At 36.0% G+C, this 72,089-nt stretch overlaps 4 protein-coding genes and 2 long non-coding RNA genes across 6 annotated transcripts; 3 read left to right on the forward strand and 3 right to left on the reverse strand.

The window, feature by feature from the left end:
• Nucleotides 1-4,313: 4,313 nt before the first annotated feature.
• On the reverse strand, nucleotides 4,314-13,639 carry LOC114821549 (uncharacterized). The gene is made up of 9 exons (XM_070821930.1): nucleotides 13,524-13,639; nucleotides 13,136-13,344; nucleotides 9,079-9,140; nucleotides 7,882-7,943; nucleotides 7,626-7,661; nucleotides 7,434-7,505; nucleotides 7,116-7,180; nucleotides 5,881-5,943; nucleotides 4,314-4,801 (listed from the first exon to the last, which is right to left on the reverse strand). Exons 1-8 carry the CDS (start codon nucleotides 13,637-13,639, stop codon nucleotides 5,897-5,899), a joined length of 669 nt encoding a protein of 222 aa, XP_070678031.1. The 3' UTR covers nucleotides 4,314-4,801; nucleotides 5,881-5,896.
• Nucleotides 13,640-17,004: 3,365 nt separating this feature from the next.
• Nucleotides 17,005-18,250, forward strand: LOC139195973 (uncharacterized). The gene is made up of 2 exons (XR_011581062.1): nucleotides 17,005-17,185; nucleotides 17,845-18,250. It is a non-coding gene; the product is annotated as an uncharacterized lncRNA (long non-coding RNA).
• Nucleotides 18,251-21,076: 2,826 nt separating this feature from the next.
• On the reverse strand, nucleotides 21,077-22,851 carry LOC139196253 (zinc finger BED domain-containing protein RICESLEEPER 2-like). Its single transcript, XM_070821931.1, has 2 exons — nucleotides 22,152-22,851; nucleotides 21,077-22,029 (listed from the first exon to the last, which is right to left on the reverse strand). Exons 1-2 carry the CDS (start codon nucleotides 22,849-22,851, stop codon nucleotides 21,077-21,079), a joined length of 1,653 nt encoding a protein of 550 aa, XP_070678032.1.
• Nucleotides 22,852-24,903: 2,052 nt separating this feature from the next.
• On the forward strand, nucleotides 24,904-25,332 carry LOC114821332 (uncharacterized). Its single transcript, XM_029093393.1, has one exon. It carries the CDS (start codon nucleotides 24,904-24,906, stop codon nucleotides 25,330-25,332), a length of 429 nt encoding a protein of 142 aa, XP_028949226.1.
• Nucleotides 25,333-56,479: 31,147 nt separating this feature from the next.
• Nucleotides 56,480-66,598, forward strand: LOC103424626 (probable LRR receptor-like serine/threonine-protein kinase At1g56140). The gene is made up of 25 exons (XM_029094143.2): nucleotides 56,480-56,747; nucleotides 59,474-59,647; nucleotides 60,015-60,201; nucleotides 60,347-60,418; nucleotides 60,742-60,813; nucleotides 61,059-61,130; nucleotides 61,550-61,621; nucleotides 61,739-61,810; nucleotides 61,916-61,987; nucleotides 62,078-62,149; nucleotides 62,236-62,307; nucleotides 62,421-62,492; nucleotides 62,563-62,634; nucleotides 62,819-62,884; nucleotides 63,041-63,103; nucleotides 63,273-63,317; nucleotides 63,417-63,475; nucleotides 63,715-64,100; nucleotides 64,226-64,457; nucleotides 64,558-64,722; nucleotides 64,844-64,962; nucleotides 65,095-65,305; nucleotides 65,417-65,648; nucleotides 65,793-65,943; nucleotides 66,033-66,598. Exons 1-25 carry the CDS (start codon nucleotides 56,690-56,692, stop codon nucleotides 66,462-66,464), a joined length of 3,300 nt encoding a protein of 1,099 aa, XP_028949976.1. The 5' UTR covers nucleotides 56,480-56,689; the 3' UTR covers nucleotides 66,465-66,598.
• Nucleotides 66,599-67,678: 1,080 nt separating this feature from the next.
• LOC103415369 (uncharacterized) lies at nucleotides 67,679-68,334 on the reverse strand. Its single transcript, XR_011580744.1, has 2 exons — nucleotides 68,109-68,334; nucleotides 67,679-67,945 (listed from the first exon to the last, which is right to left on the reverse strand). It is a non-coding gene; the product is annotated as an uncharacterized lncRNA (long non-coding RNA).
• Nucleotides 68,335-72,089: the final 3,755 nt, after the last annotated feature.

A 72,089-nucleotide genomic window follows, 5' to 3' on the forward strand; every position in this document is an offset into this window, starting at 1 on the left:
CGAAGTTCTCTTCTTTAAGTCCCTATCGCCTCTTGGAAGCAGGAAAGTTTGATCAAGATAGCGTGATCTTTCTCTGGACTCGCCACACTGACTCCTAGAGTGAGTATGTTGGAATGTTTCCGAGTCCCTAGTACCTTCATATTCTTCTGGGACTTGTTGCCCATTCTCTAGATTGACGGCTAGCCTGGGTCGTGGAAGTGGACCGAGTCTTTCAAAAACCCTTGGGTCATTGATCTTCGAGCTTATGTGGATGGGATTCTCTCGACGTTGCTTTAGGAAGTCTCGACAATCGCGATAGACAGCTTTTGATCCTTCCACTCCCTATGTGAGGAGGTGTTTTCCTCTACTTCTCCTGCTTCGGGTTGAAGCAGCTGGGTTGAGAGAAGTCTCATGTTGATTATCACATTGATGTGTAGCTCGATCCCTATCAGGGATGTCCGTGTCGGATATCGGGGACCCTCCGTGTTGGGGGGCATTCAGTTGATTGTTAACCTCAACAGGGGCGACGAGCTTATGTGTTTGAGCCTGCCTAGCCTCATGAAGCATCTTGAAAAGTTTTTCATATTGTTCATGGAGGACTTCATTCTTCATCGCTATCTTGTTGTTCTGAAACTCTAGCTCATCGACTTTAGCTTGAAGAGTAACTCTATTTCCTTCCTGCTTTCGTTGCTTCATACTAGGTCAAGCAGGGGTGTCATTCTGTGTGCTGTGGCTTCTTTCGCTCCCCATGTCGGAGAGAGATGCTTGGCCAAAAGAAAGTGTACGAACGGTGGAAACCAGCTTGACAAAGCTGAAGAGAGTGGGAGTAAGTGTCCTTCCCACAGACGGCGCCAAATGTTGATGCACAAAATCAGCGAGGACTTTGGTACAACAGAAAGTGTCAGGTTTGTGACCTTCGCTTGGTCGCTTCGGTCACTAGTGAAGATAAGTACGTAAATGAATAGGGACAGGGAAGCAAACACAAGATGTACGTGGTTCACCCAGATTGGCTACGTCCACGGAGTAGAGGAGTTCTCATTAATTGTGAAGGGTTTACACAAATACATATGTTCAAGCTCTCCTTTTGTGAGTTCTAGTGAATAGTTTAGTACAAAATGACATTAGAGATTATTGTGGGAGAATGATCCCTATTTATAGAAGAGAGTTTCTAGTTTTGTTCTAACATGGACACGTGTCGTGTTGTGATTGGCTTATGAGGTTGACACGTGTCGCGCTGTGATTGACTTCTGATGTCGACACGTGTCGCATTGTGATTGGCCTTCTGGTTGAAGGGAACCTCTTCTAGGTCCTTGACGGTATAATGTTGACCGGTGCTCAGTAGTTTCGGGATTGGTCAAGTATGGTACAAACAAATAGCACCACCCTTTTCTATCTGATAGCCAAGTATGTATAATAAAACATAAGCAATCTTAGTAGATGCCTATAAATAAAAGCCACAAGTTGGCTCTAGATTAGTTATTGTCAATTGTTGATTGATTACGGTGTCACCCTAATGTGACTCTTTGGTAGGGTTTTTGCATAAGCCAACTCTTTTACATGAATGATTATTAATTGTTGGTCGATCAGTGTCACCTGAGAAAATCTTTGGTTAAATTGCTATGCAAATGTTGCCTTTCTCACATGAGTGGTCTCAAAGGTGGGGCCAGGTAAAACCAAAATGTAAGGAAGTTCATGCTCACCAAAGCAAGACCAACCCGTTTAAGGCTATGGTGCTCGTCTAGTTGTCTTTGTGCCTTTTTTCTTTACATTTGGAAGTACCAATGCCAGGTCACTTGAGGCAACAAGTCCAGCCCCACATTTTATTCGTTTCTATTACCTCCATTGAAAGTGACCGTTAGAATTTGATCGTTATAAGCCTACCGTTTCCAGTCCCACTTTTTTAGTTCTTGTCACTCATTTTGCTCCTCTACAAAAGTATTAATTACATGTATACACACACACACACACACACACACACTTATTAGCAGCACATATACACCTATATATATACTGTTTCTTAGTCTCATCAGAACTCAAAGAAAGAAGGAGAGCTTTGGAGAAGTGAAAGTACTAGCATAAACTAGAAGAACAAAGGGAGACATCTTAATCTCCCCCCAGAAGCTGAAGTTGTTGCCTGTCAAGAAGTGTTTGTATGTGGTCAAGGCAAGCACCTTCTTGACCATCTTATCTGGCTTCAAATTCTCATTCACTACCTCTTCTAGAATCACATCGAACACCTTCCCGAAATCAGTTGTCCAGTCCTGGCTTTTGATCAAAGTCTGCATATATTCGGCCCTCGAATTAAGATCCTCGCCTTGTATCAAATGCAGGTGAGGGTTTTTGCTTTAGGTGACCACATTTCCCTTCCATGGCTCGTCACTCAATTGAAGCAACAAAAGCCCCAAAGCCAAACTCGCCGACAAGGTGTTGTCGACATCACACAGCCAACCAATTCTTCTACTTCCGCTGCTTTGAGTAGACCTCCATCACTTTCTTCCACTTAACATCAGCCTCCTGCTCGAGCTCAAGTTACTTGATATAGCTTAATATGTCATGCGAAAGCAGCGCTGCATCGCCAGGATCAACCTCATTGGCTGCAGCCAGTTGCTCTCGCTTGTACTCCGCTCTATAACCCCACCGGTTGGCAGGTTCCCAGCCCTCTGATGCCATAGTTTTTCTTAAGGGCGACAAAACCTCCTTCTTCAGTCGGTCAATACAACAAAGACTACCATCCCCTTCTCAGAGGCATGATTCTGACGGGAAAACCTTCCTTGCAATGTTTTCGAATAGCATATGATGATCAGCGATGGTAAGCAAAAAGGTAGCCGCTTGGGTAATCTCCAAGCAGTAATCATCATGATGGTCATGGTCCTTGTGATGATGAATTTTTTCAATATCAGACTTAAGGCACGGCAAAAATATCCAAAACACAGTCGTGCAATAAGCGATAATCAGCGTCGCGCTCGTATCTCTGAGCCGCCTTGTTGGCCGTGTGGATCGCCTTCCTCCTTAACAACAATTCGCTTGCCTTTGAGTTGACGTCCTTTTCCTTGACCTTCACCATTCTGTTTGAATCCGCCTCCTCCCTCGTCCTCCCAGTAAATTTCAAGTGAGCTTCACCCCGTAAAACCTGCGAGAGAATGCAAGGAAGGTCTAGGATATGTCCAAAGGAGCCGGAAATTGGCACAAGATTGTAGGCAAGGGTTTTGGGGTGGTTCTGGTGGAGCCAAACTGCTACCGTGAAGAAAGCTTCGTCTTGGTTGCATTTTCCACCGTCGCTGCATTTGTCTATGAAGTTGCAAATGAGTTTATGGGTGGTTAGAGGATTGTGCCACCAGCCGAGGGAAACACTTGGTTCATCAGAGTTTTGTGAAATTCCACGGTCGACATGGCGTCCTTGGCGCAGTGGAAGTACAGATCAACGCATGGGTTGCTGATGTTGTGGAAGCCTAATTGGGGTTGTTTGAATTTGAACTGATCGGGCCGCAGTGAAGCAATTCTTGTGAATTGCGGTCAAACGACCTTGTTTCGGCATGCTTCCAGAATCGATATCACTAGCAGGAATGCTCACGCTTTGTTGCGGGTTTTCAAACCATGGATAATATTCGTAGAAAAATTAACTGAAAATGCTGCAAAAATACAATCACATTCTTAAATGTAGCAATTCAGACAACACACGTTTCACATGAGTAACGCTCACAAAACCACACATTTACACAATTATCTCCAAATGAAAGAAAAAGCAAGAGATAGGTGAATTGATCCATAAAATGAGTAGTTCAATTTACATTGCTACTATCTTGTAACTTATTAGAGCTTCTTTGCAGACCAATCATAATGATTTCTTCATTGCTTTCACCAAATATTTCTATAGTTCTACTCTAGTAGTCCAATTGACAGAACAAATAGCAAGTGCGATTTTATTCAATGCTTTGAATGTGTTGTAAAGATAATACCACCAACTATGGGTGGCAATTGATTCTTGTGATAACATACTATAAAGGTAAAGGTATGGATAAAAAAGAAAATGCGTCCTTTGAAAGATATAGAACAAACTTGAAATTCAATGAATTGTTCTTTTACAAAGCGCATCACCAAACTTGATTTCCCCAAGAAGCACCTAAAGAAGAACATCAAACATCACTGTGGTGATCATGACATGCAATACCCAAAGAAAAATAATTTAAGAAAAAATAAACCTATTCATCACACAATGCTAAAATACATATGCCTACATATCCATAATTTCTATGTTTACGGAACACCTTTCGATAAGTCACAACCTTCATTTTAAAATGGACTTTTGTATTTGTATTTTGCTTGTGAGTATGGTCTTGGTTAAAACTTCGCATTCTAGCATTTACTTATATGATATCATATAGCAAGAAAGCTATGAGACCCAAGTCACAATTTATTGTATTCTCATAGACCCTCAAAATACTAGAGCTAGACAAAGATAAACAACACGATAGAGAAACTTCTGCTTTACATGTACATTGACATTTGCATGTGCAAAGCTCTCTTTCCTCCTTTCCTTTCTTTTCTTCCTCACCTTTCGAATCTTTCTCCTAGATTAAGGAGATTGTTGTTTTGTTGTTAGTGGTTGCCATCATCATCACATTGAAATCAACTTTAGTTAATACTAGCCTCCTGCACGCGCTCACGGGCGTGCGGAAGGCCCTTTTGTAATTAAGGCATTCTACGTGCGACTTAAATAATTTAAATGATAACAAAAGAGCGGTTGCTCTCTGATCTAATTGCAGACACAATCTGCAGAACCGTCTTCTATGGGATTTGAACTTGTGAAGTGTGAGGTGGAGACCTGAATGTAACAAATTGGTGTTAAGTGAATAATTCCAAACATATAAAATTTAGATCATCACACCGAACGCAAACAGAACAATTAAATAAACAACTGAAGGCATACGCAATCTAATTAGACAAATAAGTGAACTTTCCCATGCCGAAATCTGAAAGGCCAACAGAAATATCTCATTACAGCACAGAAGACAAAACTTAGGACAAAACTTAAAACTAATCAAACTTAGGTGAACCAATTATAGAGAACATAACCCTTGTAACCAATCGGGAAAAGATGCTTTTAAATCCCAGAAAAAAAAATTAAGAGGAGTTTTTTAAAAAACCATCATTTCAATTATTTTCCAGTCTTACATTTGGATTAAACAGAAAATATAAGTAAAAATGCCAACTTTCTAAAAAAACTACAACTATTTTTACAAATTTCCATTACCCAATGCTGAAAAATGAGAATCACGAAGCAATGAAGAACGGAACACGCGAGAACCAAAAAGTTAAAAACAACACGTAACCATTTCAAAGACCCAAAATCCTGCAAGGACAAAAAAATCCCATAAAATCAGTACATCAGCACTCCCTGCAAAACCCCAAAATCAGAAAATTATAAAAAGAACCCAAAATCAGTGGCATGGTCCTCGTTTCTCCATCATTCAGTAGCTAATGACCTAATGGAAAAGAACCCAAAACATACAGCTTAAAATATGGAAAGTGCTTATAAAAGCTCATGAATAACGTTCAAAGCCTGCATAGAAATGGTATAGCGCAGATAACAACAAACAATAAAACTATGCACAGTATAACCTAAATCCGATATGTTGCATTCCCCACACACAGATTGTTCAAAATTAATTTCGTCTCCGTCTTTTTTCAAATCTGATAAAATCCCCAAAACACAAAAAATAGCAGCTAACTATTTTTTGAACTCTGTAAACAACGATATGCATCTTAACCCATTTAACATATTCATAAAATAACATCAAACACATTTATGCATGAGATAATATAGAAGTGAAGTCTCACAACTTTCATAAAAAATTATTACTTTGTTAGAGAAAGGCTTGAAAAAATATGTAAATTACTCACCTCTATTACAAAAATGTTACAACAGTAGACAAAAAAGGCCAAAAATACCAAAAGCCGCACCTCCTGAAATAAAAAACATAACCAAACGACACATTCTCAGTATCTAAACGATATCCAGAAAAAAAGAAATGAACAGACGAAACCCATGTAAATATACAGAACAAACCAAAAAAAAAAAAAAGAACTGAAGCCAGTAAGAAGATCACAAATCTGATAAAGCAAAAGGTAACATAATCTATATCGATTTAATTATCCATCCAAAAAGACATTTGAATGAAGAACATTTTTAAGGATCCAAACAACCATTAAACTAAACAATTAAAAGTAAAAACAGCAAAGCATTCATTGAAGAAATATATATATATATATATATTATAACGTATTTTGTTCTTTATACCTAAAAGAAAAACATTGGCTTTCTTGTATGCACTGAAGTATGCATGTGTCGGAAATTTACAATCTATAGAGACTCAATCTCAGACTCAAAAAGACATCTAAAGGAAAAGTAATAAGAAAAATAAGTAGTGGTTTTACCTATACTCCATGTGTGGACTCCAATTTTCAATCACAATTCAAAATTCAAGAGGCCTATAAATCAACCACATAGGAAATGATCAGTGGAAGAAAAAGAAAAACAACTGAAGCCAAAATAGCATCTAACAAATCATTTAGAACCATCACAGAAAACAATTTTTGCATATAAGTAATTTAAAGGAATACCATCAGGTCATGCATATATACAACGTACCCAATTAGATAAGTAGCACATCAACAATTGATGATCAAAAAGTTAGTCAGCCTCAATTGCTTGAATCTAATTAACTCAAAGATAATAAACAGTCCATTTAATGCACGGGCTGACTATCAATTTTATAAAGCTATAATTCTGTGCAGTTCAAAAACCAAGTGGAAGAATAGGCAAAAACTATCTCATCGCCTGTAAATGTAATTAACTAAATATTAAACTTCACAGCCACAAATAAACCTAAATTCCTCCTAAAACTATCTCATTTAAGCTTGATTTTACTATAATCTATAAGTGTGGTAAAAAATGGGAGGCCAAACGATTTGTTAACAAAAAAGGTAGACATAAAAGTAAAAGGAACAGGGCAGACATTAGTTGAGGAGAAGCTAATGTCACCTTGAATTGACGACAAACAGTTCTTATCTTCTCGAATTAACGAAGATAAGTACCATTTTTCTTTAATTCAAGGTAATATAAAAAGAAATTATACCTGTACAGTGTTCAGATGTAGCAATCCTATGCAATCGGCCAAATGATGTGTGTCCTCTCAAAGATCTGTATATCCATTACAGACTAATCTTCAGTCTTGCAGAAAATGATATGTTGACTACAATTTCCCATACTACTAAAAAACACAAATAATTCTATCTACAAACCAAATAATATGTGCAACTTTATGCTACAATGGTAGAATAAGATGGTTGTACAGGACGACACAAAGATTGAGACTTTTTTTTACTTCTAAAATTCTACACACTTTCGAGCCCTAAATTTTCCCGGAAACAAAAAAAAGTGAAAGAAGTCGTACCTGGTTTGAGAGAGTGGGACACCATCGGCGAGTTTGGTGTAGCAGTGATGGCGGAGATCTCTGGTGAGAAAGCTAATAAGATGGACAAAATCATTGAACAAAAAAAACCTCGCTTTTTAAAATTAAAGTCAACAAAAATTTGAACAAAGAAAAGAGAACTCAAACCCGAAACAAATAAGTCGGAGAACTCGCCAGGAAACCCAAAGTTTCTGCAGGATTGGCGATTTCCTGAAAACCAAGCTTTTGTAGGTTTAAAATTTCTTCCCTAAGGCAACAGATCCAACATTCCCAACTTTAGCTATTTCAGCTACATAATAGAAAGAAAAAAAAATTTATATAATTAACTAATCTGATTTAAGATTAATCGAAAAGCTTGGAAATTTCAGCTTTAAAATTACATGTCAGGCTGCAAATCTAATAAAAAGCGTAGAATTTTAAAAATGCTGACCTTAAATACAGAGGCCTTCGCAGGCTGCAAAGAAGCGTTAGAAACCCGAAAAACCGGATCTCCTGAAACCAAAAACAAAACCAAATTAACCATCATCACCCATAATTCGAAGCCACAAACATAATCCCCAAAATTACAACCCAAAAATTTAAACAAAAAAACCCATTTATAAATCCAAATTTACACTCCCAAGTGCAAGACTCTAAGCTCCAACTGTTCTTTCTCAACTTTAGCTATTTCAGCAACATAACATAAATAAAAAGGTCGTACCCAGTGCACAAGGCTCCCGCTTTACGCAGGGTCTGGGAGAGGTGAATGTCGGCTAGCCTTACCCCCATTTTATGGAGAGGCTGCTCCCAAGTCTCGAACCCGAGACCTACCGCTCATGGGCGAAGACACTTGCCATCGCACCAAGTGCGACCTCTAGCAACATAACATAAATAAAAAGATCGTACCCAGTGCACAAGGCTCCCGCTTTACGCAGGGTCTGGGAGAGGTGAACGTCGGCTAGCCTTACCCCCATTTTATGAAGAGGCTGGAACATAACATAAATAAATAAACAAAATTAATTTAACTATAATTAACTAATATGATTTAAGATTAATCAAAAAACTTGGAAATCTGCTTGAATCCAATCTCAAAATTGAAAACGAACACTTCACTTTTACAAAAGTTGTACAAAGCAAAAAAAAAAAAACAGACAAATCAAAGTCTCACAAAGGGCCACAACGACAGCAAAATTGCAACAGAAAGAGGAAAAATGTTCAATCAAACCATTGGATAACTCTTCTAAGGCAGCCAAAAAAAAACCCACAAATTCAAAACCACAAAAATCCAATCTAAAACATCGATTCACAGACTGAGATGCACAAAATGATATATTAACAAATCCAAAACGAAATACAAAAATTAAGAACCAACAAGCAAAAAAATACTGATTATCCCCTGCATACGTGAGCACACGTTCAAAAAGCCTCTCAAAGGCTGAGATTCAACTTTCAAACATAAAGACTTTAAGCCACAATTGTTCTTTCTTAACTTTAGCTACTTCAGTTACATAATCGGAAAAAAAAAATTATTTAATTATAGTTAACTAATCTGGGTTAAGATTAATAAAAAAGCTTGGAAATTTCAGATCTAAAATCACACCTCAGGCTGCAAGTAGAATCAAAACCATGGAATTTCAAAATCACTGACCTTAAACACACAGGTCTTCGCAGGCTTCAAAGAAAAGTCACAAACTCGAAAAACCCAATCTCCTGAAATCGAAAACAAAACCAAATTAACCATCATCACCTAGAATCCGAAGCTACAAAACAAAATTCCCAAAATCAAAACCAAAAAATTTGAACAAAAAACTCATTTAATATCCAAATTTACACTCCCAAGCACATAACATTCAAAGCAGACAATTACCCAAATCAAATCGACAGCAGGAGATGCAATCTTTTATGGGCTTCAAATTTTCTTCAAACCGAGACCAAATTCGCTAGTTTTCAGCAAGAGAGCGTTGCCGTTTGTAACCCCCGATGAAAAGATCCAAACAAATTTGACTAACAGTAGACAGAGAGAGAGAGAGATAGAGAGAGAGAGGTGAAAATTACTCGCTGGTGACGAAGCTAATGAATTCGGAGACGCATTCCTGGACGGTGTTCGACTGATCGGCACGAGTAGAGACACCAGATCAGAAAGACAGAAAAATTAGGGTTTGGGAGATAAAGAAACTGGGGCAGAGAGAGAGGGAAAGAGAAGCAGAAAAGAGGATAATTTTATGCATTTTTTTTAGCCGCTTTGAATTTTTTTTGGCCGACAGGCATTTGCGTCCGATTATTTTTGTCGAAGCCGGTGACACCAAAACCGGCCTCCGGCTTTCGGACCAGGATTGTCTGCCCCTTCATTTTCCCTGCCATGTCTGTGTGGTCACGGTTAAATCATGTTAATATTTTATATTATTATTTATTTTTATCTTATTATATCTATAAAAAAACAATATAAAATGTTGACGTGGCTTAACTATGACCACACAAAACAGAATGGCACAAGGAGGGCACCGGAAGTGAAGGGTAGACAATCCTTATCCTCGACTTTCTATATAAAAGATAATTAACTTTAATAATTGTAATAGGAAGTAATGATTATGTCCTTTGGGTCAACATTTGTAGGCTATATCTAAAAAAAATACTAAAAAAGTTTAAACACAAAACCCCCCAAAATTATAAAATCAAAATATAATGTACTACCCCTTTTCTCCCGTTTTTATCTCGCCCTCCATTTCTGCAAATCACCAACCTCCCTCTCTGCCCATATATACTCCCTACCTCTCTCATAATATCAAAACTCTCAAACCCAATTCATTGCCTCATTACCTAGTTGATAAAAGTCCCTATAACAGTATCAAAGCAACTATAATTACAAAGAAGTTGAGAGATTACTTTCTCATTATCAAAACCACTACTGGATTTATGCAGACACAAAGGATGCGTTTGTTGCACCGGACTATCTCGGACTTGACTAACTTTAGGGACTAAGCTGGACTGGCTTATACTAGACTAAGGGCTGGTTTGGTATTGTTGTGCTTTGAAAAAAAACTGCTGTGAGAATAAGCGGCTGTGCTGTGAGAATAAGCGACTGTGAAATAAATCAGCAGAGTGTTTGGTAAACTTTTTTGTAAAAGTGCTTTTGGAAAAAAAAAAACAGTCTGATAGTAGGTCTTTTCATTGAAGGAGCACTGTAGCTCTGTGTGCTTTGAAAAAAAAGCCAGTTTTCCAAAACTGCAAATAGATGCTTCAGCTTTTTCTTTGATTTCAGCTTATTCTCACAACAGCTTCCAAAATAAGCCTTTTTTTTTTAGTTTACCAAAAGCCTAAAACTCTCATAGCTTTTTTTCATGGATGCTTTTTTTTTAAGCACCTCACTCCCAAACCACCCCTAAGATGGACTGACTTAGTGAAGCGTTTGACGCAGTGCCGGATTAAGAAGCAGGACTCTAATATTATATTATTAAATCTATATATACAATATTTTATCATTGATTTAATCTAATCTACTAATTTTTTTATTATTATTTTATCATTTGGCTAGAATCATCTTCTTCCCTGATTCATTTTTATCTCCGCCCATAACTCTCAACCCTCTCCCTTTTTTCTGCCTTTTCTCCCTCTTTTTCTCAATACTACCGTCTTCCCCCAAAAAATCCCAACCCCTCCCTCTCAAGCTTAGCATCACTAATTTAATGGCAGCCATGGTGAGCTTTCCTATTCATCTTCCTCTCTCTCTTCCCTTTGTTTTTCCATTCAAATCCCTCTCTCTCTTCCCTTTGCCTCTTTTATTGTCCAACTTCACTTGTTCTTCCATGGGTGAGGATTGAAGTTGCAGACGGCATGGGTGGGTGGGGCTGGGTATGGGCATGGGCAGGGATTGGAGTTGCAGACGGCAAGGGGTGCAATTTGGTCGGGTCGCTGAGAATATCGTTGTAGTTCTCTCGAATTTGAAACGAGGGAATGGTCTTGGTGTGGTGTTGTGATCTCGTTGGAGAGAAGACGCAACGTAGATGAAGTAAGGTCTTCGCAGAGGGAGGATGCCAAGCGGCGCAAAGGAGACGAAGCAAGTCTTAGCAGTCCCGTGGTTTTCGGGGACCTTCACTAAGACGACCTAGCAAGGGAGATAGTCCACATGAGTCCGGGCTAGTCTCATTTAAGTTAGTCCCCAAGCTTACCAAACATGGGACAATAATCCTAGCCAGTCCAGCCCCACTTAAGAAGTGAAACAAACGCACCCAAAATCTCACAATATTATTACCACGACCTTATGCATAATAGGAACAACACTATAATCATCTGCCTACCAGAAATTAACTCTTCTACAGCAGCAAGTTTAACAACCAACCAACCTTTGAACAAAGAACACACGGACAGAAAGAAGCAGGATACATAAGAGGCAAAACAATTTTCTTACTTCTACATCAAAGCAAAAGAACAACCATTATATAGGTATGCCATTATCATCTGGGGAACAAATCCAATTGGCAACTTTTACGTACCTACAATTATAAGCAAAGTTTGGAATTCACAAAAAATACCGGGCAAATACCAAGGCTGCCATTTGAAAAAGCTAAACAATAACAAACTTTGACAAAATAACTACAACTAAATTCAGATGACATTCGATGTATAAAGACAATTTGAGAAATCAAAGGCTCTAAAATCAATACCATATTTCATGTGCCTTTTATTGATAGTGAACCCAGCAGTAGAACCAGGATAAAAATTTGATTTAGAACCTTGCTATCTTTGTCCTTGTAAATATGATATTTTGGCATCGGCAATATATCATAAAAAAACAAACAAATATATCTGAACTCAAAGAAAATATAGAACAAAAATAAAAAAGCAAATTATGAACGTTTAGAAGCTAATTTCATTAGCAATTAAAGCAACCAAGTTCTCTCAACATCAAGATTCAGAACCCCCATGAACCCAGAAATTTGATGAAAATTTTTCTAATCACTCAATTGGATTAGACAAAATCATGAATTTTTTTCTAAAGCCCAATTATATTAAATCACAGATTAGAAGCAGATTTTGACATGCAATAAGTCAACAAGATAAGAATCGCTTTAGACTAACCTCGATGGCAAGGCCTCCGGAATCGCCCGATATAAACCAACCAAAAAAAAATCTATTCACATGATCTTCAACCTAACTATAAAGAGGAGCTTTATAACATCAACATGCGAAAACAACCAAGCCCAACAAATTAACGAACTAATTCTTCTTAATAAATAATAGCATACATATTATCAAATTATCAATCAATAATTCACATATCGTTAAGGGTTAAACAAATATATGAAGACTGGAAATTTACTCACACATCTAATATATCCTTGCATTTCTATTTGAATTCAGAGTACGTGGAAATCACATCAATAAATCAAAGCCCTAAATTTTTATCATCATGAACTGGAAAAATCTGTAAAATCTAAAATTTTTGACTAAAAATGCCAACTTAGGAATATGAGGAAATTTGCAAATTAGCTAAACAAGGCTATTATTTATCCAATCAAAGGCAAATTGGAATGGTGCAGAACTAACACTACAAAATTCGTTAAACTAAACAATGGGTAGAATGTTTATAAGATTTATATTTTACACAAAAATTAATCTTCTGAAAAAGCAAAAAACATAAATTTTTTGTTAAGCAATCGCATGGATTATAAATGCCAAAGATTAGATGATGGTAGGCGTCAGATTACCTCTTTCGCCGAAGATGCGAAACCCCTCATTGCCGACGTGGCGGGGCGAATCCTCTGCCCGAAAATCTGAACCAACACAAAGATTAGGCAGAAAATCTGAAAGTTCATAAATTGCAGAAGTAGAGGGTGTATCATAGTTGATGAGCTTCCAGCTCCCACTTTTTGCCTTAAAATTCCCAACATCTTTGATTCTTTCACACAAAATCACACTGAACGCAAAAAAAAATCAGAAACAAAATATGATCTAAGAACTGAAAATTTCAGTGAAAGCACTGAGAGAGATGAGGAGGAATAACAAATGATTTACTGGAAATATGGAAAAAAAAATTAGATCAAAATTCGAACAGAAATAAACAATACGAATTAGGGATTTGGGAGGGGGATGAACCGGTTTGGCGGATTGGAGCGAGGATCGGATCGACGATGCGATGTGTAAAAAATGAGCGTTGAGGGAGCAGAGCAGCAGCAGCCAACACTTTCACGCAGAACTTGTTGAATCCACATCCGCCGTACTAAAAGATAAAGTAATAGTTTAAATATCTTAACCTCACTCTAACTAACACCGATGTCTTTTGTGATAAAACTCTATATTTGATGGATTATGAAGGTGGTAATTACCAAGTTGGCGACAATATCGATGTTGTTGGAAGTGGGCTGTATAACCTGTCTCTCTGATAATTCTACATTATATAAGAGCCAAGGAACGGACCCGTACTGTACTATCACGTGATGGGTGGGTCTCCTGGCCCCGCGCGATATGGTGGGTCCCTTGGCCCCGCTTGTAGGGTGAGTCCCCTTGGCTCCACATGGTTGCCGATGTGTGGATCTTTCACATGTGGCCCACTAATTGAGTCTCACGTGATGGGGCGTGTTGAATCCCACATTGGCCGTAGTAAAAGATAAGTAATAGTTTAAATATCCTAACCCCACTCTAACTAACACCGAGACCTTTTGTGATAAAACCTCACACCTGACGGATTGTGTAGGTGGTAATTACTAAATTGGGGGACAATATCAGTGTTATTGGAAGTGGGTCGTATTGCCCGTCTCTCTGATAATTCTACAGAACTTTCTTGGAAAACCCAGATCAAACCAACCTAGATCAAACCAACCTTTAAGTTTCAAGGTTTTTACCCTGGAATCCAGGCAAAACCCATATCAGATTCTAAATGGGTTTATCAAAAATAATAATTTGATTTTGATTAGAAATGCTTTTTCTTGCAGTGGGTGTACGGATTAAAGAGGGTTTTAGGTGAATGTGATCAGCCTACCCATGTGTCTAATGGATTAAACTAACAAAATAGTATGTGATGTGATATGTTTTAGGTCAACATAACAAGAAAATATTAAACAATGAGCTATAAAGGAAGATACATGCTCTTATGTTCTTTGTGAGTTTTTCCACAGTGAGATAGTGGGTATTTATTACATAGCCGGCTTCTCTGCCCTCCCATTTCCCATACACTCTTATCCCTTCCTATTTTATGCGGTCACGGTTAAGCCACGTCAACATTTTATATTGATTTTTTTATAGATATAATAAAACAAAAAGCAATAGTAATATAAAATATTGACGTAGCTTAACTGTGACCGCACAAATAAGAAGGGATGAGAGTTTATGGGAAGTGGGATGGCAGAGAAGCCAGGTCCACCGTCCATATATTACACTCTGTATTTGTACCCCTGCCATGAATGATTAAGGTTTCACCCTAACATTTAAATAATGAATGTAGTGGTCAGGAATTATTAAAGATACAGTAATTACCCTTCTAAGGTGAAATCAAGCCCAAATCTGATGGGTTTCTTGTAAATAAGGTGAAATCGAAGGGCAAAAATTTAACTATAGCTGAATGAATAGTAAATCATTCCTCAATTTTAGAATAGATAACTAGAAAGTGTAGCCCGCGCATTGCTGCAGGAAATGTGATTCACGCGTTACTGCAGGATTGGAAACTGTATGACATATTTTGATGAACTAAGTTAGAAAACGACTACATGTGCAAACATTGCAAGCAACTAAATTAGACGAAAGCTAACAAATTTCGAATTAACCAAATTAGAAAAACAATCACAATCGAACTAATCTCTACTTCCCATATGAAGTAGAAGATGTCCCTTGTTTTGCATCGGTGAACAACGCGGTTTTCACCCTCTACGAACAAAAAGATGAAAGTAAAAATGTTTAACAACATTATAAAAATTATACATACAGGATTATATATGTATCTGCACATAAAGTATAAAGATTTGCTAACATATTTGAGGTTAAATTTAACAAAATAAGTAATTATGAATTGAAATCAAACTATATCATAATTGTTAAAAAATACTTTTGGCTAATTCTTACAAATAGAATGAAAATGTCGCTTTCTTATCAACTATTCAATTGTCTCAGCTGCGGAAAAAATTGATTTCAAAGTGTCATTTACCAAGTGAATGATGGATAAAATTGTTAATTTCAAAATAAACCAACTTTCAAAAATCCTAACACGATATGACATTGTGAAAAACCTTAAACCCTTTACTGGAACAAACCTCAAAATGCCCACTAATTGTTCTGGATGGGACACACCAATTTTTACCATGAGAAAAATGCAACTCCAAACCAAAATTAAGCATTTGATAAATCGTATTTACTGAAAAGAAATTTTTTTTGAAAGGGAAGCTTACCAGTGTTAGCAAAGTTAAATACAATGTAAGAAAGTGGAAGAATATTGACATAAAGATAGTAGTGGGATTGATGATGGATTCAGTATGTTATTTTGTATCAATTCAAATGGATGAAAAATATTAAAGGAACTATAGGTCACAGTTTGGAGTATGCAAAAGTACTACTTCAAATTTTCAACATGCTCAGTAAATCTCTAAATTTCAAAAGTGTACAAATTTTAGAGTACTTCAACTAACAGTAATTTTTTGGAGTGCTACTATACCCTCTCCATTGTTTTATTTCTTCACTCACATTATAATTCCACTCATCATAAAAAGTTAAAAAATTAAAATGTTATTTCCCTACCCACTATTTTTCTAAAACAACCTCTAATTAACAATTGGCGTAAATGTGTATGACCGCATTATACAGAGCCACCAACAGCGGCTGTGACTTCATCTACAGTTGCTCTTCATTGTACACCAGGCCTCCTCATCTAACCAAACAAAGACAAAGCTTGCTTATACCTCCCATTCTGAGCACACCCCACAATCATGGTGGTCCACGAAACAACATTCCACTTCGATATCTCGTTAAAAATCCTCTGCGCCCCATCAACATCCCGACACCATACATAGCCCGCAAGCAGCGAATTCCAACTTGCAACACTCCTTTCACGCATACCATCAAACACCAGGCGTGCATACTCGACACCACCCCCAAACCCACTTACCCGAACCCTCTTGTGCACCTGTTCCCCTACTATCACCAACCCTGACCTCGCACAAGCACCAAAAGAACATACGAATGGGAAAACCCATTAGCCTCTGCCTCCAAACCCACCAGCCGTTTATACAATTCAACAGACTTCCGCGGAGTTTTGCTCCAAGCGTGGCCTCTGATCATCTGGCTCCAAACGGTAGTAACTGTGTTGTCAACATTTTTGAAAATTTTTAGGGCATGATCGAGACACTCAAAAGCAACGTAAAATGTTAAAATTCGAACAAGAAGGTAGCTTTTTGTGTGAGTCCATGAATTATTATTTTGGGTGTGAATTTGGGTGTACTTGCACATCAATGGAAGCAAGTAATTTTTTATTTTGGTCCTTATATGTCATTTTACAAAGAGTAAAATTGACATTAAAAAATTATTAAAATAGCGGGTGAGAAGATAAGACTGTAGAGTAGATTTATTAGCACTCATTTTTTTATAAAATCGCATTCTAGGAAAGTAGGAATGGAACTTCCATTCTTATTATATATACAAAGTATGCAGATGCTCCCTTGAAACTGGCTAATGGTGATATTTCAATCATCCGAGAAAAACTCTGTGCTGATATGTATGAACATGCATCATCTGTTTCTAGTGCAAAGTGGGCAGAATCGAGTGCCCATTATAAGGTAGTGTTCTACCTAATGTATTAAATTTTTTATTGTCATATGGCTGAGGACACTTATTGAGTTAATTAAGCTCCATAGAGGAATAGAGAAATTGAAGGGCAAGATAGAGAGGTCATTTGGGGGAAGAGGAAGCCGGGAAGGTGAGGCTGCTGGCTGCAGGATGATATGGTTGTAGCAACAATCATTCAGTGTTGTTTGAGGACTCGTTTGGAAGTGCTTTGAAAATGATTAGAAATGCTTTTGGAGAATTTTTTTTTTAGTTTAAAAAACACTTGAAGTGTTTCTTGCAAGAAGTACCAATTATGAACTTGTCCAAGAAACACTTCAAGTACTTTTACATGATTCACTTGCATTTTTATTAAGGAGTGATTCAAAAAACATATTCACCATAAGCACTTTCAGCTATTTTAAAAACATTTATAAACGGACTTGAGTTTCTTCCGTTTGGAAATTTTCATCTTTTAAATATTAAGTAGTTTTTTTTTTCAAAAATTTGCATAAAGAAAACATATAAAATATCATTTACAGTCATGTCATTTTGGGATATAAATGTCATCTAATTTTTTTAATAATTTATAATTTATGGGTGTTTAGATATCAGTTTCAGTTGTTAACATAATTTCTCTTAAATGTTGTCTGTTTTGGTGTATCCTTTTCAGAGTGATTTCAAGCGGCATCTTTATACAATAATAGCAGAAGTTTTATATCTGATTAAAGTGGTTCTACATCTGATTGCTTTGGCAGCGTCAGAAGGCTTAACCGCTGGATTTATGGGATTTTTGGATAGCAAGAGTGCTTATAGCTAGCTCCGGCTAGTTTGGCAGTCTCAGGAGGCTCAACCGTTGGACTAGCCTAGCTAATGGGCAGTTCAAATATTGTCCTCTATGCAATTACTTAATGCGTGGCTCTGGGGGTTATTGTGTTGTTATTACTATGCTCTTTTTTCTCAAACGAATTTATGCTCCTTTTAAGTTGTAATTATCGTTCAGCTTACTATATATGTTTGAACCTTTTATATGATTTGATTGTAATAAAATCGCGTTTACGGATGTTGTCCCTTATGTTCATTTGTCAAAAGGCAAGTCCTTTTGGCTTGGTAAAGGCCATGTAGTCGTTCGTCCGAAAAAACAAAGGCCAGGCGGTCCGGTCAAATTGTGGCATCAACTCCCTTCTCTCTCTAACCGTCACACGCTCACTACTCACAACCCTTTGGGTATTAACTACATTGAGAATAATCAAAGGACAATGAATAATTGAGAAAGATGAGGAGCTAGAGAGAAATTTTAAAGAGAAATATGGCTTCTGTATTTCTAAGAAAATAACTAACTAATTACATTTGTCAGTTGCAGTTCTTTATATGATAAAACAATACAAACTTACTTGTAACTGATTAACCAACTAACAAATCATTTAATAGCCTAACAAATATTCTAACAACTTTGATTGACGTGACAATGATTATATAACAACCTATAATCAAGATAAACAATCATTTGTTTAGTCTCTCACACACCCTAATTTAGTTATGTTAATTGTTTTTTAGGATAATTCTTTGTGTCTGTAGTTTTGGGTAGATAGATTAACAAAAATCATTGTGCTGTCTATAATTTGATGGAGATGTTGAATTATTGTATTTTTAGTCTCTTCAAACAAAAATGATACACTTACTACATATTTGTACTATCATTTGTACAATCTATCAAATAAAAGTTGAGTCCGCCAACACATGTAAGTCTCATATCAATTAGAGAGATGGTACAAATATATTGCAAAAGTAGTATTTTTGCTAAATTAAACTAGCAAGTATAACGTCTCAGTGTTGAGGGATTCTTAAACATATGTATGTTGAGAAATGATTTCCACACAATCTTTTTTTTTTTGGTAGTAAACTCCTATTATGTTTTGTCTTGATTCTCCTCTTATTTATTCACCTAAAAGTTAGAAATAGCTTTAGAGGGTGTGTCAAGAATATAAGTGTGTAAAATTGATTTCCAAGTATGTAGGCTTATTTGTGTGTGAGGTGAATTTTAGTGTTAGTGTTCTAATACGCCTGTACTGTTTTGTAGTTCTGAATTTATTTGTATGTCTTAATCTTGCTTACGCATCACATACCAACCACCTTGACGAAGGTGTAACTCAAAACGGCAACTGTTGGAGTCAGAAGCATTGGAGGTATATATGGTTACTCTCTGTCTCTCTAATTTAACAGAGGCTTTAGTTAGGGTTTCAGTTTCTTAGAAAATTCACTACCAAAAAACTGGCATTTGGGTACAAAACTAAGGACACCAATGAAGAGTTTGTGTCTCTATGAACACCAATACAATGGACCAGTGCCCATTCAATAAAGAGCACAATGTATTGTGCCCAATGTAAAAGAAAATTGACACAAACACATTAGGCTGACAACTTTTTGATAAAAAATACACAGAAAGGGATATTTGTGTCTATACATAGACTTAAGCGCACAATTGTATGTGTCCTACTTTTATAATTACATAAGTATACGTGTCTTGCTAAACAAATATGGGACAACTAAAACAGAAGAGCGGGTCATACTTTTTCTCTCCGTTGTGAGAGCCTTCTCTCCGCAGTGAGAGTCTTCCCTCCTCTATGAGAGCCTACAACATAGCGATGGCAACGGTTCGGTTTGGGGACGAAAAAGCAATATCCATCCCTATAACCACAAAAATTAGCCATACCCATAACCGTAAAATAACCAATCGGGGATTATCCATAACCATATCCACCGGGTAACGGATTTTCAATCGGTTATCGGTTATATCCATGTAATCATACACGAACGAAAATCTAAACACAGAGTCATAGATTAACGAACTGAAAACCAACCAAAAAAAATGACCTTAAACAAAGAACAATACACAGAACAGAGAGATGCTGCATCAACAAAATGAAAGAAAATGACAGAGAATGAAACAAATAAAGGAACCCCCAAAACCTGACCAAACAGTGCAACAAAATCCAGATATAATTCACAGCAAAGAGGCTGAAATGATGAAAATATATGCTAACAGTAAAGAATCCAACCACTCATCCGACATCCAATTACAAAAAACATAACAATATATTGACGACAAAAGAACGAGATATATGCAATTTGCTTCTAGTTCCGCCAAGGCTGCCATCATCATTATTTCATGGTGCTCCTGCAGCTCCTCCTTCACACCCATCAATGGAGCATGAATCCTACATTATTAAGAAAATGACGAAATAATTAATATGAATCGTTGTACACATATAATCTACAAAGAAGATATTTATATACATATAATATAATTGCCAATACTTACCTCATCCATATCCATTTCTTCAAAATAAGTGCAGCAACCAACGTGTGCATTAGAACAAGAAGCTAGTTGTGAAACATGAAATTGAAGACTTAAATTAGTTCTAAAAACTGAATGCATACTAATTAATTAAGTTTGAAATTAAGATTAAAGAACATGCACAGCAGCACAAATATAAGATGAAAATAAATTAATACTTTGGAGTACCTTGAATTTCTTTCCACAACCAATTTTGGGCGCACATTAAGGCTTCCAATGTCTTTGGATGAAGTCTACTACGGTGTGGACTTACAAATCTCCCACTAGTACTGAAAGCTAATTCGGAAGCAACTGTAGATACATGAATAGCTAATATATCCCTTGCCAAAGCACTTAAGATAGGATATTTAGTCCCATTTGATTTCCACTAGCCCAAAATATCAAAATCAGATGTTCTAGGCAAAACAGCCTCATCGAAATAGTGATCTAATTCTGACTTTTCATTATCAGTACTTACAGTACTAGAAACAAACAAGTCAAAGTTATCCATTAAATGATTCATCTCTTTAAAGTCAGATTGATTCAAATGAGATGAAGTGAATGATGGCTAATGACCCATGTTAGAACTATGATTAGATCCACACTCTTTTATCAAATCATAACAATATTTGCGAATCTTATCAATTTCATTCGAAGCATATTGCCCATACATAAGCGGAAAGAAATACTCAATCAGCCTCATCTTGAATCTTGGATCCAACACAGTAGCTACAACCATTATTCCATGAATCACACTCCAATATTTATCAAATTTCTCAATCATACTTCTTGCCATATTTTTTATTTCATCACGTCTAGAGGTAAGCCACCGAGTTAGCGACAACCTGGTCTCACAAATCTTTGGAAAATAAAGATTGGCTGTAGGGTACTTAGTTCCAGAAAACAACTCGGATACATTATAAAACAACTTTAACTTCTCACAAATCTCTCTTGCCATCTCCCAATCTCTATCATCAGGCAAACACTTATATTGCGACTCTCGTTGTTTCAAATAAGGGAAAACATCCTTGTAAATCAAAGCAGATTGAATCATTAAAAAGGTGGAATTCCACCGAGTTTTACAATCAAGCACCATTTTCTTAGTGCCTGGAAGCTTCAACTGACGTGCTGCTTCCTCAAATTTTTCCTCTCTTTTTTGTGTTGTTGTCCAATAAACAACACTCTCACGAATTTTCTCAATACCACCACCAATCACTTCAAGACCATCCTTCACAATTAAGTTTAATATATGTGCACAACAACGCATGTGAAAGAACCCTCCACCCAACAAAAGTGAACTACCAGAAAGTTTTTCAAGAATAAGATCAATCATTTTATCATTTGTAGTGCAATTATCTACTGTTAAGGTAGAAAGCTTACGATCGAGGTTCCAATCTAGCAAGCACTCCATCAAAACATCTGAAAGTGTCTCGGCGGTATGCGGACATGGCACATAAATAAATCTGAAAAAAATTACAATGAAGATGGTTACAATAAACAATTTGAAATATAAATCTAAAGCTAGACAACAATTAAATAGAAGTTAAAGTATTAAAAATATCACCTTATTATTCGGCTCTGCAACGTCCAAGAGTCATCAATAAAATGAGATGTTATTACCATAAATCATCTGTTCTGATTACTTGCAGTCCACATATCAGTAGTTATGGCAATTATACTCTTATTTTCATCCAACAATTGCATTGTTTTCAAACGCTCATAATCATATATTTTGAGGATATCACTCTTGATTGTGTTTCTTGAAACAACCTTAAACAACGGTTGGACAACACTCATGAAGTTTCTAAATCCAACATGCTCAAGCATGGAAAGAGGATACTCATGCAATATTATCATTTGGGCGAGAGCTCTCCTTGCACTTTCTTGGTCAAATGTATACAACTCTACTTTCCCATCTCCTACTTTTTGGGTTAGTGTTTGCTTCAATTTTTTTTGTCTCCAACGTGGACATATCGTCACATGATGCCTCAAATGGCTGGTTCCATTTCCAGTGTTCCCACCAAGCTTCTTGCTACAATAATTACATATTGCTTTCATCACCCCATCAACTAGTGTTCTTGTGTAATGTTGCCACACCAAACTGCGAAGTCTCGAATTATTACCTTCACCATCATCACCCCCAGCTTCATTAATCTCACCAGCGACCTCATTTGGATTTGGTATATCTTGGGGCTGAGCAATTTGACTTGGTATTTCTTGTTGCACAACACTTGGATGCAATGTAGGTGCTAGATTACAATCAGTTGGGGTACATATTGTTTCTTCTTGAGACTTAAATTTTCTTTTAGACATTTTGATTGTTGCAAACACAACCAAATCCATTAATATGTAAACAAAGACATGGTATAATACTGAAATTGAGTCAATTAACATGTAAACTAAATATATAACAATAAACAAGAAGACAATTATTGATTTAACAAGCAAAACCCAATACCCATTTAATCATACACCAACGAAAAATCTAAACACAAGAGTCACAAATTAACGAACTAAAAACCCACAAAAAGAACCAAAAAAAAAAAAAGAGAAGAAACTGACCTTAAAACAAAGAACAATACACAAAATGGAGAGATCAGAGATGCATCCCCAACAGTAGAGAATCGAATTAAAAATTGAACATAGCTCAAAAACACTTACCCTTCAATGTTTGGAGCCTTAGAAAACTTTATGATGTTCATGCAAATATTTTTAGGTCTCAATGCATCCACCTATCCTGCAAACCAAAAATGGAAATGCATTAACACAAATGCCAAAACCGATTTCTAAGATTTTAGTATTCTCTTTACCCTTGCAACCAAAAAACAAAAATTGCAGAAAAATGAGCAAGAAGCTAAAGCAGAAAAAATCATATTTTCAACCACCAAAACCCAATACCCATTTAACCTGAGATTTCAGTGTTTTCTTTACCCTTGCAACTCAAAACAAAAAATCCCAGGAAAATGAGCAAGAAGCATAAGCAAGAAAAAAACATATTTTCAACCACCAAAACCCAATACCCATTTAATCATACATAAACGAAAATCTAAATACAGAGTCATAGATCAACGAACTGAAAACCAACCAAAAAAAAAAAAACTGACCTTAAAACAAAGAACAATACACAGAACAGAGAGATGCTGCATCAACAAAATGAAAGAAAATGACAGAGAATGAAACAAATAAAGGAACCCCCAAAACCTGACCAAACAGTGCAACAAAATCCGGATATAATTCACAGCAAAAATGCTGAAATGATGAAAATATATGCTAACAGTAAAGAATCCAATAAAAAAAGGAACTTAGCTTTCGAAATCCAGCCACTCATCCGACACGCAAAAGGGAATGGATGATCCAGAGTGATTCATGGACTGACACTGAGGGAGTCCCAGAGTCGAGGGACCTTACTCGTCTCTGTTCACCATCCCAACCCCTCCCTCTCTGTTTCTCTCCCTATTATCCGGACAACCACTCTCTCTTCTCTTTCTCTCACTGTCACTTTCTTTTTCTCTCACCCGTGCCAGGATCGGCGGCATGCATGGCCTTACCTGCGCGGCTGCGCCCAAGAAAGAAGATTCAAGTCCTAATCTGAAAGACTGAAACCCTATGATAAAAAGATGATTCTAGTTCTACCCCTCTAACTCATCATCCTCACCGTAGGATCTGAAGATGAGATGGACAATCATGTCATTTTACACGACTACTGAATCAGTGAATCCCGGTTACAAAATTGAATTTTTAAGAATTAATTAAATAAAATATAATATATATCAAATATATATATATAATATTTGGTTCGGATTCGGGTACGGATATGGATTGGATACCCCTATAACCATATCCAAACCCATAATCAAATAAAATTCACGGTTTTTCCCCATATCCAAACCATACCCGAATTTTCATATCCAAACCTAATCCATTCGGACGGATATCCACGGGTATCGGGTTTCACGGTTAAAATTGACATCCCATAATAACTCCGCCCTCAACTGTACCATACCAGATCTAATAGTGCATCCCCCTCCAGTTTTCAACCATTTCCTCCTTTTCCCCAAATTTTCAATTGTTCCCAAATTCGAGTTCAACTAACCCTAGTCTGGGTAGTTGGGTTTATTAAGTGTCTGCGCTTCTTACACCTTTCATCCCTTGTTCAATTATTCATTGTGTCCTTTTCGACCATCAGCATTGATTTCTCCATCTTTTCCCTCTGCTCATGCGGTGAGTAGTTGGGTCCAACGGCTGACGAATTGAAGGCTTTCAATTTAACTTCAACTGGGCCATAAAGGTCAATTGGGTATTGCAGAACTTATCTGTCAGTTATGAGTCAGAACTTATCTGTCAAAAGATGAGGAGACGACGAATCGAATACTAGAGCAGGTCTCTTGGGCAGTGATGAGTCAGAACTTATCTGTCAAAAGATGGCCTCAAGAACTAGCACTTGAAGAGGTAATGTTGAGAAAGGTCCCATTCTGGATCCAAATGAAGGGCGTGCTATTACATCTGAGCACAGAGGTAAATGCCAAGAAATTGGCAAGCCATATGGGAGAGGTTATTAAGATAGAAGAGTTGTCACTGGCTAGAGGGTTCTTAAGGGCCCGGGTGTTGGTGGATACAGATCACCCTCTTATAAACGGATGCTGGCTTCCACGTCCGGGGGATAAGGAATCCTGGATCGGGTTTAGATATGAGCGGCTCCAAGATTTCTGCTATAGGTGTGGGAGGATCGGCCATGTTATGACGGAGTGTACCTTTGAAAAAAGCAGGAGTGGGGCTGTTGGGTTTGGTGAATGGACTCGGATGAAACAACCCAGGCCTCTATAGGAGTATGTCCATCCACTACCAGTAATGCAATGCAACCGTCGCCATGCCAGAATGATGCCAGAGAAACGGAACTTAAGCTTTCAAGATAAGGTATTCTCAACAAGCACGAAAGGGGTGCTAGATTAGGGATCATCTGAACCCCAAAGGTTGGGAATTGTCTTCCATGATCTCGGGAGCCAGGGGAGAATTGGGGGGGATTATTGCTATGGTGGGATCTCCTGTTAGTGGAATTCTTCCCCCAGTGCAATGCGAGAATGTAATTCGGCCTGAAGCAGAACTAACAATCCAATCCTGGGTGTGAGTGATGACCTTGGTCTGCTTCCAGTGGAGACCCACACCTTTGAAGAGGGGGAAATGGAAAGGGGTAGAAGCTCCCACCAAACTTCAATCCAGGGATTCTTTAATGGCTTGGGCCTAAAGAGGAAAACTGATATGAAGATTCAGGGGGGAGGACAAGCTCGGAGTAAAAGAGTGAAAAAAGAAGCAGGCTGCTTAGGAGGAGGAAGATGACAACGAGTAGGGGGCGAAATCCCAGTATAAGTGGCGGTGGCATAGAAGGTGGAATTTCTGTTCTCGTGGAGGCAAATCTGCTTGATGTGCCGATTGCTCAGGGGAAGAAAGTGAGAAGCCTGCGGGTTGGAAGCCCAAACCAGGATTCTGATGCACCTCAGACTAAGAGGGCGAGGGTGGAACCTTGGGGTGGTGGTGGCTGGCCCATAATAGTTGCACCATCGCCATGATCTACCTAATGTGGAACTGCCATGGTCTTGGGTCGGACGCGGTAGTTCGAGCTTTTCATGGGCTTATTAGGCGGTACAGACCCTGTGTGATCTTTCTGTCCAAGGCGAAAATGAAGGATCACAGATTAGAAGGAGTTCGGCACATAATGGGTTATACATACGGATTCTCGGTCCCAACTATGGGGGCTGCGGGTGGTCTTAGTCTTTGGTGGAACGACCTTGTCCAAGTGACTATCCTTTTCTCGTCAAAGAATCTAATTCACACAAGAGTCCGAGATAGGTGTTGTAATGATTGGTGTTTTGCATCATGGGTTTATGGTACTCCATATAGAGCAGAGAATAGGGCATTCTAGAGGTGGATCTCGGAGGTTTTACAGCCTTGCCCAACCCCGTGGTTTTGTGGAGGAGACCTGAATGAGTATCTTTGGGATAGTGAAAAGGCTGGGGGGATGGAGGAGTCTTGCTCTCGCCCCCGGTTCCTGTAGGATTTTATGTCAAATGGAGCTCGTGGATTTACATTTCAGTGGACCAGCATTCACCTGGAGAGGTTCCCGTAATGGAAGCTTGATGCAGGAAAGATTGGACCGTGGGATGGTGAATGGCAATTGGCAAGATTATTGGCCTAATACTTCAGTCACCTATGAAACGGTTAGAGCCTTAGACCTAGTTTGGGAGTGAGGTGCTTAAAAAAAAAACACCCATGAAAAAAAGCTGTGAGGGTTTTAGGTGTTTGGTAAACTGAAAAAAAAAGGCTCATTTTGGAAGCTGCTGTGAGAATAAGCTGAAATCAAAGGAAAAAGCTGAAGCTGCTATTTGTAGCTTTGGAAAACTGGTTTTTTTTTTCAAAGCGCACAGAGCTACAATGCTTCTTTAATGAAAATACCCACTATTAGACTGCTTTTTTTTTTTCCAAAAGCACTTTTACAAAAAAGTTTACCAAACACTCTGCTGATTTATTTCACAGCCGCTTATTCTCACAACACAGCCGCTTATTCTCACAGCAGCTTTTTTTCAAAGCACAGCAATACCAAACCAGCCTTAGACCACTGTTATTTGATCATCAAAACCAATCCCCGGAGTCGAAAAAAAATGATGAAACTATTCAGGTTTGAATCATTCTGGATAGATGAGTAGGGTTGCAAGGATGTCATTGATGCGAGTTCGAGGGGGCCTAATGGTGAGGAGTGGGTAGACAAATGGCATCAGAAACTCAACTCTTGCCGAAAGGGGCTTGTTGAGTGGAGCAGGGAAAAATTCTGCAGAGTGAGGGAGGAAATTCAAAGCTTAAGCAGTAGGATCCATAACTTGCAACATAATTGGGAGGAGAATGGAGAGCAAATTAAAAGTTTATCTGAGCAACTAGATAGGATGGAGGAACAAAAGGAAAAATTTTGGCAGCAAAAATCCCGAGTTAAATGGCTGCAAGCAGGTGATTTTCGAAGTTCTTCCATCAAACTACTGTTCAGAGAAGAATAGCGAACCGGGTGGAAAAAATCCAAAATGGAAGCGGCACATGGATAGAGGACGATGCCGGGATTCGCCGGACGGTTGATAATCATTTTTCCAATTTGTTCAAATCTGTTGGACAGCGGGATTGAGGCTCTATTCTGGATTGCATTGATCATGTTGTTACTGACGAGATGAATGTTTCCCTCTCTTAACCGTTCACATTGGAGGAGATAAATGATGCAATCTTTAATATGGGTGGGCTTAAGGCCCCAAGTCCTGATGGGTTCCAAGGAATTTTCTTCCATTCCTTCTGGAATATCATTGTGGATGAAGTGAATGGCTTGGTGTGTGATCTGGTTAATGGCAGGGCTTGCCCGAAGTCTATCAACTCGACGTTTATTGTTCTTATCCCGAAGGTGCCCAACCCGGAGAATGTTAGCCAGTTCCGTCCGATAAGTCTTTGTAACCACTCGTATAAGATTGTATCAAAGGTGCTGGCTAATCGTCTTAAACCTCTGTTGCCAACAATAATTTCACCCAGTCAGAGTGCGTTTGTGGCTGGGAGACAAATTCAGGACAACGTTGTGATCACTCATGAAGTTTTTCACTTTCTGAAAATGCGGAAAGGTTTGTTCGAGTTGGCATTGAAGATTGACATGAATAAGGCCTACGACAGGGTGGAATGGGGCTTCCTTGCAGCAATTATGATTAGAATAGTGTACCAAGTCCGGCTACTTGGAAGGCGTCAAGTTAAGCACGCATGGTCCGATGCTCTCCCACCTCCTATTTGCTGATGATACGCTCATCTTTCTAAAGGCCTCTTCCATGAATTGTCAGAACATTGTTCATATTCTGGACGCTTATTGCCATGCTTCGGGGCAGGAGCTCAGTTTGAATAAATCTTCTGCGTTTTTCAGTGACAATACGCCGGCGTGTGTTCGTGACGAGCTGCAACTGTTACTTCAAATGCCGTCGGTGGCACCTAATTAACAATAACAAATAATAAAAGTCAATGAAAATGCTAACCTTTCAGACGGGCTAGTATCAATATCTACACTCAGCTTTAGCATAATAGATGCAACCTCCTCTGCAATCCATTGTTTCTCAGCGGAAACTGGCCCATAATCAATAACAGAGCCCTTTAGTACTTTTGCACTAGAAAAATGTATATCACAAAACATATGCATGACTATCAACCCAAGATGAAGAGTCTACCTGCTTTTATTGCCTCCTTAGCTAGTTGCTCATCCACACCAGATGAAAATCCTGTATCATTTACTAGTCGGGTATACAAACTCTGTTCAACCTCCTTATCTCCGACAATCTTTAGCTTTGAAATTCTTTCCTCGCCAAGCTTTTCAACAATTGATCTGACATTTATAAAGTGTTAAATGGAGTATTAGCGCAGTCATATACCATCCAATGGAGCATGATCAACCAAAACTGGTATGTGGTGGTAAGGATTAATACAGTACTTAACTGCAGTTTTTGCTCAATATTATATGCACACAAATATGTATGTGTATCTGTGCCTGTCTGTGTACTTATGTACAATTTTTTGCATAATTTTATAATATTTAACTTACAAACAAAGAGCTAATGACAAGTTGCTTAAGAATGATTAATAGATCAATCAGTCACATTAAAGCTTATACAGTAATATTTTGTTGTAACTGAACTTACTTATCATAATTCTATGTACTATTTGCCACAATGGAAATCGCATATGCTGTCAAGTGACACTAGAATCTGTGCTATTGCAGAAATTTGGAATGAAATTGCAGCTGTGTCAGGGGCTGAGTCCTTTATGACCACATCGAAAGAAACTACTGCCAGAATGAGAACCTCAAGGGACTTGGATGGTCTGCCTTCCCATTTTGATGTCCTTCTCGTACCCTTCTGTTTGTGTGGTCACGATTAAGCCACGTCAACATTTTATATTACTATTTCTTTTTGTTTTATTATTTAAAAAAAAAACAATATAAAATGTTGACGTGGCTTAACCGTGATCACACAAAACAGGAGGGCACCGAAATGGGAGGGCAGACAATCCAAGTCCAACCTCAAGAGGTCCAATTATAGTCAAAGCTACAGTGCTTTCTGTTGTGTCCAAAACCCAGAGCATGTTCGTAACTATCTGGAAACTTAACATAAAAAAAGCATAAAAAAAAATAATATAAAATGTTTGTGGAAGCCAGACTTGTAGCCAGGACGAGGCTGAAATGCCTCTATGAATCTTCCCGGCTCCTAAAAAGAGTGGATAATCATGAGTTGCAACCAGTTGTCCCTCTTTAAAAAAAAAAGAAAATTGAAAAATGATTATATAGGGTATTCAGTATTCTAATGAGTACAAAGTATTATCCTAGAATTTTTGCCAACTGAGAAAATGGCGGACTTTCATGGGGTAAATTACCAAGTTTGACCTCTTTATTGGTGAGTATTTGCTGCTTTGCCATTTGTTGCAGGGTCTATGGAAGTAGTATGCTAGAGATTTTCCCGTGTATCGGAAACACATTTCGATGCATCAAGTGTAATAATACAATTGATTGGAAATTTAAAAAAAAATCAACTAATTATATTATGACACTTGGTATACTAAGATGTATTTTCAGCATACTGAAAAATTTCTCAATAGTATGCTTACTTTGTCTCTTTCCCTGCACTGCACACCATTGTACACCTCACGGGTCCATATGTGTCAATGGATGCATGGTGTAAATAATGTCTCACTCGTTGGTTAGCTCTTCTCCTGTAGAAGTTTACAAACATCACCATCTTCCAATCTCAAACCCGAGAACGATGATGCTCACAGTTTGATGAAATGTAGATTATGAGTTTGGATATGGCTTTGCGATTTTTTCCATTAATCTAGTAATTCAGTCTACAATTCGGTTGGACTTGCCAAAGATTCTTTGCATAATTTTTTAATTTAATTGGATCCCTCAGTAAAAAGAGGGTTTCGAACTTAAAAAGTTTTGTGAGTTTTTGAACATTGAAGATAATAAAGTCCATGGTTTTTGTATTGGTTGTTTGTTTATTCTTTTTGATCGAATGAAAACTATTGGCTTTGAGATCTAAGGTTGTATGTCTAACAGTTAAAAACACTAGGAAATGTGTCGGATTTAGCTTTAAAATTCAGAGATTTTGGACATTGAAGCTTTTCTTAGGGAATAAAATAAATATCGGAATCCTTCTTTTCCTATTTAAATGCTAATTATTATTGTGATTTTGTATGTTTTCTTCAATGCCAGTTATTCTTAAATTAAGATAATGTTTTTTTGTTAGGGAGTGAAGATGAATTTTAGAGACAGAAAAACAAAATTAGTAACATATAAACCTAAAATTGCAAATTAATCCAAAAATAACAAATAATTAGATAAAAAGTTATAGCCATATACATTTCTATATAATTTTTGAAAAAAAATGAAAAATTATGTAATATGAATTTGTCTGTCAGAACATTATAATTACTTTAGTCTAAAGTAGGGGAGGTGGCACTGTGCAATTTTGGGGTACATTTCAGTTTATTTACGAAATTGCCACTAAATCTCGCTGCCCCCTGATTTAAGTTTATTTGCAAAATTGCCACTGGGCTTCAGAAAGGGTTTTGAGTCGTTGGGCTAGAATTTCCGTTCAGATTGGAATTTTCAGTTTTGCGATCCACACGTTGATCATTGCTGTGTAGGATCGCCGACTGTGTGGGATTTGGTGAGAGGATGGTTACGTGTCCATCATCGTCGAAAGGTCTGCTTCGACTGCAACGTCTCAACTTTTCTATCCATTTCAACTTGTCTCTCACAAGCCTCTGCTTCAGTCACTCTCGATCGTCGCCTTTTCTAAGGCGTCCGAGGGACAAAAACCGAAAGCCAAACCTCCACCACAAATGAAGTCACGAACGCCACTCTCACTCACCCTCCACTGTTGTACACTAACCCAATCATAATTCTGAAATCCAATCACAACCCAGATGTTAATCCTTCAGAGAATGGCAATGGCCACTTCTTCTTCCTTCCTCTCAATCCCTCTCCTAAAGACCTCTTCTTTGCTTTCCCCAGTTAAACACTGCGCTTCACCACTGAGCTCTGAGTTCAGGGCTCTGTCCCTCTACGGCGGTAGAAATGGAGTCTCCACCTCCTCGGCGATGGCCACGAAATCAAACACCGGAAGCACAAAGGCGGCCAGTTTCTCTTGCTTCTCAGAGTTATAGAAATGAAACACCTCAGCCAAATCCAGTAACAAGCTCATTCCCGGAGTCCTCAGTGTCTTCCAATATCTCGTCATCAGATACCGGCATGGAATACTCAAGCCCTCCTTTAAGACAAAGGCGAACGGCAAACGTTGAGGAAGTTGAATCTTCATGATGTATGATATATGTTTTAGTTACTGCTCATTTGTTTGTACCATGTGCATCAGATTAAGGTCACTACTCATTTGTGCCATGGTTTTCATTCTTTTTTATTTTGTTTCTTGTTGTAGTTACTCATTCTCGGTAATCAACTGATAGTAAGGGCTGGTTTGGTATTGCTTGCTTTGAAAAAAAAACTGTTTTTGCTATGTTGTGAGAATAAGCAGCTGTGAAATAAAGTAACAGAGTGTTTGTTAAACTTTTTTGTAAAAGTGCTTTTGAAAAGAAAAAAAAAGCAGTATTATAATGTTTTGTAAACTTTTATGTAAAACAGATGTGAAAAAAAAGCCAGTTTTTCAAATATGGGATTTGCAGCTTTTTGTTTTTGGCTTTTTTTCACCAAAAACTGTGAAAAACAACTGAAGTTGAATGTTTACCAAACACAAAAAAACTCCCAGCTTTTTTTTTTATACCAGTTTTTTTTCATAATCACCTCACTACCAAACCAGGGCTAAGTTCTCTCTTCTTCTTTTTTTGTTATTTTAGTTGCTTATATATCACTTCTGTTAACATTTTCAGGTTTTCAGCAATCTTCAATTACGATAGCAACTTGATTCCTAGGATTTGGAATAAGAAGGGAGACATTAGTTGTCACATTCCAATCTCGGCTCCGCCGTAGCATGATATTATCCGCTTTGGGTTCCGGCCACGCTCTCACGGTTTTGTTTTTGGGAACTCACACGAGAACTTCCTAGTGGGTCACCCATCCTGGGATTGCTCTCGTCCGAACTCGCTTAACTTTGGAATTCCGATAGAACCCGAAATCAATGAGTTCCCAAAATACCTTATGCAATATGGAGGTAGTCATGTACATATAAGGCACATTACCCTCTCTATGTTGGTCAATGTGGGATGTTACATTAGTACTATTACGAAGGATGCTTGATCCGCTGTAATTATTTAGAAACTTAATGGATGGAGGTATAACCTGTCTGTATTTTGTTTGCATTTAAACGATATCTTAGCAACTTTTTTCTTTTATCTCTTTGATGCAGTCTCTTAAGATTTTGTTGGCTATAGCTGCAATTCGCTTGAGTGAGAAGCCAGATAACATTGAAAAGGTTCTCTTTTCTTTTCTAATGGATGGAACTAAAGCATCTATAGATCCTCTTACATCGAACACTTGGGAAGAGGTACTGTGTATAAGGATTTTTTTTTTCTTTATCTCCATATGGATAGACTTTCTATTTTCAAACTAATTTCTTATCAATAATTAATTCTGACTATAAGGATTTTTCCATTAATCTAGTTATTCGTTCAGTCTACAATTCGGTTGGACTTGCCAAAGATTCTTTGCATAATTTTTTAATTTAATTGGATCCCTCAGTAAAAAGAGGGCTTCGAACTTAAAAAGTTTTGAGAGTTTTTTAACATTGAAGATGATAAAGTCCATGGTTTTGTACTGGTTGTTTGTTTATTCTTTTTGAACGAATGAAAATTGTTGGCTTTGTGATCTAATGTTTATGTATAGTAGTTAAAAACACTAGGAAATGTGTCGGATTCGGCTTTAAAATTCAGAGATTTTGGACCTTGAAGCTTTTCTTAGGGAATAAAATAAATATCGGAATCCTTCTTTTCCTATTTAAATGCTAATTGTTTTATTGTGATTTTTTATGTTTTCTTCGATTCATGTTATTCTTAAATTAAGATAGTGTTTTTTTTGTTAGGGAGTGAAGATGAATTTTAGAGACAAAAAAACAAAATCAGTAACATAAAAATCTAAAATTGCAAATTAATCCAAAAATAACAAATAATTAGATAAAAAGTTATAGCCATGTACATTTCTATATAATTTTTGAAAAAAAAGGAAAAATTATGTAATATGAATTTGTCTGTCAGAACATTATAATTACTTTAGTCTAAAGTAGGTGGAAGTGGCACTGTGCAATTTTGGGGTACATTTTAGTTTATTTACGAAATTGCCACTGAATCTCTCTGCCCCCTGATTTAAGGTTATTTGCAAAATTGCCACTGGGCTTCAGAAAGGGTTTTGGGTCTTTGGGCTGGAATTTCCGTTCAGATTGGAGTTTTCGGTTCTGCGATCCACATCATCGCTGTGTAGGATCGCCAGCTGTGTGGGATTTGGTGAGGGGATGGTTATAGACTTGGCAATTTTTGACACGACACGAAAATAATGGGTTTCGGGTCAACACGATAACTTATCGGGTCACTATCGGGTGACCCGTTAAGAACCCGTTAATAACGGGTTCTTAACAGGTATACACGCGGGTAACACGTGGGTAACCCGTTTCGACCCGTTAAGAAAAAAATTATTTTAATAATTTTAAAGTTTAATTACTAAAAGATTTATTATAAAATACAATAGTCATATTAATATATACAATATATTCTATATTAAATATATAGTTTTGTATTATTGTTCTATATAAATTATAAAAAAATTAAAAAAAAGTTTTAGTCATTATTTATTTTTATTATGAGAGTTCCTTATTATCATTACTAAGATAAATTTTACATAACATATTCTTGTCCAAAATTAAAATATACTGGTATAGTATTTGTATATGCAAGAACTAAGAAGACATACATACAAGTATGAAAAATGTGAAAGAATATATAAACACTCGTGATTTATCATTATTCCTCCAAGAATAGATAATTGTTACACTTATATTATCGTTTAGATTTTTAAAATCCTTCAAACCCTCATGAATAATGTTTTTTATTTGAGGGCAAAATTAATAAAATTAATAATAATTATTGTATAAGTGTAAAAAATGTAAAAATATATATATACAATCACTCATATATAAAAAAATGTAAATGCTTTAAATTAAAGATCAAATTTATTCATTACATTCTTATAGGGTCGAGGAGTGTATCTGTAAAAAATCATCAAAATCAGAGATAAAATAACCATTAAATTGTGATTTTTCGTTTATAACCGCCGAAAACTTTTGTTCCATTACGTAATCTCTGAATGTTTGTTTTTTACGATTTTTTACATATGCGATCTCGGAATGTGTACAAATAAGTTTGACGGTTGGATCGTTGAAAAAAGTTTCATAAAATGCATATTGCGTCAAAACGGTAGATTAAGCAAACACTTAGAGTTAATATTATACTTCTATTAAGTATACACTAGTGTAAATATTTTAAATTAAAGATCAAATTTATTCATTACATTCTTATAGGGTCGAGGAGTGTATCTGTAAAAAATCATCAAAATCAAAGATAAAATAACCGTTAAATTGTGATTTTTCGTTTATAACCGCCAAAAACTTTTGTTCCATTACGTAATCTCTGAATGTTTGTTTTTTACCATTTTTTACGTATGCGATTTCGGAATGTGTACAAATAAGTTTGACGGTTGGATCGTTGAAAAAAGTTTCATAGAATGCATATTGCGTCAAAACGGTAGATTAAGCAAACACTTAGAGTTAATATTATATTTTTATTAAGTATAAAATAAGTTTTTGTGGTATCCACTAGTGTAAATACTTTAAATTAAAGATCAAATTTATTCATTACATTCTTATAGGGTCGAGGAATGTATCTATAAAAAATCATCAAAATCGGAGCTAAAATAACCGTTAAATTGTGATTTTTCGTTTATAACCGTCGAAAACCTTTGTTCCGTTACGTAATCTCTGAATGTTTGTTTTTTATGATTTTTTACGTATGCGATCTTGAAATGTGTACAAATAAGTTTGACGGTTGGATCGTTGAAAAAGTTTTGTAGAATGCATACTGCGTCAAAATAGTACATTAAACAAACACTTAGAGTTAATATTATACTTCTATTAAGTATAAAATCAGTTTTTGTGGTATCCACTAGTGTAAATACTTTAAATTAAAGATCAAATTTATTCATTACATTCTTATAGGGTCGAGGAGTGTTTTTGTAAAAAATCATCAAAATCGGAGCTCAAATTACCGTTAAATTGTGATTTTTCGTTTATAACCGTTGAAAACTTTTGTTCCGTTACGTAATCTCTGAATGTTTGTGTTTTACGATCTTTTACGTATGCGATCTCGAAATGTCTACAAATAAGTTTGACGGTTGGATCGTTGAAAAAAGTTTCGTAGAATGCATATTGCGTCAAAACGGTAGATTAAACAAACACTTAGAGTTAATATTATACTTCTATTAAGTATAAAATAAGATTTTGTGGTATCCACTAGTGTAAATACTTTAAATTAAAGATCAAATTTATTCATTACATTCTTATAGGGTCGAGGAGTGTATTTGTAAAAAATCATCAAGATCGGAGCTAAAATAACCGTTAAATTGTGATTTTTCGTTTATAACCGTCGAAAACTTTTGTTCCGTTACGTAATCTCTGAATGTTTGTTTTTTAAAGATTTTTTACGTATGCGATCTTGGAACGTGTACAAATAATTTTGACGGTTGGATCGTTGAAAAAAGCTTCGTAGAATGCATATTGCATCAAAACGGTAGATTAAACAAACACTTAGAGTTAATATTATATTTCTATTAAGTATAAAATAAGTTTTTGTGGTATCCACTAGTGTAAATACTTTAAATTAAAGATCAAATTTATTCATTACATTCTTATAGGGTCGAGGAGTGTTTTTGTAAAAAATCATCAAAATCGGAGCTCAAATTACCGTTAAATTGTGATTTTTCGTTTATAACCGTTGAAAACTTTTGTTCCGTTACGTAATCTCTGAATGTTTGTGTTTTACGATTTTTTACGTATGCGATCTCGAAATGTGTACAAATAAGTTTGACGGTTGGATCGTTAAAAAAAGTTTCGTAGAATGCATATTGCGTCAAAACGGTAGATTAAACAAACACTTAGAGTTAATATTATACTTCTATTAAGTATAAAATAAGATTTTGTGGTATCCACTAGTGTAAATACTTTAAATTAAAGATCAAATTTATTCATTACATTCTTATAGGGTCGAGGAGTGTATTTGTAAAAAATCATCAAGATCGGAGCTAAAATAACCGTTAAATTGTGATTTTTCGTTTATAACCGTCGAAAACTTTTGTTCCGTTTTGTAATCTCTGAATGTTTGTTTTTTAAAGATTTTTTACGTATGCAATCTTGGAATGTGTACAAATAAGTTTGACGGTTGGATCGTTGAAAAAAGTTTTTGGACCGCCAGCAATAGATAATTTTGTAGTAGTGAAACCTTAAATTTATTTAACCGTCAATTGTTATTTACACTTTATTCTTCTGACTGAATTTTATTTTTTGAAAACATGATCATCTGGTGGATGTAAGAAAATGATATCACGTTTCGATATTTACGATTAACTGAAATATGAGTCAATGTCATATAATTTGTAGAAACTTTATAAACATCAAGCAATATTTTCACTAACCGTATAACTCTAAATATAATATCAACTATCCAAACCGTTCATCTACCTACACCCTCTAATAGATCATGTTTTCAAAAAAGAAAATCTAAAAAAACGAAATTTGATGAGAACAATGAAGCATAAATGTAAACAACAATCAACGGTTAAATTTTGATCTATGATTTATATGATTATAGTGGCGAATTTCGAAGTTAAGCTCTTCATGAAAGTTATAAAGCTTGTCATTACGAGTGTTTATATATTTTTTTCTATATTTTTTTACACTTCTACATTAATTAAAAAACTATTAAAGACTTTAGGTAAGCGAAAATATACTTAAAACAAAATTGTGTTTTTATGTTTTGGATGTGATAATATGGAATGTATATACTTATTTAGTATTATGTTTTTCATTTGATTATTTATTGGTTTAAAATATATTTTCCTTAACGGGTAACGGGTCGGGTCATATTACCTGTTAATATTATCGGGTCGATTTCGGGTCGGGTCATTTTACCCGTTTATTTTAACGGGTGTTACACAACACGTTAAGATATCGGGTATGACACGAAAACGACACGAACACGGAAAACACGACACGAATGCCAAGTCTAGATGGTTACGTGTCCGTCATCGTCGAAAGGTTTGCTTCGACTGCAACGTCTCCACTTTTCGTTCCGTTTCAACTTGCCTCTCACAAGCCTCTGCTTCAGTCGCTCTCGATCGTCGCCTTTTCTAAGGCGTCCCAGGGACAAAAACCGAAAGCCAAACCTCCACCACAAATGAAGTCACGAACGCCACTTTCACTCACCCTCCACCGTTGCACACAAACCCAATCATAATTCTGAAATCCAAACACAACCCAGATGTTAATCTTTCAGAGAATGGCAATGGCCACTTCTTCTTCCTTCCTCTCAATCCCTCTCCCAAAGACCTCTTCTTTGCTTTCCCCAGTTAAACACTGCGCTTCGCCACTGAGCTCCGAGTTCAGGGCTCTGTCCCTCTACGGCGGTAGAAATGGAGTCTCCACCTCCTTAGCGATGGCCACGGAGGCTCAGATCTCGACCCAAGACGACAAAATGAAAGATGAAGAAAATAAGAACATATGGAAAAATGGGTGTACAGCAGTAGATAAGCTGCGAAAATTTTCATCCTGTTTTTGGGAATGTGAGAAGATACATGGGTTTCTATATCTGCTCGAAGGCAGCAATGTAAGTGGTGCTAACACCCTCGGGGTTGACCCTGCACCTTCTCCAGTAAACGACACTCAATCACTGCTCGCTGGCATTATAGGCGAAAAAAGGTGATAAATAATGGGAAATGATTTCCGAACGCCTTTTATCCTTTTGTGCACCCTTGTACTTGTCCTTGGGTCTTTTCTGCCTCTATGGTTTTGGCTATGATAATGTATATCTAAAATAAGATACGATTTTATAGGTATATGAATCAAACTAACATGTCAATTTTGTGTTAGTATGTTGCGGTGTAAATCTCCTCTTTTAATCAAAAGGAAAAAAATGGATGTTTCTTTTTCTATAGTTGGTGCTATTCACACTCCCATTTTAACTTCTCACACTTTTTTTTTGGTAATTTTTATCTTTTGATCTTTTTTAATTTATTCGATCAGACGACTGAAATTTGAGAAGAGTGGGTGGAGGTAAAAATGGGTATGAATATCACCACCCTTTTCTATCTGATAGCCAAGTACTTATAATAAACATAAGCAATCTTAGTAGATGCCTATAAACAAAAGCCACAAGTTTGCTCTAGATGAGTTATTGTCAATTGTTGATTGATTACGGTGTCACCCTAATGTGACTCTTTGGTAGTGTTTTTGCATAAGCCAACTCTTTTACATGAGTGATAGGTAATTGTAGGTCGATCAGTGTCACCTGAAGAACGATGTCATGTCAAGAGGTGATAACGATGCCAATAATTTAGGACAAAAAATTATGTTGCCTGCTTCATATACAGGAAGTCCTAGACATATGATTAATAATTATCAAGATGTTATGGCAATTTGTAAGGAATATGGTCATTCTGATTTGTTTATAACATTTACCTGCAATGTAAAATGGCCAGAAATTATTAGAGAATTTGAAAAAAAAAAAAACTAGGTTTCAAACCCGAGGAGAGGCCTGATATAATTTCTAGAATATTTAAAATGAAACTGGATGATATGCTTGATTTCATCAAGTCTGGAGCACCTTTTGCACAAGTTGAAGCAAGTGAGTTCTAAAAACTTATTTCCATTATTATCTTTATCTTATTCACATTTTTTTCTACATCAACCTAACTTTTTTTTTGTTCGTTTTTGTCGTTTTGATTTTTTTTACAAACAGATGTTTGCACAATTGAATTTCAAAAAAGAGGTTTACCTCATTCTCATATGTTAATATTGCTGAAATCAAAATTTAAATGTTATCTTGCATCAGACATGGATTCTATCATTTCAGCAAAGTTGCCAGACAAATTTGTGAATCATCAGCTTTATGAAATCGTTAATCAATTTATAATTCATGGTTCATGTGGTTATCTCAATCAAAACTCTTCTTGCATGTGGGAAAATAAATGTTCCAAAAGCTTTCCCAAGCCATATAAAAATGAAACTGTTTTTGAACCTAATGGTTTTCATGTTTATAAACGTCGTGATGATGACACAAAATTTGTTATAAAAAATGGAGTCAAAATTGATGACAGTTTTGTGGTTCTTTATAATCCTGAATTGCTTTCAAGATATAATGCTTATATAAATGTCGAAATTTGTTGTCAATCAATGCTTATAAAATATTTGTTCAAATATGTGAGTAAAGGTTCAGATAGAGCACGGTTAGTTTTACAACAAAATTCAAATGATGAAATATTAACTTATCTAAATTGTAGATATATATCACCTTATGAAGCTGTTTGGAGATTGTTTCAGTATCCCATACATCATAGAGAACTTTCTATTGAGCGATTACCAGTGCATTTACCATTAGAGCAAAATATTGTTTCAGTGCTGATCAATCACTACAATCAATTATCAATCAAAATGCTTCTAATCATACAATGTTAACAAATTGGTTTGAAACTAATAAAATTTATAATGAAGCACGTTCACTAACTTATGCTCAATTTCCATAAAAAATTTTATACGATACACGGAAAAATATTTGGAAACCAAGAAAACAAAAAGGTTCAATAAGTAGAATAGCATATGTGCATCCTGCATCTGGTGAATTATATTACTTAAGAATGCTTTTAAATTTGAAAAAAGCTGCTTTTAGCTTTGATGATATCAAAACTATTAATGGTATTGTACATGTTTCATACCAATATGCGTGTCAATCATTAAGATTATTAGGTGATGATAAAGAATGAATTGAAGCTTTATTAAATGATATCAATGCAACATCATCTGCTCAATTGAGACAATTATTTGTTACAATAATTTTGTTTTGTGATGTAGCAAATCCTCAAATTATTTTTTATAAACATTGGCAAAATATGTATGATGATATTTTATACAAATTACGAAAAACTTTTGCGATCCCTAATATGGTTATACCACATGATAAATTAAAAAATTATGTCCTATTTGAACTAGAATTGCTTTTTAACAATGCATTTACTTCTCTGGACAAATATCATTTACCTATGCCTGATCAAGTAGAATGCTAGAAATTAAAAATAAACTTTTAAGAGAAGAGTTAAATTATGATCGTGAAGAATTGTCAAAAAAACATGTTGTTTTAAAACTGCAACTTAACCAAGATAAAAAACATATCTATGATGCTGTTATAGATACTGTACATAAAAAAACACAAGGCCTATTTTTTGTCCATGGCCATGGAGGTACAGGAAAAACCTTTTTATGGGAAGTTATCATAGACTTAGATCTGAAGGAAAAATTGTTTTAACAGTTGCATCATCAGGAATAGCATCATTGTTATTACCAAGTGGCAGAGCAGCTTATTCCAGATTTAAAATACCTTTGGTTATTACTGATTATTCAATTTGTGCAATAAAAAACACGCACACACACACACCTTGCAAAATTAATTGAAAAGCATAATTAATTATATGGGATGAAGCACCTATGAATCATAAACATTGCTTTGAGGCTTTGGATAAATCACTTTCTGATCTTGTGTCATATTTACATGGTACAAAAAACAATATCCCCTTTGGTGGCGAACCTTTTTTATTAGGTAGTGATTTTCGCCAAATATTACCTGTTATACCTGGAGGAACCAAGGAAGATATAATAAATGTTTCTTTAAATAGTGCTTATTTGTGGCCACATTTAAAAAAAAATCATTTAAAAGAGAATATGAGATTATCAAAAAATGGAATAAGCATTGAACAAAGGCAAAAAATCAGTGATTTCGCAAATTGGATTTTATAAATAGGAGATGGAAAATTTTGTGATATAAGTAATGAAAATAATTTTAATGATAAAGACACATCTTTGATTGGAATAATTGAAGATTTAATAATTCATTCTTCTGGAATCTTTTTCGCAATTTATCCCAATTTTGAAATTTTTTATAACAATTTTGATTATTTAAGGGAGCGTGCTATTATAACACCTCGAAACACAACTGTTACAAACATAAATAATCATATAATTGATTTGCTACCTGGACAACAACATGTGTTTCTCAGTTATGATTCTTTATGTTCTTCTAGCGGGAATATTGAAAATTTGGAGGCATCATATCCTGTTGAATTTTTGAACAAACTAGATTTCAATGGTTTACCTACACATAACTTGACTTCGAAAATAGGAATGCCAGTTATATTATTACGAAATTTGAATCAATCTTTGGGTTTGTGTAATGGAACTAGATTAATTATTACTCAATTATTTGATAGAATTATTGAAGCCAAAATACTTACTGGACATAATATTGGTTACAAAGTTTTTATACCAAGAATCACTCTTACAGCAACTGAGAGTAAGTGACCTTTTGTTTTTAAAAGGAGACAATTCCCAATTAGACCATTTTATGCATTGACTATTAACAAAAGTCAAGGACAATCTTTGAAACATGTTGGTTTATATCTTCTTGAACCAGTTTTTACTCATGGTCAATTATATGTTGCATTATCTAGAGTCACATCAAAAAAATGTCTCAAAATTTTAATAACAGATGGAGAAAACAACGTTAAAAATTATACTGCTAATATAGTATTTAAAGATGTTCTCCAAAATTTGGAATCAAATTCTTAATTTAATTTTCCCATATCCAAAATAGCTATATATTTATTCAATGCATTCAAATATCTATATAATGATGTTTGACTTCGGTTTTTAAATCACTCTTAACCGTTGTACTTATTTGTTGATTGTATATATAGGATAAACAATGTCAACAGTACAAGTTTCAGTAGGTAATATGCTTTAACTCATATTATTTTTACTACTACTCTTCATCTTATTTTGCCAACGTTAAAAATTGTTCTGTTTTATTCCAATCCAATAAACAATTTCTTTTTTGGTCTGATGCAAATATTATGTTTCTTATTGTTTTAAACAATTTTCGTATTTGGTTTTGCATCATCCAATAAATTTCTTTGTCAAAACACTATAGGACAAAAACATTTCTTACAAAATCGTTCAAGCCATACTTAAAAAACACGTATACATTTTAAATATTCACAATACTTTTCTACGTTTACACAACTCATGTAAAATAAAAACTACTAATTTTACCTAATACGTGTCTAACCATTATGTTATAATTTATAAAACATATATATAGATGTACTATATTTACTGAAAAAATATATTTACCAATTTCTTTTTTTTGTGCAAATCAGGTAATCAAAACAACAATTTTTGTCCTCTTTCCTTTCTTTTACCTTCCCAGCAGTCTGCCTCTTCATGCCTCGCACATCTCCTCGATCAACCATCTACTTTGTTTCTTACGAAGGTACATTTGTCTCAACAACCAATCGTATGTTAAAAATTTATAATTTATTGATTTTTTCCATTAATGTTTTACAATTAAATAAATTTTTACTAACTTTTCTTTTCAGAAGAATTGGTTGTTACCGATATATATACGCAGTGTTAGCTTTTTACCTAGTCTTAACACATGATTAATCACTTAATCACCCCCTAATGGGTTAAGTTTGACATCCAAAACTATTGTCAAAGATGTTATAACCAAAAATTTACCCACCTCGCTCAGTTTGATTGAACCAAAGAATAACACAAGAATAAGGAAATTGTTAAATCTATCTATCTAAATTTCTTATTATTCATTAAATAGATTAAACAATTAGGAAAACTAATGAAAAGAGCTTGAAAACTTTGAGTTTTAATAATAATGACAAAATAAAGGGTAAAGTGAATAGTACCATGATTGACTTTTTAGTGTAAAAATGTGGTTTTTCGTTAAAGTGAACAATACCGCCGGTTTTTCATTAAAACTCCCTAAACAATTTCCATGTTCATATCATGTTTTTTTGTTTGATTAAAGAATAAGGAGACAATGAATCCATGGTTAAAAGATTTAGATTCACACTTCTGGATGTCCATCTTAAGCCCCTCAAGGAATAATCAAGTAATTAATCACATGTTTCTAACAAATCAAAAGAAAAAACTGTTTGTCTATAAATTGGCAACAACTAATTCCTCTGAAGAGAAGAGATGGAAATGATGATAATGCTTAAAATAATGCAAGCTCAAATGATTTAGTAAATTATATCTCTGTCTTACACAAAGACACCAAGTGATCCTTATCTGATCCATCTATGCATATCATTTATTACTATTCTTACAATAAAAACAGCATAAAATTGTTTTTCACATATTTTCACACCATATTGTCACATTTTTATTTGACTATAAAATATAGTATTCATTTTACTTCATTTTATTCACAACTTTCCTAAATCATTCACGTTACTACAATGATGAGACACTTGAAGCATTGAATGAAAGTTTACTTTGATACCAAGTTTATGAAAAAAGAGCAGTTTGTACACAACACGTAATTCACTTGCATATCTTTTTTCAACAAAATTTTTACAATTTTAAATTCGTGGAAATCGTATTGTCTAATTTTCTTCCTTTTTTTTATCATATTTATTTTGTTATACATTTTTCTCATGTTAGCAAAGGTTTACATCAAAATTTAAAAAGCCTGTTAACTTATTGTTAAATAGCAGATTTAGCATTATTCAAGCACAAATTATCAACAAATTTGTATTCTACAAAACAGATTTTTGCTTACTTTTCCGTTCGTTATCTCAATTTATATTCATTAGTTCAACACTAATATATAAACCTGAATCATGTATGGATATAATTGCTTAATCTTTTGTTACACCTTAAGCAACCAAAACGTGACAACAATGAAAACAGTAATATAATTCATACATACTTTATGTTGCTCATTTGTTTCAGCATTTCTGCTTTTGTCCATCTGATTGAAATGTTCTTCCATAACAGGTTCCAACTTAATTTTTCCAGCACCTTATAAAAATTGATTCCATCTTGCACAAATTACAAGGTATGTTCTAACTTATGATTTCATAAATTTCATAGGAATTGTTGTTGGTTGTAAATACATGTTCAATTTTACATCTGCAGCATTGCACGGACACCATTACTAATTATACATATACTAAAACCCAAAACAAAAAGTTACTGTTCATTAACTGTGCTTCCCTTTTTGCCCCTGCTTCTTTTTTGTTATTTCGAGTTTGCCCTTCCTTCCCACACCTTTTTATCCACCTTTTCTCTAGATACTTCCCCCACCGTTCCAGACTCTAGAGCCACCTTTTCTCTGCTTGACTCCTGCTCTCCCCGTCTCCCTCCTCGCCTCACTCTTCTCTGGACCAAGCAGCTCGATTTAGGGCTTCACCATTTCTCTTCGAATCAAGGTCCCTATTTTGCCAATCTAGGTTTCCCTCTCTCTCTGTGGAAAAACCCTAGATCTCGCCACTGCCGGAGAGTCCAATCTCGGCCCTTCGAGCTTCAATCCGCCTTGCTGATCGCCTCTTCTCGACGCCTCCACCTAAATCCCTCTGGTTAATTTCCCAACTTTTACCCCAATTCTTTTTTCTCTCTATTTCTGCGCTTTCGAAAGGTTTCAGATTTTCGCCTTCTTAAGCTTATGTTTCTGAAAGGACCTTGATTTTCTGTTTAATTCGGGTTGTTGCGTCGTGAATTTTGAATTTTATGTTTAATTTGGGTTTTTACATTGTAAATTTTGAATCTTTAGCCTGATTATGCTTTAATTAATTTTAATTTTGTGGGTTTGAGTAAATTACGTACCTTTTCTTTTCGTTCTTTAATTTTTGTTTTTGATCTGTTAAATATGTGTGATTACTGGGTTTTTCCGATCTGGGCTGCTGTTTCTAAAAACGTGAAGTCCAAAACTCGATCAGACGATGGAATATTGTAGATATCTAGGTTTGTTCTTGATTAAATCGTTAATTAATCTTCTTTTTTTCCGTGAAATATTTGGGAAATTGGTCCATAAAAGGATCGAATCGAATTAATTAGCTAATTTTCCATCTCATCCGATTGTAAATTGGTTTAATTGAACTTTAATTTCATTGTTCAAAGTTCCTAGCTTTTGGTTTCGTGGGAAAATTTCCTATTTAGTTGAAAAATAGGTGTTCATTGGTCATCTGAGTGAGAAGCAGATCTGGGTTCCATTGTTTGGTAGCCGAGAACGTAGGAAAATAAATCTTAATAAAATTCTGTGACTTTTAGCTTTTGTGTCCAGGGCGAGCTGTGTATTAGTTAGGTTCAGTTGCATGGATTTTGTTTTTAAGATCAGCAAACAATTTGAGATTTAAATTTTTGTATTTTTTCATTCCGTAGTTATGTTAGTACTTATTACTAGATGGACTCTAAGATCTTGGATCGAATTAATGGTGCACATCCCTCCGAATTTTTGTTTATATTGTAGAGCAGATGTATTCGAACCTCGGTTGTTCACGGCGTAACTTGCTGAGTGCTTTTGTAGTTTAGCTCTACTAAAAAGAAGTGTCATTGCAAGTGTGAGATTGCTTTCTCTCTGTGAGACACTGATTTCCTAAATTGCTTTCTCTTGCGCATGTAAAATCTTGATGTCTGCAAATGCACACATCATATGACTTTTAACACAAGTCTTGCTTCTATCATTTGATGTTGCAGTGGGACTTTGAGTATTATCTTCAACAACTTCACTGAAGGACGCACTTTTAGTGAGGTGGTGGTTGAAGCAAAGTCGGCAGGTTATACTCAGACGGATCCAAAGGATGGTCTATCTGGAGCAGATGTTTGTAGAAAGGTGTTATGTGCTACTTTTTTGTCTGCTTACTTATGTAGGCTTATTAATTCTTTTTTGTGTTAGTAGGATTGCCAGGAACTGTACCAAGCAGGTGTGTTTGGTTGTTTGCTTAAAGGGTCTATTGGTTAAAGAAATGCAAAGCTTTCTCCCTTACAAAGAACTATGTGTGATGTGTTTTTTTGTGGGTTTGGTTTGTGTTTCAGATTGGTGGTAGGCTATTTTAGAGTAGAAACTATGCAAGCAAAGACATTAAATTGGTGGAGGCCCAAGCCCTCATGCTCAATGGTGTCGAAGAGCTTGCGGATGCTGTTAAAGTCACCATGGGACCTAAGGTTATCTATCTGATCATGCCCATGCCAACTGTAGTTACTAGTTAAGTCTTTTTTTTTTTATTTAGGAAAAAAGTTGAATATTCATTGAAAGTAAAAATAGTATCATCGATCTGTTATCGTATTCCACATGGTCTTTGAAATTTCAGTAACTTCTAGAATCAAACTTAGGATTTGAGTAAGATAAATTCTTTTAAACTATAGCTACAAGCCCTTGCATTGGAATTCCTCATGAGAGAAATAAAAAGAAAAATATTCATATTACTTATGTGCATAATACTTATTAGTGTCCTTATATAGCTACAAACTTATAAGTTTGATGTCACTGTGACAACTATTTGTTTAATCCTTGGTATAATATATTCTACAATAACATGTTAACAGTTGTCTTAAACCAACCAGATCTTACCCCATTTCCAAAGCAAATTAAAAAGTAAGGATCAACTCACATGTTAAAACAATTATAAATTTAAGGGTAAGTATGAGTTTATTACCCTTAAGTTTCGTGGTTTTCAACATTTGATACATGAAGTTTTTTTTGTCCCAGAGTCATACTTAAAGTGTTAATTTTGGGACAGTCTCATGCATTCGTTAGTCAAACTGTTAACTCTGCCGTTAACTGATGATGTGACGCCTATGTGGACAATGACTAGACACCATGTATCATTAAGGGGTCCACGTAAAAATTAAAAATTCCAAAAAATAATTATTTAAAGAAAAGTTAAAAAAAAAAGAAAAAAAAAGAAGCAAAACCCAGATCGTCTTCCCCAAATCCCCCCTTGCCCACCTTCTCACCCACACCCAGATCTTCCCGTCTACCCATGGCCCCCCCAACCCAAACCTTCCTTCACAACCCCACTCTCGCGGTCGCAGGTGACGCAAAGGGTCGGGACTCTCCCTCTCTCTCCTGTCGATCTCGATCTCTTCCCTCTTAAATCGGGGAGCGTGACCGCTCGACGTCTCCCTCCTCGCCTTGATCTCTTCGTCAACGTAGGAGAAGTAACGGTCATCGAGGAAGTTGACAACGAAGTTGACAGCGGGGACGGAATCGGTGGCCGAGTTCACCGAGTCATAGAAGGGCATGACCGGGACTTGCTTGTGGCGTCGGCTAAGGGTTGGCGGAGTGGATGTCGCGGTCACAAGTGACGCAGAGGGTCGGGACTCCCCCTCTCTCCCCGAACCTTCTTCTTCTTCTTCTTCAAGTTCTTAATCCCAGTTGGGGGGGGGGGGGGGGAACGGTCAATGGGGAAGATCTGGGTGTGGGTGGGTTTGGGTGGTGAAGGAAGGTTTGGGAAGGGGGGATACGGGTCGACGGGAAGATATGGGTGTGGGTGAGAGTGTGGGCATGAGGGGGTTTGGGGAAGGGGTTTTGCTTTTTTTTTTTTTATAACTTTTCTTTAAATAATTATTTTTTTGAAATTTTAATTTCCACGTGGACCCCTTAATAACACGTGACATCCTGTCATTGTTCACATAAGCGCCACATCATCAGTTAACAATAGAGTTAGCAGTTTGACTAACAGATGTATGAGACTGTTCTAAAATTAACACTTTAGGTATGACTCTGGGACGAAAAAAACTTCATATACCAAATGTTGAAAATCACGAAACTTAAGGGTAGTAAACTGATATTTACCCTAAATTTAAAGAACTAAATTTAACACAGGTTTCCTCTGTTTGATTGCTAAAATAATGTTCAGAAACAGAACAACTTAAGTTCCGTTCTATGTCGTGATGAATGTTTATTTTAACTAGCTTATTGAGTTTATAACTTATGAATTTAAGATCTTCATGTTTAATATTTAAAGATTAATTTTTTTTAAGTGAAGTGGTTAAAGAAGAGTCAAGAAACGTTCTGTTTATTCCTCCATAATAGATTAAGGAAGGTGAGTTGATCATAAGATTTAAATTTTAACAATTCAACTTTAAATGCTGGCATATGATGGTAGATTGAATATGGTATTTCAAGTTTTAACCCTTTACTGTTTTTTTTTAATCAGTATTTGGCAAGCCATCATACATAATAACATAACTTAGCATTTGCCAAAACAATTAAACATGTAATATAACTTAGCATTTGCATTTTTCGTTTACAGTTGGTAGCCACAAATCAACTGACTCAACTTTATATCAATATTGGAGCCTTAAAAGTGTAAGTCATCTGTTTCATTCTATTTTATAAAATGAATTAAGTTCTGAAGTTTATATATTCTGAAACTCAAGTATTACACACACACACACACACACACGCATATACATATCATTCCATAAACATAATACATGTAAATAAATAAAAAAATTTACAATTTTTTGTATCTAGGCTGTATCGATGAAATATTTTTTTATGTAAAAATTTTCTAACATTTTAAGTGTAAAGAATATTGATGCCTAAAATCCTGTCATTAGTTTTTTTCCATCAGAATTTTACAATCGGTTGAATTCTTTTCAAATATGCATAATTTCTTTGTGCGGTTTTTTTTTTAGTTTCTTGGTCAAGCAAATTTATATGTCTGTTTTACTATTCTCTTTTCTCAGATTATTCTACTCGAGATTAGTTGTGTTTTGTGGGTTTAGGTAGGGGAACTGAATTAACTATTTTTTTTTGGGGGGTTTTTCTTTCAGAATGTATTGAATCACTTTATTTGTTGTTTAGCTTATCTTGCGTTTAGATTCGGTGTTATGAAATACTCATGACGCTACTCACCAATGTGCAAAACCATCAGCAGGTATCTCTGCAAAATCAGTACATTGTCATTTTATTTCTTTAATGTTTGTTTAACCATCCGTAATTCCCAAACCCAAACAAAGCACCAAATTAATATAAATTTTTTTTCAAAAAGATCTGGGTTAAAGAAAATTTTCGGAGTTAATTCATAATATTTTATAAAAGTAATGTTTATTCTATTCTATTATGATTTGAGGTAACTATTAATTTACTTGGAAAAATTTATGTGCCAGGTTAAATATGCCATTTGACAAAGTATGGTTTGTTCCTAGATTCTGTAATTATTTTCATTTTATTCAGGATTCATTCAAGTTCCAATTTGAACTATTGGAAGATGTTTATGTAATTCGAAGTACCTAATTGGTTTTGTACCAATATACATGACTCAAACGCTGAAGAATACCTGCTTTCTCCCTCTCTCTCATTATGATTGATGTGGAGAACCAGCCCCGGAGAAGGTGAGAATCCAGCCTTTCCAAATTGCACAATTAGAAGATATTGCCAAATACATAATATTTGATTCTTGCCAAGACGAATTTGAACCACATTATTGCTAGCCCATTATGAGGATTAATCCACTCCCCCACCCACATAATGTAGATAATATCGTTTGTTAAAAAAAATACTGAATTTAATAGAGCTGGGTGTTTCGTATCCATTCAACAAATTTTATACCGAATTTAAAAAACAAATATACAAGTAAAATAGTAGGTCAAATTCAATATTAGTTATCTTAACTTCTGTTTAGTAGATATATACTATTGTAGGGTTTAATGAATATTACTTTTAGTTGATAATTAACTGATGATTAACTTATTCCATTATTCATTATTTTATCGCCAAATATTTTGAATATTCATTAGCAAAAGATATAGGGGTAACTGTTTAATTAATAGAATTTTAATGGTGGATTGCATTTCTTTAGTTATAAATATGGTGAACCCATTATTCAATACTAGCTCAATAGTCGTAATGTTTTTCTCTAACTTTATTTTTGAATTTTGATATATAATCTATTTGAGTTTTCTACAGAGAATAATCTTTTGGTACTTGCTGCTTTTGTACTATTGAATTTTAACATTAGCAAATTCCTCCATGTATATAATGTGTTGACTTTGTATAATAATTGTAGGCTTTTGCCCAGGCTCATCAAAGAGAAATCAGGTCTTGGTCACAATCATATAAAAAACATGATATACAAGGTATAGAAGAAATATGTGCAACTTTGAATTTAATGAATTGTGGTGTTTTGTCTTCTGAGTTTCTAACTAACTTCTTATCTAATTAACTTCAATTTGTATTTAATACAAATAATTAGTTTGGTAGATATGAAATACTTACGTTACATCCTTAGGAGCATAGTGTTTGCCTATTTTTGAGAGCAACTATTTCAAGGTTTGATTCATAGGGTGAACATTGACTATATCCACATTAAAGGGACACAGTTAGTACGTTACAAGTTTTGTTACGTTATTTTCACAGAATTAAGAGAATAATTTTATGTTCAAATGGAATATTCAATTATGATCACATATTTGTATGAGTAGAATCTTTGATTGTTTCATCTCATTTGGGATTTTACTTTTTAGTGATTGTAAAGTTTTCATCTCATTTGAGATTCTACTTTTTAAAAGTTGTCAATGAATATATCCATTCCTGTTAATAGTGTTGCTCTAACAAGTTGTTCGTGATTTACAGTTTCAAGAATACCGCTCTAAATTGCGCTTCATGAACAACTTATACAGAGTTAGCAAATGCTAAGGTAATTATTTCTATGTGAGTGAATCTAATTTATAAATTCATATTCTCACTGGGTTGTAGCTTTGTTAATTGCAGTTTCAAGAATACTGCTCTAAATTGCGCTTCATGAACAACTTATACAGAGTTAGCAAATGCTAAGGTAATTGTTTCTATGGGAGTGAATCTAATTTATAAATTCATATTCTCACTGGGTTGTAGCTTTGTTAATTGAATTTCTATCATAACTTTAACTGTTTTCACTTTTTTTTTTAATTGGAGTAAACGCAACACCATATGATTTAAAATACAGCTTTTACTAGCTCAGTTCATGGGACAACATCTTCTGCTACCTCAACCAACGGTACATGGCAAAAACTTTTCAAGTTCCAGTCGTAATCTTTTTTGTATGTAAACATCTTAACGTTTTCAACGCAAATAATATTAATCTTCAATGTCACAATCTTCTATATCTTTGATACAATTTATCTTGCAATTTCTCATCACGCAGCAACGCGTGGGCACTGTTTTCTAGTATATACTGGATGTCGACACACGTTATGGCAAACTCTACACTTATGATTGCCATGTTAGGTCATCCTCAAACAGACAATGACCGAAGCTCGCCTAATTAGGCTAATTTCCTGCATGTCGTTTTGAATCCTTAAATACGAATTGACCCTATATGCCTAGTGGCCAACTTCCGTCTATTATTGTTGAATTCTTACATACGAATCGATCCTTAAAGCTTTGTTGTTGTTGTATTTGGTTGGATTGGAAGGAATTGTTGAGTTTTTGCAACTATATGAGAAATTTTTAATTGTGATTGGGAATTAGGGATGGTAACGGTTTGGTTTGGGGCGGAAATGTTATAGTAATTCTCATAATCACGAAAATTAATCATATCCATAACCGTCAATTAACCATCGGGTAACCAATTTCTCATCGGTTAACGGTTATACCCATCTTTGTCAATACAAAAAATATATTCGTTCAATTGGCGTTTGATAATTTAGTAAATATTAATTTCGTCATTAAAGATTTGATGTATAAAATGATTTAATGAATGGATCTTGTGGAGCATAAAAATCTCTCGCAATTGATGTACCATCTCGATATACCAATAGCACTAAACATAATGATTTAGTGACATGTGATGTACTATTTCGTGTACTGATTACACTGGAAAATCTCTCGCAACTATATATGAACCAGCTGTTGTGGCGTTACATATTTCAATGTTGGGCCTTGGGCATTAAGTTTTGCCATTAATATACCAACGCCATTGTCAACTACATATGAACTAACACGCTACGGTAGTAGGCGCTTTTAATGCCCAAGGCCTATCTCATTCGTTGGAAAAGTAGACTGTATTTTTCGTCGGCACTTATTTTTACTTTTTGCATATTTTTATTATTTTTTTTATAATTAATTTTCTTTAATTTATTTGATTTGACTGGTTAAAATTAAGAAAGATTTGTGAAAAGTAAAAATAGATGTGAAGAAATCTTATTAACGATGAAGTGAGAAGATGAGATACGATTCGATAGTCACCAGTACTGATTCCCGGCAAAAATCTATGGAAGACCAATATTTCTCGCGTGTGGACATCGTTTCACGTGAAGCAAGTATGAAAAACAAGACGACGTTGCCACATGTTTTGGGATGCACGATTTTATATCAACTTAATGGACGTGGATGACCTTTTCTTTTGTTGACCGGAGGTTGACTTGGGTAAGTGTTAGAAGCTTGTCCTTCAATAGCTTAAACCCTAGCTAGAAAATGCACGACGGTTTGCATTGGATCCGAGATTTCTAATGGATCAGGTCCAAGAGGACGACGAAGGAAATTGGAATTGGTAGTGACAAAATAATTGAGGTAAGCAAATAAGTATTTTCTGGAAAATAGGTAGAGCAAAATTTAGCCTCAATCGAAAGACTTGACGTGAAGAAATATTTTGCAAACGTGTTAGGTCATCCTCAAACAGACAATGACCGAAGCTCACCTAATTAGGCTAATTTCTTGCATGTCGTTTTGAATCCTTAAATACGAATTGACCCTATATGGCTAGTGGCCAACTTCCGTATATTATTGTTGAATATATTCAAAAACCTCCCACTAAAAATGTTTTTCTAATTTGTAAATGGGAAACGAAATTGATAGGGAATAAAATTGACAAGGAATGAATTTAAACTTGGGAATTTTAACGAAAAACATCCGGTACTGTTCACTTTAACGAAAAATCACATTTTTACATTAAAAAGTCAATCATAGTACTATTCATTTTACTCTTTATTTTGTCCTTATCGTTAAAACTCAAAGTTTTCAAGTCATTTTCATTAGTTTTCCTTTTAAACTTTCATGATAATCAGAAGTGAAAAGGCTTTATGAAAATTTTGGTTACCATGTTTACTTTTTGTTTTGAAAAAAGTAACTACATGATGGCAAAGCTATGAAAGTCCATCTTTTTAAAAGTCGAAAAACTCATAGAGGCATTTCAATCTCTCTGACCATCATCTTGTGTTGTTCTAAAACATGTTCAATTATGTAAATGCCTTTGCAGTCTGGCCAATTTTATTGAAATTTCAAACAATATTTTTGTCAAGGTGTGCACATCGAAAACACATGGCCACAAATTCCAACAATTATTGGGTGGATTAGAAGGACCAAATTAGAAATGAGGATATTCGATATAAAATAGGAGTGGCGGTAATTAAAGATAAGATGAGAGAAAATCGGTTAAAATGGATAAACATGTGAGCCAAAGTCCTACAAATGCTATTGTTAGAAAAAGACGGAGGGTCAGGGTAAAAAGGGTAAAGGAAAACCTCATAATACTTGGAAAGAGACTTTTAGAACAGAGGAAAACCTCATAATACTTGGAAAGAGACTTTTAGAACAGACATGGAGTACCCGGAAATGACGGCAGACTTGACACAAATCAAAGCATAGTAGCGTTTCGGGAGACATACAATAGATCCCGCTTAGTGAAACAAAGCTTTGTTGCTGTTGTATTTGGTGCAATGGAAGGAATTATTGAGTTTTTGCAACTATATGAGAAAAATTTAATTGTGAAGATAACACAAGTGGTATAACACGTGTTTTAATAGAAGTGATAAATTTTATTTTTTAAATTATTAACTTTTTAGTACACATATCCCACTATTTATATAATGACATATGGTGTACCATTTCATGTACTGATCACATTGAAAAATCTTTCGCAACTATATATGAACCAGTAGTTGTGGCGTTCCATATTTCAATGCTGGGCCTTGGGCATTAAGTTTTGCCATTAATATCCCAATGCCATTGCCAACTATATATGAACTACCACACTTCGCTACAATAGTATACTTTTCCAACGAATGAGATAGGCCTTGGGCATTAAAAGCAACGGTATTTTCTGTCGGTACTTATTTTTACTTTTTGCACATCTTTATTAATTTTTTATAATTTATTTGATTTGACTGTTTAAAATTAAGAAGGATTTGTGAAAAGAAAAAATAGGTGTGAAGAAATCTTGTTAACGATGAAGTGAGAAGATGAGATAAGATTCGATAGTCACCAGTACCGATTCCCGGCAAAAATCTATGGAAGACCAATATCCCTCGCGTGTGGACATCGTCTCACGCGAAGCAAGTATGAAAAACAAGACGACGTTGCCACACGTTTTGGGATGCACGATTTTATATCAACTTAATGGACGTGGATGACTTTTTCTTTTGTTGACTGAAGGAGGTTGACTTGGGTTTAGATATTTCAATATGTATCAGTACGCACCACAGAAGTTACCAATGATCTCGACCGTATTCATATATGTATCTTTTGTGAAACTTCAATCTTAGCCGTCAACGTCCTTCACTTGTATTCTCTTTTCCTTTATTTTCTTGATATAATATTTTATAATATTAATATACAAATTACGTATCCAATTACGGGAAAATTTCTATTTTAAAAGATTCTCTTTGATTTTTTTTTTTTTTCAAAAAAGGTAGCTCTGCATGATTTTCCACCGTCCAATTACGTGTCAGTAGGGTTACAAGACCATTTTTGTCTCCCTAGGGCCTCGCCTGAAGGTGCTTTTCTTTCAGAGGACACTTTAAGAGTCTTTCACTTGGAGTAGATGATTACACACATCATTTTTAAACAAAACACAACCACTGCCATTTTTTTCAGTCGTGATCTGAACCACTGCAGTGCCATAACGATGGTACTGCCATGGCAGCCCATCTCATGGAGCCTCCTCTTCATCCTCCTTCCAGTCAAAATTTCAGTTTTTAATAACATGATTTGTTTATTTATTATATGACTTAGATTATTAAATTTGGCTGAATTTTAGTATAATTAATTTTTAAAGAGTGACTTTGAAAGTAAAACATTCAAATTATGTATACCAGATGAAAATAAATAAATAAAATAGAGCGAAATTATTTTAATGAGAATATTACCATCATTACAATTAAGGGAGTTTTAACAAAACACTCCCGGTAATGTTTACTTTTAACAAATCACATTTTTACCTTTACTTGACACTATTCACTATACCTTTAAAAATGGATTTTCATTAAAAAGAAAATTTTTTGGACTTTTCGTTAGTTTTCCTTACAATTTAATGGAAGAGGAAATATAATGAGCTAGTGTTATCTACATCCCCAAGTGAATGAGAACATTCAACAACGGCAAGTTGCTGAGGAGGAAAGCGTATGCAGAGACTTGGTCCAAATGTAAAGTTGGGTGTGAGAATGTGGGTCAAAAAGAGACCAAATTATATAAGCGTTTATAAGTGGTTGAACTACTTCTCATATTGCCAATTGATTTTACAAAAATGCTACTTTTACCATATATTTGTACAATTGTTTATACCTTCTCTCTAATAGAGATATGATTTACATGCGTTGGTGGACACGACTGTTATTAAAGAGATAAAATAAATGATGATATAAATAGGTAATAAGTGTAACATTACTCTTGATTTTATTGTTGAATTTCAACTTTCTTAATTGGGAAAATGTATGATACAAGTCGCATCTTTTGTAGCTGCCTTTCTTTTAAGGACAATACTTAGGTACTCAATGGGAAGTACCGAAATTTACTCATCTTTGATGTGCCCCAATAATATTACAACATGTGTATTTCAAAACTTTATCCCAATATTTGTATCTTACTAACCGAACACTCAATTATCATTTTAAACTCATAACCAAACACCTTTCATCTTCTTTCTCATTCTGTTAGATGCCATGGCTGATCTGCCATAGCTAATCCATATCCATGGACCCCAGCCACCCCATATCCTCCTTCCACCAGATCCCCCCACACTCCCGCATCAGAGGATTTGCTCTCTCTTTCGTTCTTTCTCTTCGAATCAACATTAAAAGGAAGTGGCCGTATGCAATCGACGCCGATGATGACATGGTTTCCAGCGAAGGGCAGGGAAGTGGTTCTGGGTACGTCTTTTGGGTAAATTACAGTATACAATTCAACTAATATGATCAAAGTCTTGGCCAACTCCAGGTGGGAAATTAAAAAAGTGGCCCCCATTTGGTCATGCAACTTGTACAAAATATACTATAGGCTAAATTATATAAAATTACTTTAATTATCGGTCGAACCACAATTTCATACCTCATATTTTAAATATTGCAATATCATTTCTCGAATTCGTTGTAATGACAAACCTCTGTTAAATTTTCTGTCAATTTAACTGGGAAAACGTGATAGGAGTGGGACCCACTCATTTGCTACCTTGAATAAAAAATTAATTAATTAATAATAAATTACTAATTCTTATTTAACAATTAAACTTAATTAAAAAAAAAAAAAAACTCTCTTCATTTCCCCAGAAATCGTCTCCTCCCCTCTACTCCCTCCTCTGTCCCCCTTCTTCCTCATTCGTCCCCTTCACTCCCTCATCCGTCCCCCTTCTTCCTCGTCTATCCGCCGCCTTCGAGTCCACCGATTCGGACCAACGAGTTCGTCATTTCAGATGGGCACATATTCAATCTGTTCGACGGGAAAGATCCGGTGTTTTTACTCCCTCCCTGGTTTCTTGTGGAGGTTGCAACGAAATGATCTGGCTACGACGTCGGCGAGCATAAACATGTCTTCTTCGGCATCAAAATCGGTCCGGTTTTCTTTGAAACGGCAGTGGATCGTTTCGAATGATGGTTGATGGAGAACCGAACGGACGGAGACGGAAATGAGAAGGTGTAGAGATTGACACGCATCGGGGAAGCGAATCTGTGGCAGTGGTGGTAATCCAGAAAATGGGGGAAAAAAAGGGGAAAGAAAAAGAAAAAAATTTGGGAAAAGAAAAAGAAAAAAATTGGACTGTGAAGAACTTCCATTCTTCAATTAATATTATGGAGGATTTCCAAAATCCAGAGTACTGGGCTAATTTTCAAATGGCCACTTCTTGAATTTTTGAAAAATTAATTTCTCTATTTAAAAAAAAAAATTAATTTCTCTAATTTCTTGAATTTTCTGGGTTTGTATTTGTGTTTTTCGTTTTGGGTTTTGTTTTTGTGGGATTCTTCGTTTTGGCTTTCTGGAACTCTCCCTTTGCAATTTTATTTGGTGGTTTTTCTTAGAAAAATGGTGAAGAAGAAGAAATTGAAGAAATGGCAGTGGGGCGAAAGCCCCAGTCGGTGATGGGATTTGAAGAGAGGTAAAATGATAAGGGGATGGTTTCTAATGCTCAGTTTTGCGAAATCTTAGTGGACTTATGATGAAGAAATCAAATTAGTTTTATGTAAAGACTGTTGGAGCAAGATGAATTGGGTCTGGTTTTGGTTTGCCATCGAAACCCACCTGCGTTTTGCGATCGGCGGTGTATCAGTTGTTCCCGGAGGAGGACGAAAATTAGCTGCGTTTAAGGAGGACGAGGAAGAAGGGGAGCGGAGGAAGAAGTGATCGGAGGAACGGGGACGATTTCCAGGGAACAAGGGGAGAGGTTTTTTTATTTATTTTTAAAGTTAATTTTAATTGTCAAATTAATAATTTATTATTAATAATTTATTTATTTTTATTCAAGTTGGCAAAAAAGTGGATCTCGTTTCTTCCATGTCATCATTTAACAGTCAGATTGATAGAAAATTTAACAGAAGTCTGACGTTGCAACATATTCATAAGTTGATTATGACATTGCAATATTTAAAACATAAGGTATGAGATTGTTATTGAACTCATAATTGAGCTAGTTTTTTGTAATTTACCATATACTAACCGTCATGCACGTGCTCACGAGCATGTAGAAGGCATTTTTTGAAGGGAGTTTTAACGAAAAGCTTGCGGTACTGTTCACTTTAACAAAAAATCACATTTTTACACTAAAAAAATCAAACCTGATACTATTCACTTCATCCTTTATTTTTTCCTTATTGTTAAAACTTAAAGTTTTCAAGCCATTTTTATTAGTTTTTCTTTTTTTGAATCACAGCGTGTTACGTGCGAATTACATGTTTTAAATGTATTTATATGCGTAATTTGACAAAAGGAAAGTCAAATATTTGAAGTAAATGAATAATCTTAGATCATACTAGAAGAAACCTCTCATAAACTAATTAAAGTAGCTAAATCCACATAATAAAATCAGTCTCTATTGAATTTATATTAAGAATAGAGAAAATAATATTTAATAAACAACTGATTTAATCATATTATTGCTAGCCCAATGGGAGGCTAAGTTCATCCCTCCCTCTTAGTGTAGAAAATATATATCGCTTGTGACAAAAAAAAAATCATTTGACAACTAATTTAATCACATTATTAACCGCGAAAGACCTTTTTTATAACCGGCATTATACGCCTCTTAAGTTGTTTTGAATGTGTTTAAATATAGAGAAAATAATATTTAATGAATAACTGATAGAATCACATTATTGTTAGCCTATTGTAAGGTACTAATTATTTTAAAAAAAAACTGTACAAAAAAATTAATTATTAAAAAAATACTATTAAAATGATGAAAATACTCCTGCCACATTTAATGCATTATTTTGAATTGCTTTTGAAGTTTTTTGTTTAATTATTTTTATGTGAAGCTTGTGACACTAAAAAAAACACTGTTCATTGGGCCATTGGCTTCATATATAAAGATTATATATGTATAAGTTGTCAATATACGACTAAAATCTAATGGTCTTCTTCTTCTTACATGCAATGCATGATTCAGCCAGTCGGAATCTAAGTGTTGGTCGTTTAAGTTCACGCCGTCGAGGAGAGCAAGTTCTGCACATGTACAATATGAAGATGAAGTTGATGATGAGGATACTATTACTCTGCTTCCTCAGCTGCTTCTGGTTTCAGCTGTCCTTTGCTCAAAATGCTACCACTGATCCGTCTGAAGGTTCTCTCTCAATCTCTCTCCCCAACCACCACCATCCCTCCAACCACCTCCCCCCCACCCAAACACCACACACACACACACTTTGCCACATTTAAGGGTTTTGACCAGGAACTGGCCTTTTTTCCCTCAACAAAATGACATTTTAAGTGTTTTTTGACCATATGAAATGAAGTTTCGAAGAATTTATTTGTAAAGCCCTTTTTCTTCCCATATGCAAAACATCCAAAAATCAAGGGTAATTGTTCCTTTGTAATAATCAATTTGATCTTTCGTTTGGTTCGAGATAGTCTGGTAAGTAGTAACACCAGTCAAATTATGGTGTGATATAATCTAATACACACAAGGACTGAATTAACTGAGAGTGCAGTGAGGGCGTTGAACTCAATATTTCAACAATGGGACACACAAGCAGTGCCGGGGCAGTGGAATATCAGTGGAGAACCCTGCAGTGGATCTGCCATCAACGGCACCGACATTGGTAGCCGCGATTTCAACCCAGCCATCGTTTGCAACTGTTCTTACGACAACAATGCTACTTGCCACATCACCCAACTGTATGTTAAACTACTCTCTCTTGATGAACAAGATTTCCATGCCACTGCTGATTTTTCACTTGCTACCTATATATGTTAACGTCATAATTTGACTGTGTCCATCCATTTTATGTAGTTCTAAATGTTCAATCTTTTTGCTTTCCAGGAAAGTGTATTCTCTTAACAAACGAGGGGTGTTTCCAGAAGAATTTGAGGCTCTGAGATATCTCACATTTTTGTATGAATTTTTTCCAACTCCCTTTTCTGTTTTTGGTTCATCAAAATCATATATTGGATATTAAAAATTGTAAAATTATCAGAGAGACGGGCCAAAAGCTCACTTCCAACATTACTGATACTGTCTCCAACTTGGTAATTACCACCTGAACAATTCGTCAGGTGTGGGGTTTATCTCAAAAGGCCTCGGCATTAATTGGAGTGGGATTTGGATATTTAAACTCTTCTTTCTTTATTTCTCTAGCCGATGTGGGATTTCAACAAAAATATGGTGATGTTGTAAGATTAAGAGTTAACGGTTACACTTCCTTTCAATTTTTGTAGGTGGATCAATCAGAATTATTTCACCGGTCCCCTACCGGCATTCATTGGCAATATGTCTGCATTGATTGTATTGTAAGTAGTGACAGAACATTTCTTTAAGTACTCATACTTCTGATGAGACCCGTAGCAATTTGTATACTTCATTTTGAATATCATAATCTACAGTTATGTTCTTTACACATTTTCGCTACTATTTATGCCGTAATCTACAAAAAAATCATTATGCTTTTATTGAATAATGCAGTACTAGTTTCCTGTTATGTAATGTAATTAAATTTAATGGTGGTTATCTTTCACTAACTGATATCTCCATTCAGGTCAATTAGAATCAATTCATTCTCTGGGCCCATCCCCAAGGAGCTTGGAAACCTTAAGGAGCTAACTGTGCTGTAAGCCATGAAAAATTAGAGAGCGTACAATAAAATTTTGTGTCGTAAACATTAGATATAGAACCTGTTGTTATGAATGAACAATCGAAGAACAGAAAATGAGAAGGATAACAATGGAAGAATTTTCTGAAGGTTTCTCTTTCTCTGCAAAATCTAGCAGAGCATATTCTCTTCATCTCTATACAATTCACACACTCTGTGCTTTACATAACCGTTAGAATCCAAGGTGGATTCTCTCTGTTCACAAAACAATCTCAGCCTTACATCTAGCTAGTTGCTAGGATCATTACACCTGGCATTATTTGCCTTGCTACATTAGAGCTGCACACTTGGTATTTTAAACTCAAGTGGATACACAAATTTGATACACAACTTATTTCCTAATCAGCTATAGACTTACAGTTCAACATGACTTGCAGGAGCATCGGAACAAATAATTTCTCCGGAACACTCCCTCCAGAACTTGGTAATTTAGTCAAGCTCGAGCAACTGTAAGTGCTTCGTTAAATCATCAAATTTGAATGACATGTTAATCCCCTACGGATGAGCAAAAGTTGCGCTTTATCGTATGAAATGGGTACTCATCAATTGCCTTATGATTTTCACAGCTACATAGACAGCTGTGGACTCAGTGGTGAAATTCCTTCAACATTTGCCAAGCTCACCAACATGCGAGTCGTGTAAGAATGGCTCTTAAATCGTATTTTAGATTTGTTCGTTTATCCTGTACTTTGAGATTGCTTTTCTTGGATGAGCTCACTATAATTCAACTTTTTGAATTTTAGCTGGGCATCGGACAATCCTTTCTCAGGAAAGATACCTGATTTCATAGGGAATTGGACACAACTCCTTCATTTGTAAGTAGAGAAACCTTTGATCTTTTGCAGTTTATGAAAGCAGACCTGAGATGGATAATTTGTTCACAAGCTTCTTATATGTTTCTGTAGGGAATTTCAAGGGAACTCTTTCGAAGGCCCAATACCAACCAGCTTTTCTCAACTGACCTCATTGAACTATCTGTAAGTACAAATGTTTCATAAATTGTAATTCTCTCTCTCTTTCTCCGAAGACGGGATTTCAGTTTATTTTGCATATAATGATGTAGGCTAATCAGTGATATATACAATGGGAGCTCCTCTCTTGATTTCATAAAAAATCTGAAAAACTTGACTGAATTGTAAGTGAAGATTCTCATCGATCCAGATACTTTCATCTAACTTCTTTTTCCTTTTGAAATTTGATATCTTACTCCATCTTCTATTTATCAAATTTTATGTTTTTGGAATACAGAGGACTACGAAACGCATTAATCACTGGTACCATCCCATCTGATATTGGAGAATATCAAAGTCTAAAGACACTGTACGTACCAACGAGACCAATTAGTTTTCTTTCATTCTGATTCTTCTCTCAACTTATCGTTGGTGTGCAGGGATCTGAGTTTCAACAATTTGACAGGCCAACTCCCAAGTTTTTTGTTCAACATGCGTTCTCTTAAATCCTTGTAATCCCCGTCCTTATTATTATATTTTGCTTGCCTTATCATACATAAGTTATCAAATCTTTAACATTCCCTACTTTGATTGAAGATCTGGACTAATCCTTCTAGATTTTGTGCACATCTGACCTTTTTCTTGCTCATCTCTTTTTCTTTTCTGGGTGCCTTCTACTATAATCGAAATGGCCAGGTTTCTTGGAAACAATAGTCTCTCCGGATCTCTTCCGAGCCGAAAGAGCGATCAACTTCAGGCTATGTAAGTCTATGTTTCTTAAAGTAGTCATATAGAACGCACGGTGCATGTATGTGTATGTGTATGTGTATAATCGTAAGCATTCTAATCCTATCTTACACAAGTTCTTAATAACTTTCATGCATTTTGTGTCTTTTGATTCTATTTTGTTATTTGCAGAGATTTCTCTTACAATTTTTTATCAGGAAGCTTTCCCCGGTGGGTGACCACAATACCGCAACTGTACTTGTCCTTTTCTCTTTCACCTTCATTTTACAGTTTAAATCACCAGAATACGTTCGGACAAAAAATTATCGTTGAGATTCGTTTTCAAAGTGCTACTTGCCTACTAAGTTTTCATTTGATAAAGATATAGTTCTTCATATGTTGACTGATTAATGATTTTATGCAGGAACTTAGTGGTCAACAACTTCACATTTGACAGTTCAAACATAACGTGAGTTGAAGTTTCTCTTACTCGTTTTAGACAAGCAATACTACTCTTCCACTACATGACTCTATTTGGATAACTAATAATTGTTCTCTGTGTTTGCAGTCTTACTGGATTGAATTGCCTCCAGAGAAATTTTCCATGCAATCGAAATACCCCGCGATGTAATCTGCTCTTATGTCACCCATCATTTACTATTTTAAAGCAACATCATGTTAGAGGAAAAGGCATTGCTTCTCTAGTTATGTATACATATGGATATAGATTGCAAGCATGTTTTCATAAGTTCAGTAATACGCATAACTGGTTAGAAATATGTGACTGAAGAACATTAGTATGAGTCTTCAATTTGAAGTTTCATCACTAATTATGGGAAGATTCTGGTATTACATGAAACTTACAGATGCAAACTTCTCAATCAACTGTGGTGGACCGCAAATGATGGGACGTGATGGCATATTGTATGAGACTGAAGACTCAGCTCTTGGCCCAGCAACATTCAGTGTAACCAGTACAGAGAAATGGGCTGTCAGCAATGCCGGTTTGTTTTTTGAAACAGAGAACCCACCGTTTCTGGTTAAGACCCATGCACAAGTCACCGGAACAGATGTGACCCCGGAGCTTTTCCAGACTTCAAGAGTGTCCCCAGGATCACTGAGATACTATGGCCTGGGCCTTGAGAATGGGCCCTACACTGTAACATTGTACTTTGCAGAGACGGTTTATGAAAGTCGCACTTCGCAAACTTGGCAAAGTCTAGGACGGCGTGTATTTGATATCCATATTCAGGTAAGACTGCTTATAGAATAAAAATTCTAACTTATTTGAAGTAAACACCTCATTGGACATGTTTTCGATGTTTTAAGCTACATTAACTAAAGCTAGTGTTACCTACGTCTTCATTTGGTTGCTAGGGTACCCGCAGGACGAAGGACTTTGACATATCGAAGGAGGCAGGTGGTGTTAAGCGAGCAGTTGTGAGAAAATTTAATGTTAGCGTGTCAGAGAATTATCTTGAAATTCATCTGTTCTGGGCTGGTAAAGGGACTTGTTGCATCCCCGATTATGGCGATTTTGGCTATTCCAGCGATTACACCAATTGCGGCGATTACGGCCCACTAATAGCAGCTGTCCATGCTGCTTCAGGTATAGTATGTGTTAATTTATAGAGATTTCCTGTGAGTGGTTTAAATGTATTTTTCTACTGTTAATTGACACTGAATAATTCATCTGTTTTATCACTCAGATTTTACACCAACAGTTTCCGGGCTTCCACCAACTACTCCAGGAAAGAAGAGCAAGATTGGGTTGAAAGTCGGTATTGCAGTTTCTGTTGGAGCTATGAGCTTGCTATTAATATTTGCGATTCTATATATGAGGAGGAAAAAATCAGAAAAAGAAGACGATGAAGGTAAACGACCATATCATTACTGGTACCCAATTCAGGTTTCTCTGCTTTGACATTAACACACAGAAGTAAGAATGCTTTCACGAAAGTAAAACTTTTGTCACACTGTTTCGTGAATGTGCAGATATTCTAGGACTAGGCCCCCGGCCATATACTTTCAGTTATGCTGAATTGAGAGCTGCAACTGAAGATTTTAATCCTTCAAATAAGCTAGGAGAGGGAGGATATGGCCCCGTTTATAAGGTGAAATCTGTATTACATCAATATCATGTGCTTGAAGTAATGACAAGAGAAAGGAGAAATTGAGAGAAGAAAATATAGCTTCTGTTTTCTTTCCTTTCACGTCACTAAATTGTGTTTATGTGTACATTGTAGGGTACACTTTCTGATGGTAGAGTAGTGGCTGTGAAGCAACTTTCAGTAGCATCTCACCAAGGGAAGAGTCAATTTGTATCTGAAATTGCTACCATATCTGCTGTGCAACATCGGAATCTAGTGAAATTGTATGGATGCTGCATCGAAGGCAGCCACTGCATTTTGGTTTATGAGTATCTTGAAAACAAGAGCCTTGATCAGGCACTTTTTGGTACAAACTTATCTACTTTTAGGTTGCATAGAAACAACATTGTTTGCAGTTTCAAGCACTCTAAAATTGTTAAGAAATGTTTTTGATTGGATGTGTTCACTAATATTTCAGGAACAAGTAACTTGCACCTTGACTGGCCTACTCGATTCAATATATTGTTGGGAACAGCAAGAGGACTTGCTTACCTTCATGAGGAGTCAAGGCCAAGGATTGTACATCGAGATGTCAAAGCGAGTAATATTTTGCTCGATGAAAAACTCTCCCCAAAAATATCAGATTTTGGACTGGCAAAGCTTTATGATGACGAGAAAACCCACATCAGCACCCGGGTTGCAGGGACAATGTAAGCCATCCTTTATTGTTTTTCCAGAGGATACATACATTATGGCCACACACATTTATACTTGCATGAAATTTTAACACGTTCATAATGCCTCTAACGATCTTAAGTAACATTGTGCAACCATTTGATTATCTTGCATTGTAGAGGCTATTTGGCACCGGAGTATGCATTGTTTGGACATTTGACAGAGAAGGTTGATGTGTTTGGTTTTGGAGTCGTTGTTTTGGAGATCCTCAGCGGGAAACCAAACTCTTACAATAACTTGGATCCAGAAAAGATTTATCTTCTTGAATGGGTAGGAATTGCATTCGCCTAGCTTCATTTAGGCATTGTTGTGAAAAACTTATTTATACTTTCCTTTGACTGTGGCATAATGTTTTTCAGGTATGGACTCTACATGAAAACGACCAAACTCTGGGGCTGGTGGATCCGAGATTGACAGAGTTTGATGAAACTGAAGCAACTAGATTGATAAGAGCAGCTCTCCTGTGCACGCAGGGATCACCGATGGCAAGGCCATCTATGACACGCGTGGTTGCAATGCTCTCTGGAGACATTGACATAGGCACTGTCATGTCAAAGCCAAGCTATTTAACAGATTATAATTTTCAAGATGTAACAACATTTTCAACAGGTAGATTTTTGGTGGAGGATGATACCCCATCAACTGCATCCAAGCATAGTAATGTTCACCTCAACTATCATCCCGAAGGCAGCAATGCAAGTGGTGCTAACACCCCCGGGGTTGACCCTACACCTTCTCCAGTAAACGTCACTCAATCACTGCTCGCTGGTATTATAGGGGAAGGAAGGTGATAAATAATGGGAAATGATTTCCGAACGCCTTTTATCCTTTTGTGCACCCATGTACTTGTCCTTGGGTCTTTTCTGCCTCTAAGGTTTTGGCTATGATGATGTATATCTAATATATCCTTGCATTTCTATTTGAATTCAGAGTAGGTGGAAATCACATCAACAAATCAAAGCCCTAAATTTTTGTCGTCCTGAACTGGAAAAATCTGTAAAATCTAAAATTTTTGACTAAAAATGCTAACTTAGGAATACGAGGAAATTTGCAAATTTGCTAAACAATGCTATTATTTATCCAATCAAAGGCAAATTGGAATGGTGCAGAACTAACACTAGAAAATTCGTTAAACTAAACAATGGGTAGAATGTTTATAAGATTTATATGTTATACAAAAATTCATCTTCTGAAAAAGCAAAAAACACAAATTTTTTGTTAAGCAATCACATGGATTATAAATGCCAAAGATTAGATGATGGTAGGCGTCATATTACCTCTTTCGCCAAAGACGCGAAACCCCTCACTACCGACGTGGCGGGGCAGATTCTCTGCCCCAAAATTTGAACCAACACAAAGATTAGGCAGTAAATCACATAATAATAAATTAATCAAGTGTTTTATGTAATGAAAGTTCATAAATTGCAGAACTTACTTGGAAAACCCAGATCAAACCAACCTTTAAGTTTCAAGGTTTTTACCCTGGAATCCGGAATCCAGGCAAAACCCAGATCAGATTCTAAATGGGTTTATCAAAAATAATAATTTAATCAGAAATGCTTATTCTTGTAGTGGGTGTTCATCAAGTAATGCTTACTCTTGTAAATTGTCGTTGCAATAATACAGTAATACTCAAAATGATGTAGTGGGTGTAGGGATTAAAGAGGGTTTTAGGTGAATAATAAAATGGTATGTGATGTGATATGTTTTAGGTCAACATAATAATAAAATATTAAACAATGAGCTGTAAAGGAAGATACAAATGCTCTTATCTTCGGAGTAAGACACTCTCCTTTCTTCTTTTTTCATTTCTTTCTCTCCCTCTATTTGAACAATCAATTAAATCATGTTAATATTTTATATTAATTTTTTATAAAAAGATAAAAATAAAATAAAGAATGTGAAAAGAAAAACTAAAGAAAATGGAAAGAGAATCCTCTTCTTATTTTCCAGACAGTGAGATACCGGGTATATGTTACACTCTGTATTTGTACCATGCCTTGAATGATTAAAGTTTCACTCTAAACATTTAAATAATGAATGTAGTGGTCATGAATGATTAAAGATACAGTAATAAAACAGTGATAATTTGGAGAAGATGAGTCCTTATCTTCTCCGATAGATTTTCCCCAAACAATGGAGAAGGCAGCGGCGGTACGGGGCTGCTCTCGGTGAGCTTCTCAGCACCGGCACCACTCGGGTTGAGTCAGAATCTGACAGTCCAAGTCTACAGGTTCCGTTGGTGGTGGCGATTCCTCACGAGCATCATTTCCTGAAAGCAAAAACCGAATCAAATTAGACAACCACACGCAAGATCGTAGCACAGAGACATAACCCCAAAATCACAGGAAAAAAAAATTCGAACATCCACCTGCAAATCGAAAACCACAAAAAAGAAATTAAATTAAGCACATTGAAAAAGCCCTTAAAATCACCAGAAGATGCTAGATCACGCGAGGAAAAAAATGAATTTCGATGAAATCGAAAACGGCAAAAACTTGTAGCCAACTACGGGTTTCGAACCAAAGAAATTCGTAGGAGGAGAAGACTATTCCAGCAACAAAAACGGTAGCAGATGATCGCCGAGACAAAGACGGAAACAGTAGACAACAAAAAGGGGCAGTGCGGGAGGAGAGTTCATTGAAATGGTGAGTGAGGAGAGAAATACGAGGGACGGTTAGCGTTGAGAGAAACTTGAGCGGCTAAGGTTTTTTTTGTTTTGGAGAGAAGATCAAATGAAAAAAGAGAGGAAGCTGATGAGAGAGGATGAAATCCACTCCGGAAAAGTGGCATCCTGGTAAAATCGTAAATATTTTGAAATCTATTCAGAAACAAAATTACTTCCTAACTTTTGAGAATTACCTTTCCAACCCAGCCCGAAAAATTCTCAGAAAAAAAAAAAAAAACTACAAGCACAACAGAAAAATCAGTTCCACAACCAAACTAAGCAACTCACTCAGCAACCGAACTAATTAGTATGGTGACTTAAATAGATGATTAGAAAGATAATTATAAAGTTTAACCGCTCAGTCCACCAACAAAAATACGGGAAACAATGGATAATGATTTCTATGGACACGGATGACAATTAATCTGCAGGATAAAAAAACAGACCTTGACAAGCAAGATAACAATGGAGGAGAGAGGATAACAGAAAAATATGAAAGCTTAAGGCCTACCAATGGTCTGGAGAGGAACTTTTACGACCCAAGAAATATATAAATGAACACATTCACACCAGTGATCTGTGCGAGTCAGTCGGTCGACTACTGCAAGAGTTTGATAGGCTGGGGCAGATACAGCAGCTTCTATGACATGGTTGGGGCCGATGTCACCATAATTTTCGAAGAAGGACTCGAGCAGCTTGTACGAGAAGCGACTTAACAACGTCACCCTTGGTTCTGGTTCTCTACAATGCCCAGCCGAATACTCAGGTTTGATCATATTCCAAATGACTAGGTGTGGCACCACATCTCCATACCCCTTCTTATACTTGGTCCGTATTTCGGGAAAGTGTTTGTATGTCGTCTAGGCAAGCACCTTCTTGACCATCTTATCTGGCTTCAAATTCGCATTCACTGCCTCTTCTAGAATCACATCGAACACCTTCCCGAAATCAGCCGTCCAGTCCTGGCTTTTGATCAAAGTCTGCATATATTTGGCCCTCGAATTAAGATCATCATCTTGTATTGAATGCCGCCAAGGGTTTTTGTGTAAGCGACCACCTTTCCTTTCCACGGCTCGTCACTCAACTGAGGCAACAAAAGCCCTAAAGCCAAACCCGCCGACAAGGTGTTGTCGACATCACACACAGCCTACCCATTCTTCAGCTTCCCCTGCTTTGAGTAGACCTCGAACATTTTTTTCCACTTAACATCAGCCTCTTGCTCGAGCTCGGGATACTTGATATAGCTTAATATGTCATGCGGAAGCAGCACAGCATCGTCGGGATCAATCTCATTGGCTGCAGCCAGTTGCTCTCGTTTGTACTCCGCTCTATAACCCCACCGGTTGGCAGGTTCCCAGCCCCTTGGTGCCATAGTTTTTCTCAAGGGCGACAAAACCTCCTTCCTCAGTCGGTCAATACAACGAACACTACCATGTTGGAGAACAATTCAGAAATAAACAATATAACAGAAATAAACAGAACTTGAAATTCACAATTTTATTTTACTAAAAGTACTTGCTATACAGAATGAAACGTATACAATAAAAACAGAAATTTATTTAAGAATATCCACAGTATTAACTTGATTACAGAAGGTAGAGGCTAGCGTAAAAGCTATGTCCTTCGAACAGTAATTCCGTCCCACTCTTGTGCTTGTGGTTCTACAATGTCTGCTCGACCAGGATACAACTACCTAATCCTACAATCCGCACTGGATTATAGAATTCTAGCGAATTGCTTTGTGTGTTTACTCTCTCTCTGGAATTTTGTACGGAAGAAAAGGAAGAAGAAAAGATTATCATTTAGATACCATGGATTGCATATATATAGGCTGTTTCACACCCTTTCAAATACCAGTTCAGTGTATTTGAAGGTTCACAACTCTTTTCTAAGAGCTGTGTCTTTTAATCAAAACGTTTTTAATTAATAATAAATTAATTAAAAACTTAATCCGAAAATTAAAATTAATGAATCAGATTAATTTTAAATTCCAAGGCCCAAGGCCATTGTCTTGATTAATTAATATTAATTGTATTTAAGCTATATTATACAAGCCTAATCCACACAACCATAAGGCCCAAGCCTTCAATCCATTTCCAAATGGCCCACATTCTAATTACTAGACTAAAGCACTAAATCTATATAAAGGCCCCTGTGAATCTTGTTTTCCCCAATGTGGGACAAGAGTCTCAAAACTTCCAACATTAATTCCCCTTCAAGGCGTCATGATTCTGGCGGGAAAATCTTCCTTGCAATGTTTTCGAACAACATATGATCATCGGCGGTGGTAGGCAAAGAGGTAGCCGCTTGGGTAATCTCCAAGCAGTAATCATCATGATGGTCATGGTCATGGTCATGATCGTTGTGATGAAGAAAATTTTCAATATCAGACTTGAGGCACTGGGCGAAAATATCCGAAACACAGTCGTGCAAGAAGCGGTCGTATCTCTTTGAGCCGCCTTGTTGGCCGTGTGGATCGTCTTCCTCCTCAACAAGAAGTCGCTTGATTTTCACTTGGCGTCCTTTTCCTTTACCTTCACCATTCCGTTTGAATCCGCCTCCTCCCTTATCCTCCCAGTAAACTTCAAGTGAGCTTCGCCCCGTAGAACCTTCGAGAGAATGCATGGAAGGTCTAGGATATGCCCGAAGGAGCCAGAGATTGTCACGAGATCGCAGGCAAGGGTTTTGGGGTGGTTCTGGTGGAGCCAAACCACCGCCGTGAAGAAAGCTTCGTCTTGGTTGCGTTTTCCACCGTCGCCGCGTTTGTCTATGAAGTTTCAGATGAGTTTGAGGGTAGTTAGAGGATTGTGCGACCATGTCGAGGGAAGCACTTGGTTCATCAGAGTTTCGTGGAATTCCACGGTGGACATGGCGTCATGTCCCTTGGCGCAGTGGAGTGGAAGTACAGATCAACGCAAGGGTTGTTGTTGTTGTTGTGGAAGCGTAATTGAGGCTGTTGTTTGAAGTTGAACTGCTCGGGGGGCGGCGGCGGAGGAGCAATTCTTATGAATTGCGGCCAAACGGCCTTGTTTCGGCATGCTTCCAGAATCGATATCATGTTTGTTGATTATTGACTCAAACATGTAGTCAAAGTCCAAATCTTTGGGCTACTTTGTGGTAATGGGAGGCAAACAACATTTGTGCCTAATTTGTGCCTAATTTGTGCCTAACTCTTTTGACTTGATGGTAGGCCTTTGGCCATTGATGTCTTTGAGAAGCTTTTCTTTGGCTATAAAAGGAGAGCAAGGTGAAGCTCATAAGCATGGAGTAGAGACAAGAGGAGAACAAGGAAGAGAGAAAAATAGCAAGAAGCCATTCGGCATAGAGAAGAATTTTCTCAAATTGTCTTGCTTTGTATTTTTGGTTTTCTCTTCCTATTGTAAGTGTGAGAGCTTGGGTTATTTGGGTCTTTGGGAAATTGAGTGATAAACACTATTGTATGTTCTCATTGATTATAGTGGAATACTCCGTCGTCTCCAAACTGGATGTAGGCATTGCCGAACCAGTATAAATCTTGGTGTTCTTGTTGATAGTGGTTTTATTCTGTTCTGTTTAACTATTCACTTACAGTCGTATACCGCTTCCGCACAACAAGTGGTACCAGAGCCCAGTTTCGTGAATAGTGTTGGTGCTACAGTTCTGTGAACAGTGAACTGCTACAGTATCTGTGAACAGTATTGTACCTGTGAACAGTGCCGTATTTGTGAACAGTGCCGAGTAGATGGCTGGAGATAAAGACGAATCTGTA

This window comes from Malus domestica, chromosome 05 (assembly GCF_042453785.1).
Source record: "Malus domestica chromosome 05, GDT2T_hap1".
NCBI lineage: Eukaryota > Viridiplantae > Streptophyta > Magnoliopsida > Rosales > Rosaceae > Malus > Malus domestica.

Bases quoted from the DNA above. Each gene is read 5' to 3' on its own strand.
- LOC114821549 (XM_070821930.1), bottom strand. From the start codon at position 13,639: ATGTGGATTCAACAAGTTCTGCGTGAAAGTGTTGGCTGCTGCTGCTCT. The intron at 7,944-9,078 runs GTCAGTGATTTT...TTTTGGTTTCAG, and splicing joins CGAAGACCTGTGTGTTTAAG to GAGATCCGGTTTTTCGGGTT. The intron at 7,506-7,625 runs GCGAGTTCTCCG...CCATCTTATTAG, and splicing joins CAGAAACTTTGGGTTTCCTG to CTTTCTCACCAGAGATCTCC.
- LOC139196253 (XM_070821931.1), bottom strand. From the start codon at position 22,851: ATGGATTTGGTTGTGTTTGCAACAATCAAAATGTCTAAAAGAAAATTT. The intron at 22,030-22,151 runs GTAATCAGAACA...ATTGTTGTCTAG, and splicing joins TACTGATATGTGGACTGCAA to CTTTAGATTTATATTTCAAA.
- LOC114821332 (XM_029093393.1), top strand. From the start codon at position 24,904: ATGAGTCAGAACTTATCTGTCAAAAGATGGCCTCAAGAACTAGCACTT.
- LOC103424626 (XM_029094143.2), top strand. From the start codon at position 56,690: ATGCAATCGACGCCGATGATGACATGGTTTCCAGCGAAGGGCAGGGAA. The intron at 61,811-61,915 runs GTAAGAATGGCT...TTTGAATTTTAG, and splicing joins CTCACCAACATGCGAGTCGT to CTGGGCATCGGACAATCCTT. The intron at 62,150-62,235 runs GTAAGTACAAAT...ATAATGATGTAG, and splicing joins CTGACCTCATTGAACTATCT to GCTAATCAGTGATATATACA.